At 29.1% G+C, this 60,948-nt stretch overlaps 1 protein-coding gene across 1 annotated transcript; it reads left to right on the forward strand.

Annotated features, from left to right (window-relative positions):
* The first annotated feature begins 15,722 nt into the window (after window positions 1-15,722).
* LOC129966542 (ileal sodium/bile acid cotransporter-like) lies at window positions 15,723-54,973 on the forward strand. The gene is made up of 6 exons (XM_056080982.1): window positions 15,723-16,233; window positions 27,914-28,119; window positions 41,566-41,770; window positions 50,164-50,424; window positions 52,460-52,610; window positions 53,403-54,973. Exons 1-6 carry the CDS (start codon window positions 16,030-16,032, stop codon window positions 53,495-53,497), a joined length of 1,122 nt encoding a protein of 373 aa, XP_055936957.1. The 5' UTR covers window positions 15,723-16,029; the 3' UTR covers window positions 53,498-54,973.
* The last annotated feature ends 5,975 nt before the right edge of the window (window positions 54,974-60,948 follow it).

Here is a 60,948-nt window from a genome sequence, read left to right on the forward strand (position 1 = left end):
TAAAATAATTAAGCTCAGTGATGAAAGGATAATTCAGTGCAAAAACTAAATAAGAAATACTCACTATATTTCAAAGCAAAATATTACAAAAGTGTTTGAAATAACTTCAGATTGGGGTGGGGGGGAGGGAGTACAGCTTTGCAGCCTAATAAGCGAGACGCTACTTATATGAAGAAGAGTATATCAAGCGCAAAGAAAGGTAATTAGTTCTTCAAAGTATCTGGTGGATTATAACCATTATTAATTTAACTTAAGCCTTGAATTAAAAAAAAATATACATCAAAGCGCCTTCCAACTCTTATTTGTAATTGAATTAATGTACTATTTCAATCCAAGATGTGTATACAGTACAGAAGATCTTTAGGAATCGTGATCAAATAGGACAGATCTCTAAAAGTCACATATCAAAATCGCATTATGAAATGAGTCCAATTAATATTATGACACCATGTTCGAATAAGTTTTCATCACATATCTGTCGGTATGGTACGCGATTCGTTGGAAATCTTCCCCAATACAATAAATCGTGTGGAAGCGCATCCATTTCTACTTACTAAATAATAGGCGAATACTGACCATTCATGAAATGATTCTTATTGACTTCTACATTGAAAATGTCACACTTGCTGATTTTAGGAAATCGCGTACAGAGTCGCCTATACATCTCGCATCACATTGTCTTTTTTTTAATGATTCCTGCATCTGTTCTCTACCACACTTTCAAGTTTTAACTCAACTTGTGTGCTAAAAGAATCAATGAAAGGAAGGATGGTACAGTTATTTGTAAAAATATAACTGAAAAGGCAAGAAGAAAATCGCTATTTTTGGAAGTCTTCTTTAGGCAAATATACTCTGATAAATTTCAGACATAAGAAATACTGAATCGAGAAAGGAAATCATTCTTGAATGTAATTGCACAGACAATCTCATTTTAATGGTTATTGCATATTAATGGTTTTTGTTAAAAGCATGTTTCATTTTATATTGAATTTTTAATATTATTGAATGGATATGTACAACATAAAGGTCAACTATATTCCCGAATGAAGTGAACACCAAAATTCTTGGTAACCTAGAGTTAAACATCCTAGAGTTTCTTTCCGACGCTTTTAATTAATTTTATTTTGGTCTTCAACACACTGAGTGTCTCTCACTCAGCACAAGTTCTCATTCAGTGTAGAATTTGATGTGAACAGAACACGCCTATGTTTCGTTTATATCTGCTTATTTTATACCGTTGTTCATCGTGTGAATCGCCCACGGTTCACAACTACTATCTAATTAGATATTCTATTCTCTACTATAATTAAGATAGTAAAAAAAGTAAGAATCTTATCAGGTAGTGGCCCGAATCACAGACATATTTCATAGCAACGAATGTGTTAAAGAATGTTTTAGTAAAACTCTTATTATGAAATGTGAAAACATTAGATATTGGACATGGCTTCAAATATAAATTATTTGATATGTGATCAGTGGGAAAAAAATAAGATAGCCGATTTCAACTTTCTTTCAACCTTGGAAACTACTAACATATTTTATTTATTTATTTTTTCACTTTTTTATTACAATGTCTACAAAGGAAACAAAGCGCGATATAAACAAGAAAACTGGGCTATACACCTAGATTTCAGCCTGAAAAGTTCTAGAAAGCACATATCAAAGAAAAACACGTCCTAACTTTGATAATTGACATTAATATCTCCAAGTTTCTGTAAGATGAAGGACATAATATGACAAGTGAGTTGTTTTCATAATATTTGTAGCTTTTAGAATAAGATGAACTCGGCAAGGATGATCATACTTTGCCGAGAGGTAAGACAATTGTGAATTCTTTGAATGCAAGAAGTGCTCCAACTAACCTCCAAGTTATTAACACTAACCACCGATGACGACCAGTTGGTTCCATTGGAATGTAGTATGTTTCTTTTAAATTAAATCTCTCTTTCTTAACTTAATACTCATATCTTTCTCAGTAAAAGATTTTTACATTTCAAATTGTAATAAGTATTAAGATCGTGTTATTTAAGAAGCCTTACACGTGTTCCGTTTATTGTGTATTTGCAACTCCTTAAAAGTATCGAACTGTAAGACATATGACATGTTCATATCTGAGATTTAACTGTACGTCATTTACACGGTTTTGTTATCTAATTCTCTTTTTTTACTCTTCGTGTAAAACTTATTATTAATTCCAGTGTTAAAAAAGTGAGGAACATTTTACTTGCATTGTATCAGCGCTCCTAATAGTACGTTAGCTGGATTAAACATGAGTATTATTTCAACATTTAAAAGAAGTATATCTTCATATTTTAGAGGCAATTTTTTCAGATTATTAATAACAGAATTTAACAGATTAGACAAGTAATTCGATTGAGTAAAGTAAAAGCTTACTCCGTCAGTGCCAAAGGATTTAAAAGATTATTCAGAATCTTCATTCCTCAACTTTCAATAATGGAAGTAAAACACGCAATTGAATATATGCATAAACAATGGAGATGGTTTACTTTTCATTGAAATAATGATAAGTGCTTTTTTCAAATTAGACATAAAAGTATTTTTAGAAATTGGTTCTAATTCGAGAAAAAATTGCATGATATTTCATTTGATATCTTTACATTTTTTAAATTTGATGATGGTAAGAAATTCTTTTTGTGTGATAATATTTTCGGATATTATCATGGAAAACGCTGCCATTTCGGCTAATTTTTAATTCATTAGAATTCTTATTAAAAGTTTAATAACAAATCGTTTCTATGTGCACATTCTTGCCCTATAAAATACATTATGCTAAATATTTTGATATCTTGAGGGCACAAGTTCTACTCTACAAAACGCTTTTAGCTTTCATTTTTATAAGCTGTAAAACATTCTTCTTCGCAGCTTATAAAGAGGAAAAGAGATAGCTAAGGGAATACATTTAGTTCGATCGATTCGATCAGAAAATTAATTAATATACAGGATATTCTAAGACTGACTTTATGGTTTAATTAAAAATAAACTAATTTTCCTCGAGACTGCGAATTCGAACAATTCACTTGAATCCACAGCGCGAGGGAGCGTCTCAAATGGCACCATTCTTGCCATCTAACATCATACTCTTCCTTTTTGAGTGAGAAGTGCTGTGGATTTCAAAACGGCCGTTCTACGGTTGATGCGCATCACGTGACAACACGAAATGTTGCACTGTAATATTTCATCGGTTATTTCTTGACTTGTGAAGAATTTTGATAAAAGATACAAAGTAAGCGCAGAGAATTTTTATTATCTTTTATGTGCTTCTTCCTCAACACATCTTTATTATAAAATGCCTCAGAAAGTATGTTTATTATAAAAATTAATAAGATATTTTTTATAATAAAGATACGCATAGTACTTACATAGTTCTTCTATGCATATATCTGTTATAAAAATTCCTTGGAAAGTTCTCATCAATTCAGAAGAATAGTTCTTCTTTTATATGGTTTTAAGAATTTCCGCATCTGCCTCTTGATAAAGGAAGTAGGTCGCAAATATTTATTGTGAATGACAAAATCTCAATAGGTAGTGGAATTTAGATATGCGAAATTAATTAAAAGATATTTAAAGGTAAAAATCAAGATAAAGATTTTGTGGCTAGAAATATTTAAAATAAAGAAAGTATTGAATAAAGGTTGTGAATATATCTAAATAACAACTAAAATAACAACTTAGTGCAGTGACCATATTTTTATCATACTTATTCAAAAACTTCAGAGGTCCTTTTTTTGAATGTCAGTCCTGAATATTTGATTCGATGCAGGAGAAATGATTTTCAACAACATATTAAGCCTGATATCGTTAAGTGAAATTATTCTGAAAAATCAAAGAATAGTGATTGATTGTTAATAATGCTCTAAGATATTGTTAATTAGTTTTCTTTTTATTCTAAAGCGAAACGAAAAATATGCAAATAATACAGAGAACCGTTATCTTATACGCAGTATCATTTTGCAAAACTGAACTTTTTCTTGGTAAAATCCTTTATTTAGATTGATGTGTTCATCTGCTTAAATATTTAAACTTAATTGTGTTGCTTAAATCGGAGAACGTGACATCCTTAGGAGAAAATTCGTTTGCTTTCTAGGAAACTGTGCAGCATTTGAATGTTTCATATTTTTTGACTGATATTCCAACACACGATTCTAATGCATTTCCAAGCAAATAAAAGTTTTTGGGTTTGAACTGCATTTTCATTTTAATGTACAGCGATGAAAAAATATTTTAATAAACGAGCAGTATTTTTTTTTTGTAGTTTATATATCTTCAAAACAGTGAGATTACTTTTTTAAAAAAATAATTTCTCAATAGAAGCAATATTCCGTAAAAAAAAAAAATCTGTAATCAGCTTAGTTTAGAAAGCTAGTTTCCTAGATAGGGTGATTAATTTCCAAAATGAGCCATCAATTACTTTAAGCACAATTAATAATAAGATACTTTGAGCATAAGTATCTTTTTATTCTTAAAGTCCCACCAACACAATATATATGCAACCCAAAAGCAATATTTTATTCATTGTGTCATTTCTTCTCTACTTCTTTGTATTTTTGTACATGATTAAACAAAAATTTGATTTTAGCTTACATTCTTTCAAATAATATTTGATATCTTTAATATCATTTAACTAAAATTTTTCTCTTTGGTTTTTCCCTTCAACTATGAGGACCACTAGTGGTTTTAACTGTTTTCTGGGTTAATCTTTTAATTCAAGATATTCTACGTCCCCAAGATGTTGAATGATATATCTAAGTGATTGTTTGGTATTCTGAATACCGTCAAATATCATGAAGATATCGAAACGATGATATTGGATATTTTGTGCTCATAGCGTAATTTCCATATTGATTGAAATATTCCTGTTTAAGCAACTAACTGTGTTCTAATTTAAGCAATTATTACTCAAAAACGAAGAAAAATAATCTTATCTTAAAACGATTTCAATAAATTTACTATTTAATTATAACGAAACTAGCTTTCTTTGGGATATTACAAAATATATTGCGATTTTTTTTTCAAATTATGTAGCGACTATCTTTAATTTATTAAAACATCTAAGCATAAAAATTTGTTTTCATTTACAACTGCAATATTTTCTTTGCAAACAAAAAGATTTCATTAAGTATTTTCACATGAATTTGCAGAGTTATACATATACAGAGTTTTACGTACAGAGTTATAATAGTAATCACTGTGAATAAAATTTCACACTCGCATGTGAAATATTAAATGCATCTATTTGTAGGCCTTTGAGAGCGGTTACGAATAAAAATGAAATGAGTAGTTTAATGTATTAAATTCTAAAATGTCGCAAAAATTGTTCATGTTACCTTTCAGAAATTTTGCTGGGAAACAAAGAGATTACAGAATGAAAAAATTAAGAAAACTCTGTTTATTCTATCTGTAATCTTCATTTCAAAATAACGAGGTCCACCCCCAAATAGTCTTTGTTTTCGTTTAGAGTGGTACGTAAATATAATATAATCACATTAAACTGAAATATCAATATTTAATTATTGCTTTGTAAAATATTTTTATAAATTTAAAATAACACTGAAATTATATTAATTAATTTTTTTCTCTCTCCATTATTACAAAGTTTTACTGGTTAAACATTTCCTAAAAGGGATAAGTGCAGCAAATTGAGAGACAGACCGAGACACCTGCTATTATACTATCAGAATCTTAATATTAATTATACAGTCTTAGTATTCGCTGTTTTCTCGGTGAGTTTCGCATGATGGTTTCAAAAGTTCAAAGAAATTTTCTTAGCGTTTAAAACTTCTGAACAGGCGCGAAGCAAAATTTTTCGATATTTCGCTTTTCCGATCTGATTACAAAATGCTTGACATCTGGCCATATTATTTGCTTCCATGCTCACCCTCCGGCGTCCTACCGGGTAGAGGGCGCTTCAGATAGAGAACGAGAAGCGTTCGGTATGGTAATCGGTTCTCATCAGCCTGGTGGGTACAGAAATGTTGTGAAGTCAGCTACTCCTTATCGATGACATTACGTGCATCCTATGGGAGGGGCTGTACCGTGATCCGCGATGGCTCTTAGAGCTCAATTTTATTTTTCACCAATGCTGTCGCAACATTCGGTGATTCAGATTTTTCTGTGTGACTTCGAAAGGATCGGAATAGCTGCCTGTGGCTCACACTCTAGAACACGGTTTCTCATATAACGCAGTGTTCGGAGTTTAATAATGCCCAATAAGGCCAATCAGAATAATAAAGAGTACATTAGTAAGCCCATCATAGCCATACTGAATGTGTTAAGTACTGCTATTTACGAGTTTCTTGAAATATTATCTTCCTTTTCGTTGAAAATATATTGAAATGTTAGTAAATTGTTGTTCGCATTCTAATCAATGGATACACATGCTACTTGGGAACGTCCAAACAATATTTAAAAAAAAAAGAATTTTTGATTTAATTACTTGCATAAGGATGCGTATCCAGACACCTGAACTTAAACCTAGGACCATTTTGAGTATATATTAGTAAAGAGGGTGAAAATTGTTCAGTATCGGACAGAAGAGTTGAGTTTGTTATCTTGCTACGATACAAATCGTAACATCCGCTCTTATATAGATATGTCTTTAAAATGTATTATTAATTTAATCTATGGGGGAGCTATAAAAGTCGTTAAACTTCCCTTAGAAAACAAAGGGGATTGATAACCTCATTTTAATATTTCTAGCTTGCTTTGTGTGCCTGACATGATTACATCAGCAGTTGCATTCGAAGCACATATAATTTTGTATTGCGATATAATATCGATCTAAAAACTTTATCTATCGTACTAACAAAAAGAAAAAGTCAAGGTTCAGCTTCCATATCCAAAGAAAGCAATTTCTTATTGAAAGGTTATCGGTGGTAAAAACAGATGATTGAAAGATTTGAAGTAGGGATAATGATTTGCATTTTATTAAAATTAATATTGATACGAGTTAATAAATACATTACTTTTTTTCATTTAACCTTTTTAATAATCTATTGTGATCTATGTATTGTTCCTGAAATGAGCAGTGAAAGACTCATTGAAACACCAGTCTGAAATATGAAAAAGTGGCCTAGGTCAATAATTTTTCCTTTTAATATCCTTGCAATTTCTTGAAAGTAACAAACTTTGTAATACTTAAATGAATGTGAGAAAAATATTTGAATAATTGACATTTTTAATAAATGGGGATTCTATAAAAAATTTATTTTTTAAAACTTTTTACTGTCTTTCGCAAAAGGAGGCTGGGTGGCCTTTTATTAAGGCCTCGACTTCGGGACCGAAGAGTTCAAGACCCGATTTCACCGAAGAACTGTCGTGTAAGCGAGTCTGATGCACGTTGAATACGTCAGGGATAAATGTCCTCCTGCCTGGAGCTTGAAGACAGAAATGCTTGCTAAGGTATCATCCTCTTCATATGGCCGAGGTTTAAAATTATGAGATCCATTCCAAAACTGCCCTTTCTTTAAAATGGGACATTAATATAACTAAACTAAACTCACAGAAGCCAAAATATATTCAGACAGCTGCACGCCTTTTATCAGGGGTGGGCAGACTTTTTCATGGTTCGAGCTATTTCTAACTTTTTCAAGGTGTGTGCGGTCCAGCCAGCGGCGTAGGTGTGGAGCTAAAAATAAAAAAAAGTTTTACAATATTTATTACAACATAATAACAAATCGGAGTATATACTTACCTACATAACTACAAACATAATAATAATAGCTAGATCAAACATAACAATAATAGCTACAAATGTAATAATATCAAATGATGCATTTAATATCGAACAATTCAAAATACATTTAAAAAATCCTTTTCATCTAAAGTTAGTTCTCGTAGTTATAGTTAGTAGAATAATTAGTCTCATACTGTCCGCCAATCTTGTCTAATCTTGCCTTGGATTCTAAGTTGTCGTCTGTGAGACGGAAACGATATGTTGTCTTAATTATATTCACCTTTGCAAATGCAGATTAACACAGGTAGGTAGAAACAAAAGACGATGTTAAATGATACGCAACTTTTTTTAAAAAATTAGGATACTTTGTTTCGTCCATTTGATGCCAAAAGTTATTCTTGGGTTCTGTAGTACGTGTTTTTAAAATTATGTCATTGTCAAGGAGAAAAATTTCATTTTCCTCAAGAGAAAAAGAGAATATGTAATTTATATTTTCAGTTATTTCTTCCACATCAACATTGCCAAATGGGTAATACATGAATGTAAAAATTGGTTTCTTTTAATATGCGCATCTTATGTCTTAGTAAAGGCGGTCACCTCAAAATGTCTTGGTGGTCCACCGGTCTTAATGTCCACTCCTGCTTTATACAATGAAGCTGTGTACTGGAAAGTACACGTCTAAATGCAATATTTAAAGAAATAAAATCTCGTTAACATGTAATGTTTAAATGATGAGAAGCTAAATACGCCTTTGGAAAAATTCTACTCCAAATATTCCGGAGTTTATTGCATGTCCCTTTTTTCTTAATAATAGCATCTGCAAAGCATTAAATATATAAAATGTTTACTTATCAAATCATAAAATAATAAAATTCATAGCTTTATTTTAATTCCCATAATTTTATTTTTTTACACATTTGGAGTTAACTAATTACAAACTTACTTTGCAATTTATATGAAGGTTTCAATTTAAATTAATTTATATATTTAAAATACACATAAAAATAGATTTATTTAGAAATAGACAGAAACAATACCTTGCCTTCAAATTCCAAACATCAGACATTAAACGAATTGCTGACGAGCTCTTCAATATTTTTCTATAAAATTTCGTCATCTAAAGTGCAACTTCAGATGCATCATACAAATAATGAAAAATAGGAATCATGATATAAATAATGAATTATGAAAGATATGAACATATAAAGAATTGTTCCTTAATTTATTTAAATTAAAAATAAAATTATTATAACTTTTACTGTTTCAACTAGTCAGCGATTTAAAACGAGTCATGAGACTCTTCAAAAATGTTCCCCCTTCTAATGAACTCGAGATATGATGCTTTTTTCTATATTTCTACATTAAAATATTTGAACACTCGAAATCTCGTAAGCAGACAAGTGCGATTTCTCTCTCATTTGGGAAATATATCAATTAAAAAAATAAATGAAAGAAACGAGTCTGTGGCAAACACGAGCAGACTTTTTCCTTTTTTTTAATAACAACTTCAAGAAATAGCATGTGTAAAAACCCAATGAACCTTAACCGCATCGCAATGTTGTTATTACAGTAATTTCTTGTTAGCGAATTTGTTGTCAAGCGTTATTAATTTGTAATTTGCAAACGATTCCGGTGGTGTTGCCAGTCCGTATTGCAGGAATAACACCCGTGAGCCACGGATCCCTTAACATCGAAGACGAATTGCAAAACTCACTTTCACTTGAGGAGGTAGGAGGAGAAAGTGAAGAAAGTATGAAAAACAAAAATCCCCCGATTGCGTACGCTAACTTGTCGAGCAAGGATGGTGTTGCTGTTCATGCTTCTCGGAGAACGCCACCTAACGGTAAAGGTCGCCAAGTTATGACAATAGATATAAAAGGCAAATTCTCTTTAATTCGTTTCTTTACACTACATTTGTCTTGGATATATTCTCCTCACCTAACAACCTCAGGTAAGGCTGAAACTTTCTTTCCCTTCATTAATGGCTCCTTATGAATGGCAGGATAAGACTTTAAAAACTATTTTAAACTTTTGTAAATTTTTATTATTTTAATTCTGTTTGAAGAAATTTAATAAATTAATATCTGATTATCTTAAATTCAATGCTTCATTGCTGATGTCTCATAATGTACCAAGCTTAATGTGAACTTTGAAAAATATTTTGAATTTTATATTAAGTCTTCATTTTTCCTTACGAAGATATTAATTCATTGTCGGATAAGATTTTCAAATTTAATTACTTGAGCACCGACTCAGGTTTAATTAATTGAATATATATTTCATTGCTGTAAATTTAGTCAAACATAAACGAATATAGAATGGTTCGAAATATAAATATAGCGAACAGATTCAATAAGTCTTACCTTAAAGTTTAATTTCCTTAAATAATTTTTTGATAGTGGTAGCAAGAATTTTATTACTTTCAATAATATATATTACTTTTAGCTAACATTTTAGAGTGTAAACATTTAATACTAAAAGGATTTTGCTATATGTGTTCTATATGAATAAAGAAAAACTTACTTAGTTCATGTGAAAAATGAATTTTAATTCTCAAATATTAATATAGAATAATTTTAAATATGTTTAATAGGCTGAAAATGGTTCGCAAATGTTATGAAACACGATTTACATAATTTATCATCGGAATCATTTTTATTGCTGTTAACCATAACATTACTGTACAATCTTATTGCTATTAACCATAACATTATTGTAAAGACCATTCTTATTAAAAATTTTGTTTGTCGAAAAAAACCCATTATATCGTAAATCACAGACGAAATGATTTCATTTATTGTGTTAATGAGAATTACACGAATTGGAATAAAACTTAAGACATGCTTTTCTTTAAAAAAAATTATTAATTTTTACCACAGCCAAGTGCAATCTTTCTGAATCAGTAATGATTACATCAATAGACAGTAATAATTTATTCACAGTTTTCTCCTTCTAATTTTTGAAATTTTTCTGTTTCTGTTATTGAAATTGAAACAGGCTTTCATTATCTTGATCTTCAAAATACAGGTGCCGCAATCTTCAGAAATTCCAAAGCATTTCTAGAATTTTAAATTTGTGTGCAAGTTCCACATTATATTATTTTACACTTAGATTTTTATTGATTAAATTAATATTTCGTTTATATGTGTCCCATGGGTAACTGATCGAAACGTCAACACAATGAAAAACATAAATTATATTGACTGATTCGCATGCATAAAATTATTTACTGATTTGTACTGAAAGACAATGGCTCATTTCTAGACTTCCTTTTCGTCCATGCACTTTGTGAAATGTCAAAACCTTTTAAACGTCTGCAGCGGACCACATCTCTTTCAGCTGGGAAAAATAAATCACTTGGATTCAAAAGAGAGATGTTTATTTCTCGCTCGGATAGCAAAAGCAATATTTACATAATGGCACATAATAATCAACAGCCAAATGTTTGCGAAATACAGGCAATATTTAGAGAAAAAATAACAACATTAATCCAGTAATGGATGCGAAACATTGAATTAATAACCTTATCTGTTCTTTCTACTATAAGGTCATAAACCTTATTTAATAATATCATTATCGATTTAAATTAAAGTATTTTCTTCATTATTATTATTGTATGATAGGAAGCTTACGAATAAAATGACTGAGAATTTGCAGTTTCATTTCAATGCATTGTATCTGACTTTAAAAAAAACTCAAATCGGCTTTATCATTTAGACATGGTAAGATGCTTCGATCTCGTATAGAGTATGAAAGAATTTTATGTGAAATTAATTTTTAGATATAGATTATTTGAAATGATTCTAAATCGCAGAATTAAAATTAATTGGAATAGTTGAAAGATAGGATCAAATATAAGCATTTCGAAATAACTAAAATTCAGCAAAATGGGCAAAAGCAGAAACAATTTTAAAACCTAACTTTAAACTAACGTTTCCAACATCATTGTTGCGAGATAATTTTAAAAGGAAATAATTTTTGAAAACTTCAGGAAGCCTTCTCTTATTTAAATGGATGCTCCTCTAGGAAAATATAAAAAAATAAACTTCGTCGCTGTTTCTGTAATTTGAATTTAATTTATTTATTTATCTTTATTTTCTTTGATTGATGATGTGACTCCAATTTACAACTTTCTTGTTTTATATTTTTTTATTGTTTGTATTTAAAATAATGAGCTATCTGTACAGTTATATATTTAACACGCATTGAAAAATGCAAAAGCTGAATCATTTCTTTTCAAAATATATGTTGATGCTTTGTTTACACAATAGGAGAACAAAATGATTGCAATCTCAGATATGTTGGTAAAGTAATAAACATGATTTTTTTGTTAATCATTTATTAACTTGCATTAGATTTTATAAACAATACAACTGATTTATAATATTACAAAAGCACCATTTTAACAATTCAGTTCGCTCACATTATTATAGCATTCAGTTGAAATGCCAAAAAATGAAATTAATTATTCTTATTGTTTTAATTTTATTTTATAATTTTAGTTAGTTAGTTAGTTATTTGATTAAAAAAATATCTAAGCCTTTACTTTTGCATCATATTTTTAAAAAGTAGTCAATTTTAAAAGTTACTAGTTTTAAAATTATTTTTCATCTTAAACATATTTCTATAAAATATCCATCTATTATTTTTTATTAGAATTCGATTAAAATGAATTGAAACAAATGAATGATTAAAGTTAATAAAACAGCATTAATGTTGACATCAGAAGAATTTTCTAAAATATAAATTTTTTACTAAAGCAGCGAATTCGGTATCTGTTATAATATTAGGAAGCCGTTAAATATATATCAAATCTAATACATGTATTCTGTTTTCTTCCTTTCCTCCGCTTATAAAAGAAAATTTTAGCTGCACCAATTATTAGTAAAAACAACAGCATACAAACACGAAAAGAAGTCATAATAGAACTGTAATGTATTTATTATTATTATTTTTATTTTTTTTTGAAATACAATTCGCATATTCGTTCCTGTAAAAAACCTTCTCTTCTCAATTGTTTCAATTTTTCAACCATTAATTGCATTAAGACAAAAACGTTTATCCGCCTCCAGTATAAGCATATAAAAGGCTTTAACTTTTTCAAACGTAACTTGTTTCCTCTTCTTGTTACCTCCTAACTCGTTTTCCTTTATTGTTGATATTATGAGATCTTTAACCTTTCTAAAAAACCTTTGCTACGAAAAGAAAATAAATACATTTCACCGGCTAATATTAATGGAATAACTTTCTTTAATCTACTTACGTCAAGGTCTCGTAACGGCGACCTTCTCTCGCGCAGCGGCTGGTATAAGAAAATACCGCTCCGCTTGCGATTTGATTGTTTTTATATCACGCTCTGTAATTACGATACAAACGAATAAAGAAAAAATAAAGAAGCATGACAGAAACACAGATGGATTTACGAGAACCAACTTCCCTTCTTCGTTCTCGAATCTGATAAGAACAGGGCTGATGCTATAGAAGTCCAGCGACTGCAACCGCTTCAGGTGTCGATCTACAAAAAAAATGTGCTCATGTTTCCCCGCTTTCTTCTTACTTTTATTTTTCATTGCTTGCTATCAATACCATGCTCATGAAACGGCCTTCAATATTCCTGTTGGTTTTCAAGAAAGCCTTATAAAATGTATTAATCATTAAGATACGAAGGAAGCAAAATGACTTTAATTTAGTAAGACTTGAGTTGTTATTCTGTTTTCTTTATTTAAGAATTTGAAATTGTATTTCATAAAATAAAGTATAATAAATGTCAGATAGCGGGTGTGTCATATAATATTTTGCACTTTATTCCAGAACATATAACCCAATTTATTAGAAGCATCCGCGCAAGAAAGAATATACAATTTGAAAGCATAGTTGGAAAAAAGAAAGGTTTTCCACAGTAGAAATAAGTTATTAGAGGTACATTCATGTTTTTTGCATGACCTGAATCTCAAAAATAAATCTCTGTGAATTAATCTTGAACATCATTTGAATTTATCTGATAATATTAGAGAACGTAACAATTTAAATATCATACAATTTTTTCATTAGACATTTCTTGGAAGGAATTTTCCTTTTATTACTTCAGTTTTTTTTAGGTATTTCGCTTTTTTATTTACTGATTGATAGTCAAGTCAAGCATAATTTTATGCGAAATACTTTTTTAAACTAATAGTTTTTTTTGTACTTCGAAATTCAAACCATTTTAGAATATGTATCGTTAAAACATTTTCATTAAAGTTAGCTTAAATAATCTGTTCAAGTTTAGCGTAGAAGTTATGAAATGAAGTTTTCGTTAGAATGTTTGTTTTGCATTTTACTCCATTATTAATGACACGTTTCGGACATTATTCTAGAATTCAAATTAAAGTATTAAATTTTAAAATTATATTTCTTTTGTTCCTGTTAAAGCAACCGGTATTAATGACTCTTAACATATTATTTTTATCAAACATATTATTAAAATAAAGTTTATTATAAATTCATATGAGAGAGATATTGATTTCGTAAAATAACTGAAATAACATAACAGCAATCTGCATCTATAGAGTTATTTAAAGAAATAAAATATTTAATTCATTTGCTTTATTTTGGTGATTTTGACTTAAAATACAAATAAAATGGCAAAAATGTTTAAAACTAATCGGAAATAAAATGAATCAAATACAATCTTATTTTAACTTATAGTGGACGCTCTAATTATTTATAAATGATTAGTTTTTACAATACTTTTTAATAATAATCGATTATAAAAAAATTCCAGTGATGTTAAATATAATGTAGCAGCATTAATTATCAGTGAAATTCATTTTTGTAGATAATCTGACAAATATATTGGAATTTTGAATCGTATTCAAATGACAAATTGGACACTTGAACCGGCATTTATGTCCCCAAAGTTCCAAATTACATTATCAGGATGATAATTTATAGAAGCTGATTTTATGTAAATCAAGGTTAGGTTTAAGGTGAATATTGGTAAAAGTCAAGTTGTGAACCCCCTGCAATCGATTCTCGAAGCCAAGACTCTGTCCGTGTTATTTTAAACCCAAACAGAACCAGTGAAATACAATGAAGGTTTTTTATTTATTTAGTGACTTCTTTTTCGTTTACTTCCTTACTCTAAACAAGGATTTTACAAAAGTAATCTTAGACTCAATCATTCAGGAGACAGATAGTTTTTATTTATTTTAATATTTTAATAATTTATATGTGGACTACTATTTAAATAAAATTTTGTTACTATATATTTTCTAATATATTTATTACACATTATTATGTAAGTAAATACTTCCCGTGCTGGATAGAATGGCTTTACTCTCCTCTTACTTGGATCGAGAAGTAGTGTTTGGGTCTGTTTGTACACTAATTATTGTCCCTTTTTGGACAATTGACTCCCCACCGTTCCACATTAGGAGATGCCTTTATTTGTGTAGGCTGGATCGGTGTGGGTAAATCAATATTATTTCATTCATTCATAAACATTTTTTTGCGCTAACGTTTTAAGCTTTATTGTTACTAGGAGAATGATACTTGGTTATTTTACTCGCTAAGAGTTTTCTATAAATAGTTTTTTTTTTTAAATTCTTTTCACCTCATCCTTCCATTTCTTCTTTTCAGTTCCCTCGTTGTGGGTGAGCACTCCTTTGTCGCAGAAGTCTGATGTACCAAAGTGAAACCAACTGTAAGGCTTACTGCCCTCATCGCTGGCTAGCCTCTGGTCCAAATCCCAAGTTAAGGACTTTTTCTTGACCATCGAGCCGAAGCGCGTCACAACACACACTCCATACCCAGTTTCTTTCTTTCCTAGTATCAAGTTCAACACACCGGAACAACATCGGTTTCCACCTGAGGAAGAAAGAGGAAGAAAAAGAGCGAAATCATAATCACAATCAAGGATCACAACAATCGCCGCTGTTGCCTCCCGCTTGTCACGACCATTTAACGGCTTTTGATTGACGACCGCCTGCACAAACACCTGTGAATTTTCCGAGTCGATCGCCTATGGGAAGTGGGATAGTCCCAGGAGAAAAACGTGCCCGATCCACAGAACTCGTTTCTGACGACGAGGAGATGCAATGATAGCTTAATAATTTTCTCTCCAAAAAGAAATAAAAGCCACTCACACGCATTTCCTCAGCTTCCAGAAGTGAAGGCCAGAAACCGGAGCTACAACTTTCCTCACTCAAAAAATCCGATCCCATTTGTAGCAATTTCACCAAGCAAGCAAGTTAACTAGGATGGCCAGTCACTGATTCCGCCTGTTCCTTCAAGAGTTTGTCGTGACACAGTGAAAATATATCATATTCAGGAACTTTTTTCAAAGAAATACAACAATGAATCTCACAAGTGACTCGCTGCTGAGCGATGCCGCGTCCATCCTGCACGAGAACGAGACGGTGATCGGAAACGAGACGTTGCATGCCCCTGTGCTGGACATGCTGCCGGATCCAGTCATCAAACTAGCACATGACATTCTCATCTGTGTTCTATTAATTTCTGTCATGTTTGCCATGGGATGCCACATAACATGGAATGAAGTAAGTCGAATTTTATTTATCATTGTAAAAATACAAATCTTTTAGTGCCAATAATTTCTGAATTTATTTGACATTTCCCCTGCTATACTTCTTCAGCCGCTGACTTTAAAAACAGGTTAAAAAATGCATTTTAATTTTTTATATGTATATATATATATGCTAAAAATGCTTATGTAAGAAAAATAAGAAATCTCGTAAAAAAATAATAATAAAAATTTCATTCTTAGAAAAAAAAATGCATTAAATATATAACATTTCTTCTTTCTTTTTATTGAGTTGCAGATATCATTATTACAATGAAATGAATCAGACAAAAAGAATTAAAAATATTTTTTTTTTTTTGCTTTTTTTCCATTGAGGACAAACTTTTTTATAAAGTCTGAAAACCTGCAAAACATTGTTAATAAAACAGAAAGCAAATACTAAATCCAAAATTAAAGATTGTTTAGGTTTAAAACATTTTGCCAAATATAAATCGTTTGTTGATTATTTAATTATTTTTTTAAATAAATAATAATAAAAAATAACAATAATAATTTTTTTAAACTTTGTGATTAAAAAAAGCATTTAAAAATTATCTGCCCCAATTGTCTATCTTAAAACCTTATTTTTCAAACTACATTTTGGGAAATAATGATAATTATATAAGATGCATACAAAAATATTTAATTTTAAGGATTCATTTTAGGGAAAAAATATCTATCCTTGTTTTAACATATGCCTCAGTAATTACATTTGTATTGGAAATCACGGATTTTATAGTAAATAAAATATATTTTGGATTTTTTAAAAAATATTCCAGCTTAAAAAATAGACTGTTTAATTTTTCAAATAACTGCTAAGTAAGTACTGAAAAATAAATAAAAGAGGGAAGATAAAAGATTCCAGGGGCAGAATATGCAATTTATGAAAATTATTTAACTTAAATATTTTGCTAAAGTTTACGAATTGCTCATTATGTAATATTTGAAAGCAGATGAATTCATATTGCATAATCAACCGACGTCGATTGTGCAACAATTAAATGCATAATTCTTTGATATATAAGAACTAATTTTGTATAAAGTATTAAAAGCTATCGAGTTTACTGCTTCAGAGTGGAACACAGTTCGTAGCGATCATTTCCTTGATGGAAATAATCATATATCGGATAAATAAATTTACCTGAGTTTCGAAAATGCATTTTTGAAATTATGTCCGTCTGTCTGTAACAAAGATTATTTCAAAAACGCTTTGAATTAGAGGGATTAAATTAAGTATATGATCTTGGCACCAAATTTGTATATTTCTATCAAATTTTGAGAAACCTGTATTTAGAGTCTGTCTGTCGGACTATTCGAATATAACTACAAAATGAAGAGAGCCAGATTGATAAATTCGGTGCTCAGATTTGTATAGTAATTTGTATAATAATTGTCAAAAAATTCGAACTCGAGATTTTGAGGAATTTCCACGTTTTAAACATCCCTGAGTTCTAAAAACACATTTTTGAAAATGTTCATCTGTCAAAGATAACTCAAAAACGTTTTGAGCTAGACTGATGAAATTTTGTATAAGTCTTTATGCCAAATGTGCAGATTTCTTTCAAATTCTGAACAAAATCCGTTCTGAGGAAGTCTCTCTGTCAGGCTGTTCGAATACAATTTAACACGATAACTACAAATGAAGAGATGGATAAATTCGATGCACTGATTTTACATCTATGTGTAGATAGAATCTCAAATTTTACGCCACATTCAAAGAGGGGTTGACTATCTGTCGACCCGTTCTTGTAAAAACATGTAAACGCGATACCTCAAAAACGCAAAGCCTTAAATATATCAAATTCGGTGTGTGATTTTGGGACTTCAAGTGTAGTTCTATGTCAAATTTTCCAATATTATTTACAGCATGCCTGGGACTCATCGTCAAAACACTCACCAAGGACTACACGATAAAAAGGCTAAATTCACTCCGAAGTTTAATATTTCGTAACTATTCTACGCCAGTGCCAGACAAAGCGTTCTCTGGAATAGCATTTTTGTTAGAGAATATACGAAAAGATTTTGGAGAGACCACCCCCTCTCGTTTTTATCAGCTCGCTAAAATATGTAATACGCTCGTAATCAGGATGTGATAACACACTTTCCTTGTTCTGGAAGTATTCCAAACATTTAAAATTTACAAACCTTGTTCCGAATTCATATTTAATGTTTCAAAATTTTTCTGAGTGTATTTAGGTGGTACGTTTTCGTTTATTGTAGATAGATAATTATATATAATAGAAAATTATAAACATTTAACTGAAAGATTGAAATTTTTATTTTTATTATTAAATGTGATACTGACTAGCAGCAAATATTTAGCCGTCTGCCTCAGGTTTCGCTTTGATCATTCATTTTGCGTCCTTCCCCCTTTACATACGCTTATCTGTTTTTTTCTCTATATTTTTTAATTTTTTTTTTCTTTTTATTCTGGGAAGGTGCTCAAAAAAATCAGTACTGATTAAAATTGTTTTGTTTTAATAATCAAAGGAAATTTAAATGATTTAAAAATTGTTCCCTTCGTCTGTATTAAAGATTCATTTTTGTTATCTGACACTATAACAAAAAAAATCAAGGTCACGAAATCAGTAGGAAGATCAAACAAAATGATTTTAAATCCGATAAACGCAAACTTCGGAAATGATACAGCAATTTTCTGCCCTTCGTCCTTCCGCCTCAGTTCTCAACTTTTACTTCCAAGAAACGCTCTTATGTCATTCCGCATTCGACAGTCTTTTCAAGCAAATGCATTTTCCAGATAAAGCTATTTGACAGTCACTGTAACGAAAACGATTCAAAACTCAACAGGTTATGAATGTGGGGTTTGTTAAGACTTGCAAAAAAACTCCGACAAGGTGAGCGGCATTGCGAAACTTTAAATGTTGGTAAACTAAAACTTACAGTTTCATAATTTCACCCGCACTGGGTTATGGCTATTGAGTTGGTTGGAGTTCACCGGTAAAGTACTTCTTATTTTTACGATGTTTTTCATTTTCATATTGTTTTGGACAAGGTCTTTTCCGTCACTTAGAAAGAATGGTCGAATTTATTCGTTGATGTAATGTCTTAAAAATGGATTAAAAAATCTTCGATTTCAAGCAATTTTATAGTTGATTCGGTTTTTAAATTGATGTATGATTTCAGTCCAGTTACTCATAACTGTATGAGAGAGAAAGAAAAGATGATAATAAATGTTTACGACTTACTTGGCATAAAGTTGAATTATAAAAAATATATATATTCTTAATAAATGAATTCTTTTCCTCATTATAAATCCATCATTATCCATCATCAATCATCCATTTTAATCTCATTTTCCCTTTATAGAATTTCGGTGAATTTCTAATTGGAAATACAAAATTTACGTTAATTAACATTAATATACTTTTTGTATCTTTTCCCTGGTATTAATTTTTCTATTGAAATTTATTGTTATTTAATTCTTATATTGAAAGAATATTCTTTTCTTATTATTTAAAATGCGGGAAATGAATTTTGGATTATACATTTTTTTAAATTTTCTTAATGTATGAGCCATGGTGGTTTGGATTTGGGACACGAGGATTAGGGAACAGAGAGATGAATACAAGATTCGACATATATGGGAACCTAGAGTACATTAAATCTTTCAGAATTATAGAACCTCTTGCCTGTACAGCGTTGAATTTTGGTAAGGGAATTCCGTTTCAATTACCGTCCCAGATATCTGACATGGCTAAAAGCTATGAGATCGTTCTTAAATATTCCATGCTTACATCCAGATCGATATATTAATTTTTAAAAAAACTAAATTCCTGCCTTTCCACACACTTATCTTACTTTGCTAAGGCAGAATTGTATTTTAAAATTGTCTATTTAAAATTAATTGCATCACTTCTTCAAAATAATAATTTTTTTTACATTGATAAAATAATTTAATATTAAATCAACTGAATTAGCAATTTTAAAAGTAATAAACATGGTTTCAGTAAAATACGAAGAAACATAAGATGATAAAGTTCTTAAAATATCCATAATATATATATTTTTTTCAGTCTATAAAAAATATCATATATCGTACGAAACTTCTCAGAAGCAGCATTCAATAACTTTATAAATAATATTAAATTGAATTTATTATTTTGTGTTATGAACAAACGATTTTGATTTGTAAATGAATCAATCAAGTCCAGATGATTAGCTTAAAATGTTTTCCCGGTAAAAATCAAATCACTTCAGACCTATAAATCAGATGAGTGGGTTTTTGTAATTGACTTTTGATATATTTGAAAGTATAAAGTTTCCACTCGTTCAAAAGAATCCTTTTTAAGTTTTTAAAAGGAATTTACTTTATAAAATCTTAAATATTCATTGCCCAGTAAAAAATTCTTCATAAATTTTCCATTATAATTTTCCATCAAAAAGCCACTAATTATAAAATAACCTCACATTTAGGAAAAATAACTACTTTCATCTTTTTAATAAACACAATTACCGTACTGTAAATAATATTAGCAGTATTTTGGCTAAATTTTCAAAAAAAGTATATTTAAAACAGGACATTACTTAAGACATACGGAATACTTTGATGACAGAATGACATTACATAAAGGCTTTTTGTAATTCTTAAAGTATAGTGAAGAAGGAAATAAATATTAAATGCCTTTAAAATGACTGGCACTAACTGATTTTCAGTTTGTCATTCTTACCGCTCATTTACATATTTATTATTCTGTACTTTCTCCAAAGCAATAAAATATATTTCCATATCTAGATCCAAAATTTTCACAGTCGAAACCGGTTTTTAAAAATATTCTACCCATCCCTTATCTTTTCCCGTGAACGGTTAAAAAAAAAAGCAAACTCAAAAGAATATATTAGATTTATGCATTCACTTCTGTTTCTCTTATGTAACATACTTTTGGCTTTTACACGTGCCCTGTTCACGACCTATCATAATTAGGAAAAGCGAAAAATGAATGCCAGTTTTGTGAAGTCTTTTTTTTATTATTATTTCCCATATTTTTTCATTCATCCCTGTGAGCCAGAAAGAATGCAGAACTTTCTCGCATACTTTCTAACGAAGGTATTATGCCCCCACACTCTATATAAAAGTGTAGACCTTGGATAAAGCTGTGAGCAGCACCAGTGCTCAGATTTTTAATTTTAAAGTTCGTGCACTAAATATTTTTTCCTCGCAATGCATTAGAGAAAAGAGACTCTGCATCTTGGACATTTTTTTTTAACCGACTGAAACAGAAGTTTGATACAGAACTCCAATTTTAAGAAAAGATCGCACAGTCTATTTCATTTATACAAGTCGTTATAATATTGAGCTTGCATACATGCAGGCAGAAAGCCGATTTCTATATCACACTGGCAAAAATACCGACAGTTCTTCTATTACACGATTAAAGTCTACCTTCAATTCGAAGGATCGCACATTCAAGACCCGATATCATTAATATCTTGTTGCACGCGCCGCGTCTTAAAACATCCTCACAATGGCATGGAATATTAGCTGAGGTGCTATCATTGTCATCCGACTATGTTTCAAAATTATAAGGTGTGTCTCAAAACATCCACTAGATTCAAAAGGAAATATTAATCCAAATAGTTAAAAAAATTAACCAATCTATAATTGCTTCGATACAACAGGGAATTAATCAATCGCATTATTATCAATTCCAACCGGAGGCCTTTAATGCAATGACAGAATTGAAATATTATTTTATTTTTTTAGCAAGAATTAAATTAATACTGATTTTCGATATACAGATCGTTGATATTTTCAAACTGACATGTAATGCTTAAATAAATATTTTCCAAATTGCTTCTGGAAACTCAATAAGAAAAGCATTTAAAGCAATAACTTTTTTCACGTGTTATATTTTGAGGGCATACCAAAAAAAGTCCATATCAAACTCGTGCCATATTGTCCAAATGCTTGTCTTTAAAATATATTCAAAAAAATTGCTATTAATAATTTGAAATAATTCAGCTCAAAATATATAAATTTTATAACTTGATTCTTAGCTTATATATATATATTACAAAATCTTACTTTTTATGCCATTCATTCTATTTTTGTTCTAGAAATTTAAAAAAACAGAATAATTTAATTTTAAGAGAAAAGATTTCAAATATTATTTTCCAAACAAGCGGGTTTTTTTTCTCTATTTAGAATCTTTTTCTTTTTATTGACGAGAAGAAAACATTTAAACCATGAACCAATTGTAATAGAATAAATAATTACAATAGTAATTATTTATTCTCTGAACAGAGAAAATTCGCAAAATATAAGAATTTTGCACTTTTTAAAAATTAAAATTTTGGCTCTAATCAAGTAGTTTTAGCTAAATTTTAAAATACAATGAATCTGGATCTCTTCTTCTTGATTTATTTCAAGAAGAAAAAATATGAAAAATATCAAGAATATATTTTTTTTATATCTTCCAGACTAAAACTGGTGATGCTTGTACTATAGCTAAACCCCTAAACTATTGGATTTTCATATCCCAGAAGGAACTCATCTATCTGTTCTCTGATTACCCTCTCTCCCACGAGATAATTTGATTTTCCTGTTATATATATATATATATATATATATATATACAAAAGTATTAGAATCAAGTTAATAGGAAAAACAAAAACCAAATAAAAATTAAACCAAAAAAATTATTAAAAAATATTAAAAAAGAATCCGGCCTGAAGACTTTTTCAAGGGTCACCCTCAGGCAGGGATTCAAATAAAGGGATTTTTTCTGTGAGGACATACAGACATTAAGTCTAATAATGATTCCTCGTGACCCGAAAATCCCCCGAAATTATGCTCAAGAGATATACCATTTTAACAGAAAGGAAAAACAAAATAACAAATTAGAAAAAAACCACAAAGTAAAAATACAATAAAAACAATAACAATAAAAACAATAACAATAAAAACAAAAACAGCATTAAAATTAAAATTAAAATTAAAAACGAAAAGGCCAAGACATACCATCCAACAGTGAACGAAACTTTAAACAATCGATTGTGATTTCCTGTTTTTGAAAGTTAACGGTAAATTATGTAAACAGAGGTAGGCACCCAGCGCCATCTATTGAGTGATCCAATATGCAAGTAAATTTCTATTTTTATTTAAGCCAAAAGATTAATCCCAAACCATACCTTGTTTAATTAAAAAATTGACATTACAGTAATTTCTAGGAAAATCATTTTTAATTAAATTTTTAAGGAGGATATTTGATGCTTCAATATAAGAATTTTTATTATTGCAAACCCTTTTGATCCTGTTAACTTGTGAGAAAATAAGATTTTTGAAAATTTTAGAGTTTAGATTGGAATGGTAGTTACATAGTTTTGTTATTTTAAAGTTGAAATCATCCCTTTTATCGTATATACCAACTATTGTTTTATCATTAGCAATTTCGATTTTTAAATCTAGAAAGGTAGCCTCAAGTTGATTTATATTTGTATCTTTTAGAATTAAATCTTTTGGATAGCAATTAGTAATAATATTAGTATTGTCGAAGTTAATCAAAAGTAGGTCATCAATATATCTCCACCCGTTTATTAAATTATATTTAATTATTTTTTTCTCATAGTAATGCAGGAAAATATTAGCTAAAGCACTTGAGAAAGCTGTCCCCATTGGAATGCCCTTGACTTGTTTATAAAAATTAATACCATTAAACACGTAATTTTCAGTAATATTAAAATTACATAACTCAAGCCAGTTATTTTTAGGAATGATATTTTCATTTAAATATTCGTCATATATAAAAGTGCATATATATATATATATATATATATATATATATATATATATATATATATATATATATATATATATATATATATATATATATATATATATATATATATATATATATATATATATATATATATATATATATATATATATATATATATATATATATATATTCTCTTTATTTGGCTATGAGGAAAGGCAAGAATAATGTACTCGACGGTTATTCGAAAGGGATGAAAAGTGCAAATGAAGGAAAATGTTCTTCTGATTTTATCTCTAGAAACCTCATTTTAAAAGTTGTTCTGCTATTTCTATCAACTGCAATTAAAAAATTTAAGAATGCAATTAGCAAAGATTTGCTGCTTTTAAATGGGTGATATCGATATACATTTAAAAAAAATCTACATATTCACCCTATTATTTTTTCTTTGTTAATTAGATGTCAATTCTATTTGAAATGTAAAAGAAAGGGCTTCGTTGATAAAGTAGAAAATTTAATTGAAATATTTGAATTTCTGAAATTGAGCTAGAAATAGAGGAAATTGAATATTTAAAATCTCCTAGCCCTCGCATTACAATTATATCGTTAAAAACTTTAAATCTAGAAGCATTTATAAATTTTAAAATTCACTAACTCGGTCTTTTTGTGAAGAAGCATTTTTTCATTATTTATTCGTCTCGGGGACAAATAACTTTTTTCTTGCTATAGTTAAAAATTTCAAGAAAAAAATCAGTGAAGTAGTAAAAAATAGATAATATATTTTCGAAAGCCGAAACATTTATTTAGCAAAAATAATATAAAGCTAATCTATTCATAAGTTACGTTAGTCTGCAATTCCTTGAATACATGCTATTTAAAGGTGGCTATATTTAGAATTCATTTGAAGGAACAAATCCTTTGTTCAATGCTAGGTTCTTATTCACTGCACAGAAGCGATGTACGAGAACGACATTGAACTCGGGTGAGTTACATAAATTCTGTCTCCTGCATATATAACCGGATTTTTAACTAAAGTAGATTGTTTTTTTTTTCTACACTTCACAGAACCGTAACTGTGCCTGAGTCATTCTTGCAAAAAACATTTTTGATCATTTTAGTTCTCTCTAAAACATCAAAGCACGTTTCAAATTAAAATTTCATTCGAGGACGCGTAAGAAATCGTCACCATGATCGGAAGAAGAATTCACGTTATGGCAGACATATTTAATAAAAAATAATAATAATACGACCGTCAGCAACCTTGGAGAACATTTTTTTGTTTTTTTTTTATATCGTTTGCGGCATTTATTATATAAATGATAGTGCCCCAGTGTGTTGCGGTACCTACTGACCTTGTGTACTTTCTTTTTTTATTGAAAAAAAAAATTTTTTTTTCGTGCTTGACCTTGTAGTTATGGAATTCTGAAAGGTCTGCCGAGTGTAGTTATTCAGCTGTTTAAAGTCTGCGAATAAACGGTTACTTTATGTTGTCTTTAATAAACTGTTAACGTTGCGTAAATTCGAAAGAAAAATATAATTCTATTTTAAGCTGCATTTTGTTGGTATCCAAACCCTTCGATCAAGGTGAACAATATAGAGGTGCTATTACTTTTTTTGGTACATTCTTAAAAACAGAAAAAGACATTTATAATACCAAACGCAATAATGGACAATTTCAGAATAAATATATAATGCATTCATTATTTGAAGTTTATTATTAATCAATGTTTTTTTAGTCAAGTCATTAAACATTGAGATTCCAAACATTTCTCTTTGGTATTTTTAGTCAATTTAAAATCTCATGATCTATTAGCGGTTTTTTTAATAAATGACAATCTTTTATATCTTTGTTTTTCAAATTATTTATCAATTTATCAAATTATTTTTGCAGTTATTGTTGCATTTTGGTATATAAATATTCATGGCATTATCTAATTCCACGCACATTCGTTTGCGTAAACTAGAGAAATGCGAAGAAAAAATCTGAAGCAGATGCGATGAAATTGGTATTTTTTAGTAAAAAACATTTTTAAGAATGTATGTTTACATAAAATGTCACTTCTAGATATTTTATTTAAAGCCTTCAGAATACAATCAAATTCCAGATCATGGCAATGAAAAATGAGCGTTTTGAAATTGAGGCTAATAAATACCCTTCAGTTTTAAAATATAGCACCGATTCCAACTTTCAGAATTTTATTCTGATCGCCAGAAATCCAAATTAGAAAATAGAATATAAATCACTCTGTTCCTCTAAACCTTAAACTTCTCAATTTCTTAATCAGTTGAAGCGAAAGAAGTTAGAGAAAAAAATGTGACTTGAATTGAATTAGCAATTTAAAAGAAAGGAGTGAACTCCAAAAAAATTTTTCGGGCATCTAAAAAAGATTCCACTTTTATAATCCATTGGTTCATTCAACAAAATTTTGAATGAGATTACTTTTTATCCATGGTTTTATTAATGGTTCACATTCCTTTATATACAGCTATTAACAACTATTTATTGGTAATTATTCCCATATGAAACTAAAAGATACGTACACTGAAACAAAAGTTCTAATATCAAAAAAATATAATAAAGTAAGGGAAAAAACAGAGATATAAATATAAAACTAATTCATACAGAAAATATATCCTACATATAAGGTAAATGATGCAAAAATGACAGTTTTAAAAATCTGAAAATATGCGGAATGTTAACAAAATTCACCCTGCAATAAAAAATATATATAAATGCCAACCAATGAAATTCTCTTTCCTAACGCCCATCTAATAGCAATGAGAGATAAAACGTATCATTTGAAATGTTTTTTATTTAAAGAATATTTCCCTGGAGTGACCTTTCAAGGAAGAATACTAAATTTGCTGTATGACCTAAAAATCTATTTTGATCGCTTGGAAGGTTATATAAAATAAGAAAAAAAAGAAAGAAAGGCATTTTTCTGCTCCGGAACTTTAAGAAATGCTTTAACAGTTTTGGACTGAAGTCATCAGTGCGGAATATTGCATTAAATTTATGGAAGAGATGTTTTCTTCAATTTAAAATATTTTTCTTCAACGATATATAAAAATATATTAAAACAGAAATAGTATATACATATTATTTTTATAAATAAATTTAATAATATAAATAAGTAAATTAATATAATTAATAAACAAATATATTATACATATAAATATAAATAAAAATAAATTAAAATATTGAATTTTTAATGGCTTTCTGAAAAGAATTTTTTTTTCTTTTTCTGAATCGTATACTAAAACGGAGTTGTTGGCATAGAACGCTATCAACACCATAGAAAATACAACAATGCAGAATCAAAATATAACTTATGTTTTCAAGTTATTTTATCATCGAGGTGCCCGCAAGCAAATACTCAGGTAAAAATGCAGATCCCCAATCACTTAAGATTTATTTCATTTTAGTTTTAACAATCATTATATATTGAAAGAGAGATTTTACATATGGGGATAACAATATGAAAATAGTTATTTTTAGAAATCCCTCTTAGTCAAAAAACATTCAGTATCATATAGTGCATATTCAGATTTATTTTCTCAATAATAAAATAAAAAATAAAGGATTATCTTTGAAGATTTCTGATAATAGTCAATGTATGATTACACACAGTAGCGAATCTTAATTCATCATTCCTCAGTCTATTATAAATTTTAATTTTATACTGAATCTGAATTATATGATAATGAATTTAATTATTTTTTCTTCATTATTGATACATTATAATGCCACATTTACTTAAATTTTTTTTTTACTTTAATACTTCTCTTCTAGAAGGAAAAGAAAATTATAATTAAATTCTTTACAAATGTTCATTTAAAGTTTTACGAATCACAAATGATTCAAGCTCGTCTTTTCATCAAGTGGAATCAAATCAATTAACTCACTTGTTGTCTCTTCCTCAGGTCTGGAGTCACATCCGCACCCCAGTCGGTGTGCTCATCGGCATGTTGAGTCAGTTCTGCCTTCTTCCTCTGGCCGCCTTCACCATCATCGTCGTGCTTAAACTCGATCCTCTCTACGCGACGGGCATGCTCGTGCTTGCTTGCAGTCCCGGGGGTGTCACTTCCAACATATTCTCATACTTCTGCGACGGGGACATCTCACTCAGGTGAGTCATTTATTTCGCAAATATAGATAGATAGATAGATAAAATGATTGACAAGAATTCAGCGGAAACAAAACTTTAAGACAGTCTGAAATGAAATATTTTGTTTGAAGTTTTTTAAGAAACTTCAAAGCTCGTCAAACATTTTCCAACTTACTCCTAATCCTTATTCTAAGTCAGACTTAAAATAATCTTAGATAAATTTGTTAAATATCCACAAGGTTCTATTTTGTAATCGAATTTGGAAAAAGTGCATTGACACTGACTCTCAAACAAATAATTAAATTAAAACAGGCATCTGGAGTCCTGCTGATCAAAACGAAGGCCCATAAATATACAATAAATACTATACATAATATAAAATTCCCCATGTATGGAATTGAAACGAGTCTTTTTTTCTCTTCTAATTATCATAGATGTAAAAATAAGATATTTTTATAAAATGGGAAATAATGAAAGAATTTAAAAATGCAAAAATCTCATGTTTTTGAAGATTTTAGGAACCCTAAATCTCTAAAATTCGTGATACGGTATAATCAATATGTTATTGATATTAATTATATATTGCCGATAAAGGATACATTATTGCGGATCATGCAATTAATGGATGCCTCTCTTTGATATTTTGCATCTCACATATTTGCAAGAAATATCTCGTTATCTTCAAGTCATGGTTTGGACAAAATATCACCCGAAAATAAACCTTTCTTCTATTGTATAAGTTGAGGAAAATGCAATGCCACTCCATCCTGTAAATAAATGCATATATCATACGTAAGGTCAGCTCCAGAATTCTAGAATTCCTTTATTATTGATTGCTAATTACATAAAACATTTATTTTCTTCCGACGGAATGCAAGAAAAAAACAGGACAGCACTCAGAAGTAATACCCGCCTCAATTAATTAGCCTTGATCATCTGCACAATTACGGCGATACGTGCCGCCATTAATTAAATCACAGCCCACCTATCATCTGAAGTCCATGCACGAATGAATAGCAGTTTTTGCCCTCGTGTTTACATAAGCTGAGTATTTACTGCTAGTTTTTTTTTTTTTTTTTCCGTCCACATGAAATGAAACGTGTTAAGTATTCAATAGGATTTGAAGGATTTCGACTTCGTTCTCGCCTCGTTTGATTCCAAGGATTCCTTATTACGTATAGAAAAATCCAGTCGTAAAATGAACTCTCGCTCCTTTTTAATCAAAGAATCGTTGCCAATTTGTAACCATCAAAGAATTCGAACCCGACATTTCGACAGATCTTCACGTTTCAGAGCTCTCTGCGTTCGAAAAACATATTCTTGGCATTATATCTATTTATTGATGAACCCGATAACTCAAAAACATTTTGAGCTAGTTGTATGAAATATGGTATATGGTCACCAAATTTGTAATTTCTATCAAATTTTGAACGAAATCTTTTCAAAGTAAGCTTGTCTATCTGACAGCGAATATAAGATAACTACAAAATGAAGAGAGCTAGGCGGATGAATTCGGTACCCAGACTTTATATCTGTAGTGTAGATAGACCTTTATCAAATTTTAAAGCAAATTCAACGAGGAGTTGGCCATCTGTCGATCTGTTTTTTCAAACATGTAAACGCGATAATTCAAAAACGAAATAAATTCAATATATCAAATTTGGTATGTGGTTTTATGACTACAATTGCAGTTATGTATCAGATTTTGGTTTCAATTATTTGGGGCAAAATGCGTCTAAAACAAAAATTCACTTTTAATAGAGAATATGCGAGAAATTTTTGGGAAGACCACGCCTGCTCGTTAATCAATCATTGCAAATTTCATATGTTAGAGCTTGTGACTGGATAAAGTAATATTTTCTTCTTTTTTTTTTTTTTGACTCTAGTAATTTTTTTAACTTAAAATTGTAAGTGCAACTTCCATTATGCAATTGAGTTGTGCACCTTCCAAAAGAAGCAATGAATTATTTGAAATGAGATTAATTTTTACTGTCCGATAGTCTGTTACATTATCTATTCAAAAAATATTATCTTTTTTTCCACCGTTTCATTTTTTAAAGCGCTTTTAATATTGAGTAAACTTATATAATATGTCTAATACTTTTATTTAACAATTTATGTCTAATTTTCAAATATTCTTTTTTTATACACTGAAAATTATTATTATTATTATTATTTTTCATATTTCATGCCTTACAATTAATATTACTACTGGGGTCGTGTAGGAGACTTCAATATATATAATCGAATATTCAATCCTTTCGATTTCTCGACAGATTATGTAATTTCACGTCAAATTTAAAGGCGAAATCAGGATGAAAAAGTTTTAAAGGCCACCTTGATACTCGTGTCTCAGTTTTGAAAATTGAAATATACGACATGATGAAACAATTATTCTAACGCATTATTACATAGCTTAAGTTTAAAAGAAAATCTTTTGAAGATAACTTATACAGTATAAAAAATAATTTTATTGCAATAAAACAATAAGATATGCATATTTAAAAACAGTATGACTTCATTTTCATATAAAATTAAAGTTAAGTTACAGTTTTTCCTAAGAACATTTTATTTCATTAAACTAAAAAAAATGCCAGTAATAATTTTTGGAATGTTTTTTTAATTATAATTCCTTCACATAACATCTCCGAAAAAGAACAATTTCTTAAACTTGTTGAGAAGGTTAAATAAGCATAAATTGGTACGGCAGACGTATTGATGTCTACTAAATAACGATTATTTCTAAACCCTATGATCATTATTTCTCTCACATTGTCATTCAAGATTTTCAATTACCTCCATTATCGGTTTCGCTTGTTTCTTGATATTTTAATTCCAAATTCAATCATTACACTGGTACTTAACAAATGAACCGACTGTATACAGGTTTTCCTTGACAGCTTTTAATTCCGGGAGTTGGCTCTGGGTGTGGTGGGAATTTTTAATCACGGGGGAAAAAATGAGGTTTCGGTTTTTCACGAAATGTCATTGAGAGACAGAAAAAAAAAAATCCAAGTTGACATTCTTTGAAAAGTTTGGATACTTTTATATCAATTTCAATGTTTTATTATTATTATTATTATTTTGTGTGGAAATTATACCATTATTCCTAAAAATGACAAAGATAAAAAGAAAAATTTGTTCTTTTATAATACGTTGTGAGACTAGAATATTTTCACTGAATAATTTTCTGACCTATTAAAATTATTGAATTTTTAAACTGAATTTGCTTTGGAATGGACCTTTTGGATGAAAAAGTTAAAAAAGGATAAATAAAAATTTAAATCGGAATTTAGTTTAGTTTAGTTATATTAACTTCCCGTTTTAAACAACACTGGGGCTATTTTGGGGCGGACCTCGTCATTTTGAGCCGCGGTCAGATGATGAGGACGGCACTTGAGCCGTTATTTATTGTAAAAATGTATAGCTAATATAGCATCAGACTATTTGGGTCCTATATTCTAAATAACCAACATTATTTTAATATTATCATCTTCTGTCTTCTTTTTAACTTTATGTCTGTTTTCCCCTTTTGTTATTCATGAATTAGAATAAATATTCATTTTAATAGTGTTCCGTTATCGAAGCATTTTTCTTATTATTTCCAGATCTTATATTTAATTTTCCACAAAATTTCAGCTTTTTTTTTTAAAAAGGCACTTTATTTGTTGGATAACAACGTGGCAAAAAATGTTCTACTTGAACAAGATAATAATATTATGAGCAATTTATATTATGAGTTGGAACACGATTTTGTATCGCATTACATGTGGATTGCGGTATTATCACGCAAACAAGCTTGAAGCGAACAGCCCCCAAAATCTGATTTCATGCATTCCTCAAGAGCAACAGACAATTTATTTTTTATAAAGAAATGTTCGCCCCTGCAATACCGTCTTTTTAGAAAAGCATAACATGACGCAAAATATATATGATGAGCAACACTCTTTTTTTTCCGGTTCGATAAGGACTTTATACTAGGCCTTTGGCACTTCTAATAATCATAGAGATAAAAATACAGAGAATTAATAATGCAATCATCTTAAAATGAGATTTTTTTCCCTTCAAGTTTTGAGACTCTAGCAGCTCTTAATTTCTGCTTGTTTTAATAAACCGATCTAAAATATCGGAATAGGTTTTAATAATAAAAATTATATGTTATTTTTAGATATATATATCTAAAAATGCTGATTCAGTAACTACAAATTGTAATAAAAATGTTATAATTCTTCCCATATGAGGTTCAGTATTATGTAAATGAAAATCTGAAATTTATAAATAATATCTGTAGTAGAATTAATATAAAATTTTATTAAAAGTAGATCTAAGCAAATATAAATAAAATTGCTCATCATATTTTAAGCAAAGATTCGGTGATAGATTATTATATCTATTATCGGATGGCCCCTTGAACGACATGCAGAAAAAGATTTTGCTTTCATTATCATTTAGATTATGAATATCTTTTTTAATTATGATTTGATTCTGTCAGTTTAGTTTATATTATGAGTTGGAGTTTTTTTTTTTATTTCAACACAATGCTCTTAAATGAGCTTGTAAAATTTTCTTTCAATGAAGTTTATTCTTTTGAAAGTACGCCGAATATTAAAACACGCACTTCAAAGATTCCAACAAATCGATGAATATTTCATCATATGTCAATGACAATCAACCTAGGCAATCTGTACTTATCTCATTAACATATGTTTATTTAAAATTCAATAGTTTTTCTATTTAAACCAATAATTAGTACATTTCAATTCGAGGACACCTATAATAATTACATAACCATATTTCGATAGTTATGACAATCAATGATCGATGACCGAATATTGAAACGCTCAGCAGTTTGTATTTTTCCCCACAAACGATTACGAAACGAAAAATAATAAATAAAAATTTGAACATTAGAGATGTTTAGAAATATCAAACATTTTTTTCTAGTTTTTGTTTGAAAAAATAAACGGGAATCGCGGTTCTTTTATATGTAGAGCGTAACGCCGCGCTTTTTGCGATTTCGACAAGTTCGATTTCGAAACAACTGTGCGGGGAACTTGAACTACTTATAGAACGTGACTAAAAATATCTTTTTCTTCTTGATTGCTGATTCGTAAGATGAGATAAATGTTTCTGAGGATTAACAGATTTAAATTTTGTTGTTTTTGATATCAGCTTAGTGGAATTCCTGAATCAATGTCATTCTTTTTGATTTCAATTAATTTCATAAATTAATGTTGTTGTTTTTTACTGTGAGCAATAAATTAAAATATCTAAATAAGCTCTCTGAAACAAATTTTAAATATTGATTTTAGAATATTGCTAGGTCAAAATTCGTTACAGCAATTTGAACCGGCTCTTAGTCATTATATTATGAAAAACAAAGTAATTACCTCGCAAAATGAACCCAAAAGAAAAACACGGGTGTGTTTTCAATGATAGTTTCACGTTTAAAAATAAATGTTCATGCAAAACCGTAATAAAAGAAGAAAGAAAGCGAAGCAAACAAGAATGGGAAATTGTGTTGTCACAAAACTTGCTAATGAGAATAAGATTTTACAATTTAATTCTTTACAATTAAATTCTTTCTTCGTTATTTCCTATTATAATAATATTCCTCACAATGACTTTAATGGAATCAAACTGTTATGGATGTTCGAAAAGTTAAGACAGCTGAAAACAGTTTATGTATATATATTTTTGTTTGAAAAAATCTTCAGTGCATAATTTACTAAAATTATTTAAAAAGTAAAATAGTGTGAAATAAATGTGAGAAAATTTTTGTTTATTTCAAAATACCGAGGAATAAAAAAAAATCGTTTAAAGTGTAAATTAAATTAGTTTACGTTGTGAAAGCATTTATTACGATACAAAAATATTTTTTAAAGAAAAAAAATCTCCCCCCCCCAAAAAAAAAACTTTCGCAAATCAAAAAAAAAAAAAAAAAAATCCTTTTCTTGTCGAAATTTAATTGAAATCAAAAACTGTTCCTTATTGCAATACTTTTCTAATTTGCTTATCTTTCTCATATTTTAATGATTCGTGCCAATCAACACAATGATATAATAAATTATTTAAAAAAACAAAACAAATTAATTGTCTTCAAAATGGAAATAAAATTTACTTATTTTCAAAATAAAACTTATAAGGTTTACAGGTTAAGAAATAGACAAACAATAATTTGCATATTTCTTAACTTGTGAAAATTTTCGCGTGTCGTTGAGCAATTTAATGCTTCTTTTATTTGGTTAGGCAATAACTTTCATTTGAAATGATCAAGGACAAGTTGAAGTGATTCACTGAATTGAAACGAATTACCTGAAATTGATGCAAAAAAATTGAATCTGAAATGGAAATGGGTAAATGCTACATTGGATTGCGGGGTATTTTATTAATTTATGAAGAGTTAACTTGTTTCGAGAAAAGAAAATTCACTTGTGCTGGAGTTTACTGAAAAAAGAAATCGCACTACAATTTCAATTAACCTTAAGATAGAAAATAAAATTCTTAATATGTTCATAAGAAAATATAATAAGCTTTAGACTCATATTTTCACTGCGTCCAAGTGTACTTTTGCCTTAGGAAAGATTGGAGAAAGATGGAGGTCATAGTGCTTTTAGATTTATAAAATCAACAATCTAAACTTGCGTGTTTTTGAAAAGAATAATAATATTGAATTTTTAAAAAATGAAAGCTATTTCCTGTTTAATTTATAAAGGAGCTACATTTTTTGGTACATTTAACAAATACCATTCCAACATAAACTGGTTTTATTCTTCAACTACAAGAGAACAGAAATTTGGATTTCTGAAAATTGACATTTACTTAACTCTCCTACAATTACGTAAAAACACCGTCCTTTTAGAATTGGAATCAAATAGTGCCCTTTTGAATTACACAAGACAAGTTGTTGTTAGTTTTTTTTTAAAAAAAAATCTCTAATTTTTCAGAGAATTCAATTAACCAAATGAAATTATTTACATAAGAATAATCAAAAATCAAAAAAGGAGATATCGATGGAAAATCATTTTAAAGTCTGTTCATTTTTTTAACACAAAAGGCGCCGGCAATGGCGTTGTACGATAGACTTTGATTTTTCCATTCGAAAAGTGAGTTCAAGGTCAGACCTCACTTAAAGAATGTTAGGAGTATTATCATCTTCAAATGCTCATTAGTGCAGACAATTGGCTCATGCAGGATTTCCTATGTGGGATTTTATGGACCACGCTTTATTGGAGTCGCGCTGTTGCAAGGAAATCCTACCCTTGGCCTGATTCGCACCAAAAAAAGAACAGAATTTTAATCGCGTACAAAAACGTACCATTTCCTCGCAAATGCGCACAGAGGGGAGAATTGTGTCAAGAACTGTTCCGATCAAGGACATGCCATGTGCAATTTGAGGGGGGAGGGAATTGTTCGGATAAAATTCTTAAGAGGATAAAAATTAACAAAAATTCGAATGCCATAATTATTATGAAATGATTGTTCGCAGAATGGAAACAGTTGAAAAAAATGGCAAGAGGTGTTTTTACTAGGAATGATTTTGAATGATTTGAATGAAAGGAGAAAGAATGAGTAAGAATTTTTGAGTGATATTTCTGAATATTTAAATCATTTGAAAAAAATCGGAATTAAGATGTAGATGATACCAAATGACTTATTCGCCAAATTAGTATTAATAAAAAAATTTTAACAAGAAAAAGTTCTTTCAAAACTTAATGAAAAATTTTAAAAATTATAATTTCAGATCACAGTGAAATGCTCGGGTTTATCTAACTAATATTGAAAAAAGATATCTTTAATTTAAAAATTGTTTTAAGATTTCCTCTTGGTTAAAAAATAATTCTTAAATGTACCTGTTTGCTTTTAACAAGATGGAGAATGAAATGCTCAGTCCAATGTGGCTACCTTAAATTTCCGTATTGTAAACCCATTTTTAAGTGGCGTTAGATCTCTGTGATTCGCAAAATTTGCCTAATATAATCTGTAATTATTCGAAAAGCTATGAGGTATTAAAATTCTTCGTTGCAGTTTATTTTCTTATTTTAATTAAAAAATAAAGTTACAAGTTGGAAATTCATGCAAGGATTATGCTTATCTAAATATATTTTTACTTTCCCGTTTAGGATGTTTATAACATGCTTTAGTAGTTGATTTGCTAACAGGTAACTTTAACCTTTGATAGAAATATTTATTATGTTATAAATATTCCAAATTTGCTCAGAAGTACTGATGTATAAAAGCAAAGTTTTGTCACAATAAAGTAAATAGTTATATTTGGTAAAAAACATTATAAAATTATCCCAAGTAACTAGTGAACAATAAAATTATTCCAAGCAAAAATTCAGAACTTTCATTGCTTTTATTAAATGAATGTAGTTAAAATCGAAAGTGAAGATTAAAATAAATATTTTGGTTACTAACCTGATTTGAATTTTAAGACATCTTTTTAATCTTTAAATGCATGTCTTACCAAAAATTACTTTTCTTATTATTTCATTTTCTTTTATTATTATTCATTTATTTTTGTTTATTCAAACATTCATATTTTTAAAACTTATTTTTTGCGATCATTGCTTTTAAACGAAACTAAATCTTTCATCATTTTTATATATCAATAGATCAAATATTTCTCTGTTATTTTACCTATAATATAGGATCTTTTCAACTAACTCACATGCATTTCTAAAAGACAAAAATGGAAGAAGTCAAACATTTTAAGATTAAATTCGCAGGTCATGAAAAAATAAGAATCGGATTCAGATTGAGAAATGAATTCAAGCAAATTTTTTCATGTATTTAAATGAAAGTACAGTTATCTAAAATTTATAGAAACAAAAAAGTCAAGTTTTTTATAAGGAGATTGTGCTATGATGCGTAAAAATTTTAGCGTAAAAATTAAACAAAAATGATATAGTAATGAGGTAATTGTTACCTGAAATTCAAAATTAAATTAAATTTTAAAAAAAATATGACAAATGATAATAATTATCTACATACATAATATTATATAATAGAAAATAAAATAAAATTTTTCAGGTTTTAATAAGTTAATCTTTAAATTTAAAATTAAATTAAGTTAGAATAAATCCAACTTAAGTCTTTAGGCATACATTTAAATTATTATTAAATCAATAATCAGGTAAATACATCTTCAAAAAGATGTAACAACCGTTTAAACATACCAAAATAACATTGTATATTGGAACTTTATTGTGTTCCAAGAAGTAAAGCAAATTAGTATATGATAAATTGTGAAATCATCCTTATTGGAATCACAGCATGCGAGACATTTTAATTATTCTCTAATACATTGGGGGGGGGGGGGTAGTTAGTAAAGATGTTAGAATTTTTTTTAATTCTCAATATAAAAGATATAATCGTATGCTGAAAATAAGACACGTCTACGGATGAAACTATTTTTTTTTCAATTTTAATGTTTCATTTAAAATGAGCAGCCGGAAATCTCCAATAAAAGATTTATTTGCTTGTTTAATTATTCATGCTTTATTTATAAGGACTGTCTTTCTGCTGTGGAACCACACCCACTTGTTTACGTTTAAACAGCTGCACCCGTCGGAATTAGTTGTTAAATACTTTTAAAATTACCAACAACATTTCTTGGCATTTCAGATACAGAAGGAACTGAATAATAAGAAATTGCCTATCACCTTTTGAGTAATGTTTTCGAGAAAAAAAAATTACTCTTTTATGATATTTAATCAGATTTAAATATTTGTCTAAGCATTTCAGATTAATAATGACATTTTTTAGTAAATTATAGCAAAAAAAAATGTAACATTAATTTAGCTATTTTATGGAAAAGAATTAACTTAATAAGCAATTTTTAAATAAAAGAATCATACAAACTGCATTAAATTACTTATAAATTTCCATTGTCTTCAAATTACAAAATTCAAATGGTCGAAATTCAATTTATAAAAATGAAAAAGTAAAAACACATCTGCAAATTTTAAGTCATTTCACAACTTAATTCATCCATTTGTTACAGATCTGTGCATGAATATGTGCATTCCAAAATTATAGAAAAAAATATTAGCAAAACAAAACTCTCTTTGTTATTTCTATTATTTCGGTTTATTCAAAAATGAGGTCAGCAATTAAGAGCACAGATCATTTAATAAGAAATTCGCCATAAACACATAACAGATGAATAGACCTTTTTTTTGTTTTATACCTGAAACGATGTTTGGAGCTTTTCATAAACCAATCTCAAAAGCAAGATTCCAGGTCATAAGGGACTTCAATTCTTTTAAAAATAAACTGGAACAGAATACGAAAGTCAATGCATTGATACAGATAGGATTTATTATTCTGTAATTTACATTTTACTGTATATTAGAATACTTGTGATAGCTATTTGAAAAAGAACCTTGTCATTTTGAACCGAAGTCAAACGACTAAATTTACTTCTTAGCCAGCACCTCGCTTTTCGAACTTCCAAGCCATTTTAACAAAAGAATTATTTGACTTTTTTTATATGACTTTCGACTTTGGGGTGAAACGGATCAGGAATTCATGATCCTGCTATCCCAAGCTATTTTTTCACAGCAGTAAGCAATTCTTCTGAAGTTCATGTTCTATCATTGGAAACCGTGCTAAATCTTATTAAAAGTGTTGTATCATGGCTAGATACCGAAATAAAGAAAGACATTTACAAGCCTGTATTTCACTCAATATCTTATCCTATATCATACATCGGTCCGACAATTGCAAATCAACTTATGCTTTAAATTGTAAACTACAACAAGAAAATTTTGGAATTTCTTGGCAAAAAAAAAAAAAAAAAAAAAAAAAAAACACACATTTATCTCTACATTTTTTACCTTTCTGTCTTCTGTCTTCATTGGTTTTGCAAGTTGTTGATTTTCAACATAAACGAATCATGGTCCGTTGTAGATTTAGATAAATATATAAAAAATGTAGATAAATATATAAAATTAAATTTTCATTAATGATATTCCTTTTTCTTTTGTAAATTATGAGAAATGTGTAATCTGTTGTTATTTAGCACGACAGGTCCATTTGACAAGGAGAAGGATAATTATATTAAAAGATTATATTAAGAGATATTAGATCAGAAATTACAATGTTAGTGCGTGTTCCTTATAAATGTCTATCCGTCCGTGATGACATTAAGTCGAGCTCGGAACGTTGTAATATAATTATGTTTTAAATTTGATTAATTACGATTTAAGTTAAAGTATATTTCCATATTTAATTCAATATTTTTTTGCATATAAATATCGAATTTTTATTTCACAACCGGGTTAATTACTTTAACGGTTACAAATAAGTACATAGTAGTGTTTAATACTTGTTACTCTGAATCCCGTGAACATTCCGCTTTTCATCGGATAATTTTAAATAATTGATAGCAAAAATTGAACAAAAAGAAGAAAATTGGGTTAAACTAAGCTACTAAATATGTAAATATATTACTTCTACGATCTGCCTTGTCATTTACTTATTTCGACATGAGTTTTTTTTTTAATGTAGGTAATGAATAGTCTAGACGCTTGTAGCAATCACTGGTATTTCGGCAACTTATTTGCTTGAAATGTTTACGTTTCTGTGTTAAATTAGAAGTTTAAGAAACCCGAACGGCATCGATGTCCATGATTTTTACTGTAATCGATTGTTACGCAACTGCTGTTTCAAATTCCAGATTTTATAATAGTGTCAATCACTAAAGGTAAAAGTGAAGGTTAAACGAATGTACAAAGCGGCATTATTTTGCCAAACCAATACGCTGTAATTTCGGTTTTTTTTTTTTTTTTTTTTTTTTTTTTTTTGTTACTGCTCAAGCAAATATTTATTTGATTTCAAGGTGCTCACTTCGGCTCTTTAAGATTTTTTTTTTTTTTGAAAAATTGCAGGTAGCATTGAAGAGTATTATTAATAGATTGACGTTTGTTGATGTCAGAAATGTTTATTTCCTTGGAAAATGCCAAATAATAATTTCCTTAAATTCCTTCAATTAACGTAATTAAAGAAATAAATGATACTTTATTGTATCGTGGTCATACTGACCGCTAGATGAGTTCAATTATGCTTTTTGTTTTGTTTTGTTTTGTATTCTGTTGCTTTCCTTGAAACTAGATAAAAGCCAGACACTTGTTTTTAATGAAATATTCATTTCTCTATTTATAGAATTTCAGCATCCTATTTTTAGAAATCATATAAATTTATGTACCATTTTATATCTTCATTGAGAAATGATGATGATTTGATGTCAAAAAAAAAAGAATGATAAAGATAAAAATAAAGGTTTTCCCCATTTAGATGTAAATTTTTGCCTTCAACATACACGGACTTTATAATTTCAATTTTTGAAGTTTATATAAAAAAGCATTACTTCCCAACATAGTATAAGCTAGAAAATATTTCTTTAATATAAAAATTAATTAAATTCATTTAGAATTAATTATTAAACAAAAGCAAAGCCCATTGTCGGGCTTTTAAAAAGATTAAAGGGTCGATTTAAAAAGACCGATAGATCCCAAATAAGAACTGTTTGATATCAATATTTGGAAATTTTTAGGATCAATCTTATATATATATATAACTTTTTAAATGATAAGTTTATCTAACATTATACTTCCAATTATGTATTTTTCCAAAATCCTTTTTTACAGAGAGTGAATTGGAATGAATAAAAAGGTCAATAAATGCCATTCTAAGACAGTTTAGGAGCATACATTAACATATTTCAATAATTTAATACTTTGTAATTTAAATTTCCCTGTGGATATCTTTTTTGATAATATTGTCCTTGAAATTGACTAAAGGCTGTCTTTATCTATCGTTCAAGGTCAAGAATAACTATCAAAAAAGAGATCTATTAAAACAGTCTCTGACATGTTTCCTACTCATCTTATTGAATCACAGCATTAATCTGTTTGATTTTTTAGACAAGGCAGATTACATGACAAAAGGAACTTGTGCACGGTCTATTTAATGTTATTCCAGAACTTACCTTTCATCATGAAATAAAGGCCTTTGTTGTATTTCTTGTTAGTGTCAAATATGTCTATTTCCTTGATTTCTAGTCTTTCATATAAATAAACTTTTAAAAGTACTGTTCGGTCCACTGCGAATCTCAGCTTCGGGAATGAGAGTTGTAGCTGCGAGACCGATTCCACTTAAGATTCATGGTAATTAAAAGTCTAATGTAGAATAATTAGTCCTGGATCAAACGTCCTCAACCTGGCGTTATAATTTTGAGAACAAGTATCGGTTCAGGCATCAAACTTACATTGACAGCAAAGATAAGATTAACCTGAATCATTATCTAATGATTGTCTAATTATTCAATTAATAATAGTTTATCAGAAATTTCCATTCAAAAATTCTAATAATTTCAATAATGACATAAAATTGTTTTGTTTTACTACGTTATGTCCCAATTAAATATCCACTAAAATTTTATTTATTTTATTGTTTCAGTGTCACCATGACGACGTGTTCAACGATAGCAGCTCTAGGAATGATGCCTTTAAATATGTGGGTCTATGGTCAATGGCTGGAGACTGGAGCAGTGACCATCCCTTACAGCAAGATGTCCATCTCTCTTGCTTCAGTGACAGCCCCTGTCGGTGCTGGCATGTTCGTCCGATGGAAGTATCCTAAGGCTGCCCCTTATATCACCAAGGTAACTCTTTTTCACAAGTGTTTCCTTCCTTCTTTTTTGTAATTGTTCTATTTCCCTTATGAGAAACTCTCATTTGAAATTAAATATGATAATTTGCATAAATTCAAAGGAAAATCACGAAATCCTATACTAGGAGAACAATTATATACAACAAACAAAAATTTCGGCAAGCTACAAAGCTTTAATCTCAAACATCTTGTGATATAAGGTCTGTTTTCCTCATTAGTAACACCAGTCTGCTAGCACTGGCACTGCAAGAGTTTTACAGTTAGCCATACCAGGCATAATCCTTACAAACTCAATGACATAACTATTCATGTTATATAGAAGGACTGATGAAATTTGTAATGTAATTGTAAGTAATGATCCTCATAATAAGAAATAATTTCTTGCTTAGTATCTATCATTCCATTATAGAATTCGCATAGACCCCTTACGATCTGAAGGAAACAAACCGCTTGTGGCCGTAAAATCAGTTCATAGCTCAAACATTAGAGTCAATGGAAACTTTTAGTGACAGTAAGGAAGGAAATGATTCCACATGCCATTATGCAAAGCTAGAGAGTTTTTGAATATAATTCTAAATTTATTGAATAGAAATGAATGCATTTAAAGAAAATTTAGCTGTACACATCAATAACACTATTTAGTAGGTATATAGCAAAACTCTATACTTAAGTAGAAAATAGATCATTTTTTACAGATCATTTTACAGCAGTAAGGAAAATAATTACATTATTCCACAGTGATGCAACTCTTTCTCAATTTCTACGCACTTATCATTTTCAGACCTCATTCAGTCTAATAAAATTCATTTCGAGATTTTGGATGGTGCATGTTTTCATCTTAATAACATAACATCCAAATTATACTAAAATAGACATGATATGGACAAGATAATAATTATACTGCACAAATTTCAATTTTCAATAAATTTCATTTTTTAAATCATTTGCATAAATTTCATTTTTTATTCACATGAATTCTCTTAACCTCAAATAGACTTGAAGAAAATTTTGATTAACTTTTTTTCATTTTTAAAATAGTTTTCTCCAAAATTGTTTCTTATTTAGTATGGGAGTAGAATCAGTTTCTTTTTTTTTTTTTTGTACGTTTGAATGATACTTTATTTAAAGTGTTAAATATTACCTATATTTGCAGTAAACCTCTAAATTCTTTTAAACTTAGTAAATTTTCAGAAAATATAAATTAATTTTTTTTTAATTCGATAAATCAGCCTTATTTTATATCCTATAGCGTAGATTTGAAAGGGTAAAATATGACTTTATCCTAGAGGATTCACTCATTTTATAGCCTCAAACAAATCCCATAAACGGCTGGAAAAAATTTCTTTTCAAAGGCTTATCCAGCTGCGTTTTTTATGCAGATTCTGCGCTCAACAGCAGCCACTCAATAATCATTACTCAATTGATTTTTTTTATCTTTAATCAGTTGCTTTGACATTAGAATTTGCAGATATTATTTCCGATCAATAACTCAGTTGATGTCATAAAAGGATACCACTTTATATAACATGCATTACATTTTCTGATTGTTCTATTATTAAAATTTTATTCTATCTATATAAAAAAATCAATATTACGGATTATTGGTAAAGTATATAAAATATATCATTTATTCTGACATACAATTAAGCATTGCTTTTCAAACGCTACAACAGAAAACAAGTATAAGTTTAGTAATTTCTAATGGATTTACATAATGAATTTTATAAGAAAATGTATTATAAATTGAAAATAATTATCTCAAATCATGTTTAATACAGTTTTGGTTTGATAAGAAATCAATAAGTAAAATAAGACTTATATGAATGGTTCAGTTTTTAAATTAAGAATTGAACCCTGAAAACTTTGAATATGATCTACAACTAAGAAATTGACTTCTAGTTTAACTATTTCTTACAAAAGTCTTGAAATATAATGACGTGAATGAGCCTGTCTGATACACGGCTTCTAAAAAACAATGAGGCAATTGAGAAAAATTTCTTTTTTTTATTTTGATGCTCTTTAAACTTCGTGGAATTTTTGTATAACGTGGACAAAGTAAGTTATTATATGCACAGCCCATGATGCAAAAGACCTAATAGACTTAAGTTTTCTCAACTGCATTTATTAAAATTTCTTCCAGGTGAGCGCTCTAAATCATTGGGTCTTCAAACTTTTTCTTATCTCGTAACACTTACTGAAATCATATATTTTATATGGCTCATGATGTAAAATTCAAACAATTACTTTTTGTTTCAATAAGAAAAAACAAAGTATGTAAAAACAAATAAAATAAAGTAAAAATAAACAAATAACAATTTAGGTAATATAAAAGCATATTGCACATTTTAAAAAAATAATAATAATAATCTGACAGGTGAATGAACCTGTTGATTTCTATCCGTTTTCTCAAATCGTGCAATCAAAACAGAATCAGATCCCTTGATGCCGCTGTTTGAAATCTTCTGAGATTTAACTCCCGAGAGTGAATTTGTAAATTTAACTAGTAATCAAAATTCCACTCTTCTCAATTTTGTTTAGTGAATTTTCCCAAAAAAATTAATCTGATATCTTCTGTCAGTTGTAAATGCAAATAAAGCAATGACATTAAATGGTTCTTGAATCCGTAAAATTATAAAAATTATCATTTTTATCATATATTTCTCGTATCTAGCAATCAGTTAAGATAAGTGTTGACCTTTGAAACTAAATTAACATACTAATAAGTTTATTAAAATCATATAATATGCCAGGTCGTCAGTACATATATTTTTGGAGCCATTTAACGATAGCCTTGAATCTAAATATGAATTTCCTAGACTTGTGATTAAAAAAACGGAGATAATTTTTTTAACAGGAATAATTTTTGAGAGTTTCTTTAAAAGTTTTACCTTTCGAATGAAATACACTTTTCATATTACAAATTTTTTAAAAAAAATTAAAAAATTTACTATGGATTTATTTTATTTTTACAGATTTTCTCTCAAAACTGTCTTTCTTTCTGTTTTTTGGATTGTATGAATGTATAAAAACTCATTTGACAGAAGAAAAAATATCATCGAAAAGAATATCATATAAAAGTCAACTTCTTTCCTGATAATACGCCTTTTTTTTTATAAAAATACCTCTTTGAAAATAAGGTTCCAAGCGCAGATTAATTTGTTGTTTCAATGTCTAATTGCAAGAGGCTGATTCGTTTTAAGATTTTTTTTATATGTCGAATCATTTTTATGCAATTTCTTTTAGATTATAAATTACTCCAAAAAAACTAATAAAATCGAAATCACAAAAAAGTAAAAGTGTTTGTATCTGACATAATGTAATATATGTGAAATGTCCCCAATTCTTGGAACTACAAAGCTGCGATTGGTATCATATCTTCCAAAATTGCTTTAACAAAATAATCTGTTGTGAAATATATTTCGAAAGACTGATTCGCAATCATTTAATAACAAACGAATCTCTAGGAGAATAAATACATTTACAGATCACATCTGTATTTCTGTGTCTGAATTGAATCAGATATTTAACAATTAAGAAAAACTGGAAGCAACGAACCTTATCCTTCCGTTTAAGTATTTGTTTACGTTTATTCAAAAATAACAAAACGGAGTTTAATCTAAGCAAGTCTTATTCTTCTTAAATGACATCAGTTAGTGTATTTGCATTTTTAATCTTTTTTTTTTTTTTCATCCTTTTTCCTATTTCCCACAACCTTGACACAGCAGTTGGGCATTGCCGGCTTTTTCCGATTCATGGATGGCTTGTCAAGCCCAACGGAAAGCGCTCTTTCTCTGCAACACTGTTCTGCATTGCCACACGCTTAGAAGCCTTGCGGATTACTTTTTTTAGTAATGCGTTTCGATTTCACTTTTCCTCGTGCGTCGCGGATTATCTTAAACGCTCATTGTTATTATTCGTTTTGGAAAGGAAATTTCTGCATAGGATATGATATTGAGAATGGAGAGGAAAAAAAATAGTTTTATATAGCGGAGATTCTACAGGAAATATTTCAATATTTTCAATATTTTTTTTTCTTTTTACAAACAAGGCCAAAAATATGAACGAATTAAATGTTATTAAACTAAAAAGAAATACTAAATGTAAGACTTTTCTGTTTTAATTCATCTATTATATATATTTAAAATGTATGTAACAATGGTAATTTCCCGATAATAATAAAACATATAATTAATTTCTAGGTAATAATAAAACATATATAATTATAACTTCGTTGAAAATTTCATTCTTACATAATACATTCTAATATTGCAAACAATTTTCTGGCTACAGTGTGAACATAAACGACTATCGACATTTCTATTCCGTATAATTTTCAAGTAAAACATTACAAAAAATATCAAATATCCATAATAAAATAACCGAATTTTTTTTAAAAAAAATAAATAAATAAATGCATAAATACAGTTTCCACGGCAAATTTTCGAGCAAATAAAACATTGAAATAGAGTGTTTTGAGCATTTGTGGAGGAGGAACAATTAGACTGCTTTAACAATTGTTCTCATGAATTCATAAAGTGAAGACACAGGTCTTCGACACACTATTCATGACTCTAATCTGAACAACTCTCAGTTGAATCCTATGTAGTGAGCGAATAGGTTTCTCTTCCGCTACACAAATCAAGAAATTTGCATAATCTAGATATTCTCAAAAACAGTTAACTAATCTACTTAAAATCTCATGTGGCATGTGAAAGTGCAAAGATGCTTATCGGGTTAATTTGCGTGAATCCTTTCTTGGACGCGACCGTCATCTTCCTGTGGTTTGTTCGGCCTTCCTGTTAGAGGAAAATGATCCGATCTCACTCAAACAGATTAATCTGGACGTTTTTATTTTTGTATGTGTGCGCGCACTCCTGTCGCTACTTTGTATACAGATGAAAAAGTTTATTTCAAAGAAACCATGATATGAATAATATTTTCAAACATGCATTTGCCATTTTAATAACTATGTGCAGCCTGCCACCCCGTTACTACGTGATCGACTTGCCATTTTATTATTGTCGGAATAATTATCTCATTGCGAGTCACTGAAACTGAAATTCCTTGAGAGCCTGCATATTATATAAAAGATATTATCCATAGTTTTTCAGTTCAGAAAAATAGACTTAAGAAATAAGTACATTCCTAGGAAAAAATAACTTCTTAGATATAAATGAACTAAAATATGTTTTTTTCATAGTAAATATTTCAAAATTGAGTAAGTTTTCCTCATTTTTCCGGACATAATTATAACATTGTGAAAATAGGTTTCTTCGATTATTTTGTTTACTTTTGAACACCAAAATATATATCATAAAAGAATCTTATGCTTAAATAAATATTGTGATTTAATTAATAGTAAAATGAGTGTTTTGAATGAAAGAATAAAGAAAAAATGCAAAGTAATTGATAAATAATTTAGATACGATAAATTTTTATTTTCTGCTTTTACAGAATCTAACAAAGAATAAAGTCTTAGTTACAAACTCAGACTATTTAAAAATTGAAATTTCGAAAAGAGAGTTTACCTAAAAAAAAATAATAATTTATTTCATCCCGAAAGCTATTTTATATTATTTTGCAATTACTTATTTTTTATTTTGCTGTTTTTTTTTTATTTTGCAGTCACTTATTTTATCAAATGGATGAACCGTGAACTCATTTTTAAAAACTATTATCGTTACTAAAGCAAGAAACAGTATTTCCATTATTTATCGGTTCCGGCATTTAATAATTGCGATCAAATTCAAAAATAAGTCTACTTAGACAAAGAATTTTTCGAATTCAGCGTCTAAATTCTTGATCTTTCTCTCACATTCATGAATTCAAATAGTTCAATTTAGGTCGTAAAATTTCTTAAATAACATACGTTTCTATTTTGAGATGAACTACAGCAATTTATGAATGTACTTGATTTTTTAAATGCTTTTAAATCTGCTACTACAAGCGAAAAGGAAAATTAATTACATTTTTAAATATTGTAGCCTAATAATTACTGAAAATAATGCAAACAGTAGTCACACTAGCTTCCAATTATCCTAATCTTTGCCTATATTATAGCATTAGTTCTAAATTGGTTCTTAAATTGATTATCAGTCAGTCACTGATGGATTTTGCATGAGATTGCTGGAGTAAATTCATTTTCAGTGTCATGAAGTCGCACTGGGACATCAAAGGGGGGGGGGGAGGATTTGAACACTCCCATAATACTGAGATACAAGACGAATGCCCATGGTGCCTATTTGTAAAATCGCGACAAACTCTATTCAATTAATCAATTTTTCCGAATCGGTAGTCTGTGAGAGCCTCGAGAGTGTTCCGCTGGAGGATATGGCAACACATATAAAAAAAAGTTAACGAATAAAGGGGTTACCAAAGAAAAAAACTAAATTATCTCATTTCAAAGATTGAATATAAGGTTAAAACAAAATATGAGTACGCTAATCCTGTATCTATTCTTTATTGAGAATTTTTATGAGAATTTATTGCTTACTTTTCCTAAATTTCAACTGTTTGAACCCTCTGACTGCGTAATTTTTTAAAATTCCTATTTAGGTGCAATGTTTGCAAATTTCAAACAAAATGAATTGATATTATATGTTGCAGGATAATAATATGATATAATAAAAATCTTTAATCGTAAAAATAAACACACTAAACTTTGAAAAATTCGAGATGCAATAGAAAAAAATGCACTGATTACTAGCCCACGGAAATTGTGGTTAAAAGGTAGATGCACTATGAAAGTGCTTCAAAGCGCACTCCTGATTTTCTAAAAGTCTCCAGGGCTGATTACAGGACACCCTTAGTCTTGAGGTATTCCATACCCAGCATCTTGGAAATTTTAACCTACATGGTGGGAGTTAAAGTGATCTGCGCATGGTTCAATTTCTGGCTTAGTGGTTCGCAGGCTCTTACAGGTTTGGTATTATTGCAATAAACAATAAAGTGCGTTTCATATTTATTGCTTTTTTCAGTGTAATTTTTAAATAATTATGATGGGAGTCAATCGCGTAAGATAAATACAAAGAAGCAATAAGGATTTCAAATAATCATGCGCACAATTGATTGATACTATTGTTCTATTGGATTTTTATCGTTTTTCGTCCCTTTCAAATGCCATTTATCATTATTTCTAATCTTCTGAAATCATTAAATTCCTTATTTCCTGAAACTCGGTCAGGGAAACGTCTATTTGTTTAATCTTCTTTCATAAATTCCTTGATTTCTAATTTACTATTTCTTTATTAATTAATTTTATTAAACATCACAACTTTTAAGAAACTATTTTTTTAGCAAATTACTTTTCTCTGTTTCGCCGATATTAAAAATGGCCAGAGCAGGTGAGTCTCTCTTAGGTCTTACTCAGTAATTGATTACTCTATTTTACTGTCAAAACTGATTATATTTTCTATTTATTTTTATTTGACATTTTTTTACATGCTTGAATGTCATTCGCTTTTCTCTCTCTATTTTCTTGACTCCTGAAACTTGATCTAAATGAATATATGTGCTAAAAGTTCTGTTTACGGAACTACGCATAATCTTCAATGAAACAAATTATTTTAATCGCGCATTAAGACAACTCGAGCAATGGATTTGTGGGATTGTCCATCCACTCTGGGAGTTTTGAATGCCAAGTTCAATGTTAAATGGAGAGCCTTTCTCAAGGATCTAAATGTTTTGAAAACATTTCTAAGTTATTCTGGGCGAAACATTTTTGCGCAGTTCATTTTAAGTCATTTTAGTTTAGCAATTTCTGACAAATTATGTAATACTTATTTTGTTATCATAGATATAATATAGTTCTTCCATTTCTTTCCTTTAATAAAAATTCAAATCAGTCAAATTTGTATAATCAAGGTCATATTTAAAATATTCATTTATATGTAATACTTGATTTTCCTATGTTGTTTTTTTATATTCCAACATTATTAATATTCTGCATATTTAATAAATGCTTTTATAAATAATAATTATTTCTAAGATTTAAATAAATAATTGCTCCAAACTTATACAAAATTTCAAAGCTGAATAACTAATGAAGTCGCACCCACACATGTCACAAAGATTGCTATTAAAAATGGCGACCCATTTTCTAATTGAAGGCCGAAAACAGATGAGTCGCATGATAACACTTTTCCATCATGAAAAATAATCATAATAAACTTATTTTGCTCGAAAAATTCCTTTTTATTCTTTTTTTGCGATTTAGGATTGCATGAAAAAATGCTTTAAATTTCAAATGATCAAATCCTTCGATCTGCGAAAAATTAGGCTATCGTCTGTAATTATTGACTTTTTGACTGCTTCCCTTTCAAATCAGTGTTAATTGTAACAGATGCTAGTCGCACTGTCGATTCAATTGCATTATTTACTTTTCAGACCGGCAGCTATGCAGGATTCGCCATCATCTTTATCTGCCAAACCATGGAACTCATCATTTTTCCGGACATCTTTGACGGCATCGGATGGCAATTTTATACTGCCTTGGTCATCCTACCTTTCGTCGGACTCTCCTTGGGATACGGACTCGCTTTCCTCTTCAGGCGACCACCACCTGTTCGGAAGACAATAGCCATTGAATGTTCCATTCAGAACATAGGGACGGCACTCACTGTTATATCCTTGTCTTTTCCCATAGAAGTAAGTCTTCAAGTATTATTTGTTCGCTTTCTTGATTAAAGCTTTGAGTGGATTAAAGCAAAGAAAAAAGATTATGGGCTTTATTTTCTTCAATTCAAAAATTCGAAACTTGATGGGTCCCAATCGATGGGTAAGCTCATTACGGTCAGAGCGGCTATTAAAGTTTTCCACTAAGCGAAACATAAAGATGGGACCTTCGAAAGTTCTCTAAGGGGTTCCCCACCCCCATAAAAAAAAGCCTCTGCCTCAAATATTATCTAGGTTCCCCAAGGTCACTTTGGTTACCCATGCTTCCCTTTTCTACTTATTATCAGTCGACTCGTGTATTTGGCTCAATGTGTTAGACAAAGTGGAATGACGATCGCCACCCTATTTTACTATCGTTGATACAAGTAATGCAGTTGAATGTTTATGTATATTCCAGAAAAATTCGTTTTCTGAAATGACTCTGTAAGTGCTCAGATAGCTAAATTTTCTATCTTGATGATCATCACATGCTTGATTCCTAGAAATGACACTGAAGAGAGAAAATAATAGAATTATCCAGAGATGATGATTGAAAAAACAGAAGATCTGTATCTCAAAGAAACTGAATGGACAATTTTATATTTGTGCTATCTGTTTATCTTCATTTAATAAGGTACAATGAGACTTTATTTACTTGTAATCCAAAGTTTTAAAATCGGATGGTAAAAATAGAGTTAATTTATACTAAGATAACTAATGCTACATTGCTAGAAAATGAAAGATATGAAGCATACTTTTAATGTAAAGAAAGACTTTTAACTTACTTTAGCAAACTTCTTAACTTATGGGCTGATCTTAGTGATAAACTTTAACTGACTTCAACACAAGTACATAAGCGAAGTATGATTTATACGATAGACTTCGCTAAAAATAAATATACTTTTAATAGAATGAAATTAGCAATAATTTCTGTACAAATTTTACCGATTATCAAGAAACAGCCGTTAATGGGAGTATGGATAATCATTATATTGTGTTTCCTTTTATCAAGTTTTTAATGATGAATATAGAACATCTATAAAGAACATTTTACATTACTTGATATATCGATTTTAAATTCGTCTGTCATTCCTTTATCAGAAGAATCAACAATACTCGGTCTATGTTCTTTTTGACTCTATTTTTATTGTACAATATACCAGGAAAAAAACTAGTCATACAGCGATAAATCGATTCAAAATTTTCCTACTAAGCAACCGTATTTGAAATTGCTCACAGCTTGTTTCTTTTAATGCAGATTTCCTGCCGGAATCAACTCTCATAGTGAAAAAAAAATCGAAATCTGGAATTTTAAATTTAATTCTATCAATATTGAAAGACACCAAATACCTTTCAATGAAAATACCCGAAGTTCCAGATATCACTGCGAAATTAACTTCCCTTTTCGTTAAGTGTGCTTGATTGAATACACGATTCGTACTTTATTCATTAGAGATGCTCGTTCATACTAATTTGGAGACAGGAAAGTTTTCTTTCATAGCATTTCGGAGCATCTATTTTTTCAACAACCTCTTGGAGCTCCTCTTTTGTTGTCAGCCCCTTAAGAACACAAAATTACATTATGGTTTTTTGAGGGGTTAGACACTTTTTCTTGCCTTTGAAAGAGAAACTCGGACGTGCCTGAATTCGAAAGATCTTAGAAATGAGAGGTTTAAAGCAAGTGTTACCTTCGCGCTTTTCTTTTCATGTCGTTCTGATTTTAGAAATACAGAATCTTAGCCTATTTAATGAAAAGTTTTTAATTATAGCTTATATGCATAACCAGAGAGGAGCTTAAAATGTTCTGGAGACTAAATATGGCTTTCTTATTTATCATAATTCCATCAACAGCAGTTGACAATTTTGAATTTCTTCATCGTTTTCTTCTATATACTTTTTTAATATTAACTTTTATGTATTATTATTTTATGTATATGCATAATAATGTACCATATACATATTTCAGAAAATGATTTGTAAAAGAAAGGAAATTTTAGTGAATTTAATTGATGATTTTTTTTCTTTCCAGATGCAGAAAAAAGTCCTCGCTTTCCCTTGGTTGTACTCCTTACCCCTAATCACAACCGTCACCGTAAGCTGTGCTTGTTATCAGCTTTATAAACGCACGTGTTTCAAGAATAGCTTCGGTTCTTGTGAGAAGAAATTAAACGGACTGGGAGGTGAGTAAAATAATTTTTGCAAATTTCAGTCTCTTCAGGAACGAAAGCGTGCATTAAACTAAATAACATTATACCAATAATAAGGGGATAAATTGTGTTAAATTACTGCATGATCCATTGAAATTAATTGAAATATTTTGACGGAATTAGAATGCATTACTGACAATCATAATCATACTACATTCAAAACACTTCCGGATTTTAAAAAAATATTTTCCAAATATGAATCAGTTAAGCCTTTTGTCGCAGATTAAATGAAGAATATTATGTCAAATACTCTTCATGCTGTTCAAATTCGTGCAATGCATGCACGTAGCTCTTGATTACAGAAATTCAAAATTCTCGCCGTGGATGCTTTATCGTGAAGGCTTATAGGTAATTACTGGTGTAAATATATGTCAAAATATTATCTTCCGATGCTTCCTGAATAAATTTATCCACGTGATCTCATCCCAAATGACGTTTTTATCGAATGAAGGATTTTTTTAAAGGGCAAACAATTCTCAAGTTCGGATGAAGTGCATCGACAAACACTTGAGAAAGTGGCCGAATGAAGTCTGTAATGCCCATTTACAACCCTGTATTCGCAATAACGAAAAATGCACAATTGTACAAAATACATCTTAGAAATAATAGCTTCTATTTCTATTAATTCTTCCATAATAAAATAAATCCTGGAAACTTTTGAACATGATAATATAAATAAACATATAATACCCAAACTATGCAAACTGAATTTCCAAAATGTTCTTCATAGTACAAGAATATAACGAGTTTTTCTTTCTCTTTCAGTTGCGGTTCCTATTCCTGTCGTCGAGAAAATTGTGAATGGCAAGCCTGAAGAGATGCAATCCTTCATTCCTCAAGAAAAACTGACAACTGTTTGAGTCCTACTGTTCCTACTATCTGTGATATATTGTTTTTAGAGTGCGTGTGTGTTTTGTACAGTTTTTATGCTATTTTAAGTGAACTGATACTATGGGAAGTATTTACACGTCTTCAAAAATGCCGAATATACTGGATGCATTTATTTTAATTTCAGTGAATGTTTTTGTGAAATTGTATTAAAATAAACAACATATTTAGAAAAATTCTACAAACTCAATGCATGTGAAAAAGCTTGCAATTTAGTTTGTACATAAATGTATGAGACTTAACATGCATTTTCTATTATTCTAGTAAAGACTCACATTAGCTCAGTTTAAATGACTTTTTTAAAATTTGAAATAAAGGCTAAAAGAATCTGCCGAACTTTATTTTTCTTTAAAATTAATACAATGTAATATACAAATATTTTCTGGTTATAATTTTGAAATTTATTTCATGAAGCAAAAGTTTTCTTTCATCAAATAAACAAGTTAAGCAGAAATTAATAGTTTTAAAATTTGTTAATTCGAAAATAGATTAATGCAAATCTACCTATGCAATTGTATAAAATTAAGACCTTCTAGGTGAATTAATATTATTACTTTCACGAGTTCTATTCATTTTATTCAAGTTGAATCGATTTCACTTCTGTTTTTAATACAAAAGAATGAAATGTAAATCAATTCCCCACAGCCTTGTAATAGTGGAAATGAAACGATTTCCTTTTTAGCTTTTCTTTTAGTACCAAATTCCATTATTTCCTTTAAAAGTGAGGAACTATTATAATTTTTTTTTTATTTTATATTATTACCATTTAAGAATTAGCCGTCTTTTTCTGAATTTTGGCTGTGACTACTACTTAATGAATACTTCATCTATTTTTAACTAGCATATATTGGATGTAAGTGTTCAGATAGAAATGTTTAGTTTTAAATGGGCTAAATATATAAAATGAGAAATTTTAGCGTTGTTTTCAATCATATTTTTGAAACTTAAACAGAATGAAAACTGTAGATCTTCCTACTTCTTGTTTTTAGTCTTTGAAACTCTAGTTACCAAATACTGCAGGAGTATAATTTACACTATTTTTATATCTATATTTTTATGCAATGTACATTTAATAGCGAAGTATTCAATACATACCATATAGTATTTATCATAATCTTGAAATGGAATAATCAATAACTAATGTAGTTTTAATTAATATTTTTCCTTACTTTTTTTTATTTAACCATGTATCGTTTCCGATATTAAACTATATTTTAGATTTCAAATAGTTAAAATCTAGTTTAGTTTTTTTATAATATACTGCAGATTTTTAATTATCTTATGATATTTGTATGAGCAAACGTATATCTCATTTCATTTGTCTCTTGAATTTTACATTCCTGTAAGAAAAAAAATGTGGAAATACCCTGCGCTGTAAAATTGGCTTTACTTTTGTATGTCCGTTTTGTTAATTTATATTTTTGGTAATTAAAAGAAAAAATGAGTGTGTGTTTTTATTCATGTGATATTAAAGTAGTATTTAGTTTAAAAAAGTCGTTGTCTTTATTTATATTCATTTATTATCATTTATAGTTTGACATCACGCCTAAAATATAATAAATATTACTGAGGCGTAAACTATTTTGGTAAACAAGAAAGGAACTCCAAATTATTTTCCGGGTGGTTATAAAAACTCTGGGTTTCGTTTAAAAAAAAAAAAAACTTTTTTATTATTATTATTAGTGACAAAGATAGCTTTAAATAGGGATATTCTGTTTTTTCGTTGTTGTTTTTTTTTGGAGGATACGTTAGTGTAGAAGTTATCATAACCAATCATACATTCTACAGGAAGGGTGCCCGTGATTATTTTGTAAGGTAAAAGGAATATATAAGAGGTTTTTTGCAGAGTACAATAGTGTAGGCGTTATTTTCATCAATTACAGTACATACATTCTACAGGAAGTGGTAGTACACTAACCAGTAATGTGTATTTTGCAAGATGCTAAAACGGATTTTTTTTTTTTTTTTTTTTTGAGGATACAATAATATAGGTATTTTTTATCACCAGTGATCCATCCATCTCTTTTTGTAGATGCATTCTATAGGAAGAGTTGGAACATGGGTCAGTGACGTTTATTTTGTAAGGTATGTTCGGTTCTAGGGAGGTTCCATGGTTCTCTTCTGGTTTTATGGGGGGGGGGGTGCATTAGTGCAAATGTTATCCTCACCAATGAGTGTTCATAAGTTCTGCAGGAGTAGTTGGTATATGTACCAATGATATATATTTTGTATAGATCGATACATCTATGTTACCATTCACAAAGCCAATCATTCTGAAACACCAGACGGCTAAGTGCTAAAACAAGACGATACTTTTATGGCACTGATAATTTAACTTAGGCAGAAGATGATAGCTTTTACACAATAATAAAATACTTGTTCCCGAACAAATTTCTCTATATCGAAATAAATATTTATTGAATTCCTTTAAATAATGCTGGGTTCTGACTCACGTGAATCAAGCAGTGCAGCATCGAACGTATACATTAATGAACAAAAAGACTGCATTCTACAACAGAATCTCAATTTTACAAATTGAAACTAAACATTCAGTTTATCACGTAATAAGTGAGACTGATAAAGAAACTTCCAAATTAGGTTGTTGCATATAATAATATACTAATAAATTAACTTCAGTCAAGTGGTAAGAAAAAAGCTGTTTGGAGGAAATATATGATAAAGAATATAATTTTCCTTTATATCGTTTGAAAATATCCTATATTAAAATAGAAGTCTTACATAAAAAAGCTGTTACAGCATTGCGATGGCTTTGTAAAATCTAATTATCATATTTGATGACTCAAAGGCATTTTGTCACTAGTAAGAAATTTTCATATTAAGACAATTTTTTAAATTCTTGTCTTTGAGCTAAAATATATTTTACATTAATGTAAAATATACTCTACTATTATTCCCAGAAAATATGAGGTTTTTCAAATGAGCTGAGTCCTTGCCTTTTGCTAAGTTTCCAGTTGACATTTGCTTTTCTAGGGGAACTGAAATGACGGCTTCCACATTAGTTATTTTCTTACTCTTATAAGTTCATTTCGTGTCAAATCGTTGCTATGCTAATCAAATGACTTATTGATAATTTTCTTTTTTTTTTCGATTGAATTAATGAGACTGGCCGATTGGCAAAATATTCAGTTTTATTTTCGACATATTTAAAAAATGGCTTTTGTATTTCTGCTATCTATATTTCTGTATTTTGGATTTGTATCACATTTTAAAACGGAAAATATTCGAAACAGAAGAGAAAAAAAATGAGAAACAGCGTCACTTCGAGTTCTTGCAAGTTGATATATTCCTGTATCATATTTCCTTTCCCATGAAGTAGTGAAGATATATTGACATCCATGTACTCATTACTAGTATAAAAGCATAAATAATCGTTGATTGATTTCCTTATCAAGCAAGCAAAACTTAAGTATAGTCAAAGTATAATTTAAGCAAGCAATAACGTCCAGTTTTTGAAATGGACATCATCGAAATAAGAAATTATGTTCAAAAAAGGAATAATTGTATTCAAAGACAGACTAGTCATCGCTGATGCAAAATTATATTATTAAATCACTTTTAAGCTTCAAAAAAGTTTTGTTTGTCAAAGGGTTCAACCTTAGCTCACATCAAATGTATCGCGTTATTTTAATACCGGTAGGCATTGCGTAGCTTGCAGTAGGAAAGCATAACATCATATTTCAGCCTAAGACACAAGAACCCTCGATGGTATATGTATTGCAGTTAACATTTATTGTGTTGCATAAACTGATGCCATTATCCCAACACAACAAGATAACTAACTCCTGCTAAACCTCTCTCATCTCTAAAAAACAAAACAAAACATAACGCTTACAAAATCTAAATCAAAGGCACATCTGAACGTGGAAAACTTCCAAAAATTTCATGGATACTTTGAAAGTTTTTTTTTTCCTTTCTCATCAAAACTGTTTTTTTTTTTTTTTTTTTTAATTTTACAATCATCTTTCATGATCTTAGAGCATAGGAAATTTCTGGAAGTACAAGAAATATTTACACATGGATGATAACCATTCTTATAACCATTTTACAATAACTTTAAATCAAAAATTCCACCTAACTGTCTAACATTAAAGCTGTGCTATTTCCATTGTATTATTTAAATTCCTTTGTGAGTGTGTGTCATGAACCTTTCTAATGCAGACAGTTACATAACCTCATGGCGCTATTAAAAACAAAAATATCTGATTCAACTTTCTTCTAAATGTCACAGTATTCTAGCAGTGCTTCTTTTATTCATCTTCTAAGCTACATATTTATTAAACAGCGCCTTTCTTCCTGAGCTTTCAATAATGGAAGAAAATGACGCTATTGAACATTTGATGAAATAGTGAAAATGATTTAAATTTCAGGGAAACAATATAATCTATTGCTATACATTAGGAAAAAAATACTTTTCAAGAAATTGTTAAATTCAGAAAAAAATCCGCACGATTATTAAATTGGAATAATTAAAAAGTTGTTTTTTTTTAAACGGAGTTAAATTTATTTTGTGTGATAATATTTATAGAAAATATCACTGAAAAATTGCACAGTTCAATTTATTTTTTAATAAAATAAAGTTTTAATTAAAATTTCAACAAAAAAAATCACTCCGAGGTGCACATTCCCACCTCCCAAGGTGTAAATGTGCCAACTTTGGTAACTGTAAGTCAAATGATCTAGACTGTAGAGAACCAATTCATACATATACATTCATCTTTACTATTAGTGTAGATTATACATTCTACAATGAAAATTGTCTATTTTGGTGTGGTTTAACAATTCTGTCACTGAAAATTTATAGCGTCTCTTTTTGAAAAGTCTTGTATGTTCTTCGATGCATACACTGTTTAGCTCTTTCTTAACAATAGTACAATTTATTTCAATCACTCATTTTATATATTTATAGTTTCCTGCTTCAAGTTGTCATACAGAATCTTTACAATTACAGCAGATTATCCCTTGACCTAAGGAAGTAATTTTGGTGACAAATCTGGTTGCTGGTTATCCAGTTGAGTTATGAAATCGATTTTAATTTTACAAAATTATTGTTTGCAGTTCTCGTTTGTTCGCAATATATTCAACATAAATTAAATTCATTCTTGACTATTTGCTAAAAATTCTTTTCTTTAAATGTCGTAGTAAGCAAGTGTAGGAACATTGAAATAACGCTTCTCATTAAAGTTTCATTATAATACTGTTTTTCAATTTCAATTAGTTTAATGCTATTCTTTAGGAAAGCCTAGAGATAAATAACAGTGACAAATCATGAATATAAATATTACTGTTCTATCTGAAACTTAGTCAGGCCTTCGTGTATCTCTTCTTTTCATTTTTTTATCACCGAGATAAAAATGCAAACCAATTTAATTAACTTGAGAAATAAAAATCTTTCAACAATTATGCACCCATTCAACAGCTGATAATTAACAAATTTCAGATTTAATAAATGGTTATTAATTTAATGATTTATGAATTTATTGTTACTTTTCCTCAGTAATATAAAAGAAAGATTCAAAAAATTGAATTTAAAAGCAGAAGGACACACGAGTTTCATACTAAACTGAATTTTTGAATATCAATGAATGCATTAAGCAACTTTCAATATTTCTATATTGTTAATTATTAATTAAATAATAAGAAAAATATAATTATCCACTCAACTCAGAAAGAAAGTAAAAATAGAAAAAACGGGATGATATATTTTCACAGATTGTCATTCCAGGGATAATATCAACTAGCATTGTAAACAGATTGATTTAAATACAATTGCTGCAGAAAAAAGATATAAACGAATCTTGAATTTTGAAATAATTCACGGATACAAGAGGTTGTTTATCGAAGAATATAAAGGGAATTTATCTTGTTGTTTTTCTATTCTAGGCCAATAAGAAATTCAAATAGATTACTACATTGCTAGTTTATCAAACAATCGTTTGTATATACAAGTAGATGTATATAAATATCGTCTTATACATATTCAACTGCGAATATAGAAACGTATTCGTTTCGAAATCGATATTTCTAGATTGATAATTAGCTATTCGACCATCCTCTTCCTGATACGAATACATTTATATTTCGCGGACACCTGCATCAAGTGTGAGTGGCGACAGTTTGTCCTTCAAAAGCATGATCAAATCATCAATCCAAATTGTTCCTTTAATAAATTATTACCTGTTAGTGCTAACGCTTTTATTGTACACGCAGCTATGACTGGAACATCAGATACGTGGGGTGGACGGATTGTATAACCAAAACTTAAGCAAACACTACGAAAGGAATCCTTAATTCCAAAATTCCATTCACCGTCTCAAGGCCAGAAAAAAGGGCCTTCACGGCCAAAAAGAAAAGTAAACGAGTATTATGTAATAAGGCAATTCTTCAGGAAGAGTTGTAAGAGAGTAGTAAGAAACTCTGTATTTATTTCTGTATTATTCATTACATGGATGAAGCACTTCGCAGCATTTTGAACCTACAATTAAGTCTGTTGGAGTGTGTGAAAGGAGGAAATGTTACGTCTTTGCCACTGACTAATGCAAGGCGCAATTATGTCACAGAATGCAACTGCCGGTGTAGTAAAATTCTGGTGATCAAGCTATTTCTTGAATACCGATTGTTGGAAATCTTCTAGAAGTAAATTGATAGTTAAGGATTTTTTTTCGAAACTTCTGGAAGACATTATCTCATATTTTACCTAATAGTTGTTATAAGGAAAGTGTTATAATAATATAATGACAACATTCACTCAATAATAAATGTGATAGAAGAAGAAGTTAATGTGTATTTATGGAAAATATATATTTTCTGGAAGCCGATAATTAAACATTAGGTTAAAAATAAAAGGAAAAAAATTACTTTATTTTCGAATAGATTCCACTATCAACTGCTGTAGTAACAACTACCAGCTTCGAAATATAATATTATGGTAGCATGGTCACGCTACGCAGAATGTGAATGTTACGAAATATCGACTCGTGTCGTTGTAATGGCATCGGTAATGCTTAACTTATTGCGAATACCATTTTATATTTCATTTAATTTTAATATTTATTCATTCGTTTGATTTGAACGTCTGGGCAAATTGACGGAATTTGACCGCGGTATTTTTATTATAATTATTAATCAGTTTGCTTGAGATTTGAAATAAAATTAAGATTAGAAATAAAATATATTTTAAGATTATTACTTAATATTTTATAATACTTCTGTTATTTTTCAGGAAAGGGAAAGCAATAAGGAGGTGCCACTGTACTCATCCTCATAATTGTTACTCTATTTAAAATTCTTTTTTAAAAAATTGAGCCGAATTGTACTTCAAAAAGCAATATGTATAAGGGGGGGGGGGATTTTGAGTAAGAATTTCATCAATTTTTGGAATTATTATGATAGCTATTCTTTATTC

This window comes from Argiope bruennichi, chromosome 4 (genome assembly GCF_947563725.1).
Source record: "Argiope bruennichi chromosome 4, qqArgBrue1.1, whole genome shotgun sequence".
Lineage (NCBI taxonomy): Eukaryota > Metazoa > Arthropoda > Arachnida > Araneae > Araneidae > Argiope > Argiope bruennichi.

Excerpts from the sequence above, each read along its gene's own strand:
- LOC129966542 (XM_056080982.1), top strand. The coding sequence starts at position 16,030 with ATGAATCTCACAAGTGACTCGCTGCTGAGCGATGCCGCGTCCATCCTG. Across the intron at positions 16,234-27,913 it reads GCCACATAACATGGAATGAA|GTCTGGAGTCACATCCGCAC; the intron begins GTAAGTCGAATT and ends TCTCTTCCTCAG. Across the intron at positions 28,120-41,565 it reads GACGGGGACATCTCACTCAG|TGTCACCATGACGACGTGTT; the intron begins GTGAGTCATTTA and ends TTATTGTTTCAG.